Source organism: Schistocerca cancellata, chromosome 7 (assembly GCF_023864275.1).
Source record: "Schistocerca cancellata isolate TAMUIC-IGC-003103 chromosome 7, iqSchCanc2.1, whole genome shotgun sequence".
Classification (NCBI taxonomy): domain Eukaryota; kingdom Metazoa; phylum Arthropoda; class Insecta; order Orthoptera; family Acrididae; genus Schistocerca; species Schistocerca cancellata.
In genome coordinates, this window is record NC_064632.1 from 383,330,692 (window position 1) to 383,402,780 (window position 72,089).

Below are 72,089 nucleotides of genomic sequence, written 5' to 3' on the forward strand. Positions count from 1 at the left end.
AGTCCCATTTTTATACGGAAGTTAAACACATTTATCTGTGAGCCATTCGCACAAAAAATATTCCCAAAATGTATCTCCGAAGCAATGCAAAGCTGTAACAGATGTTTCATCAAGTTTAATATTTAGTATTACTTCAAGTGAAGTGCGAAAGAAGGAAAAGGTAATACCTCATAGAAGAGAAAAGTATCGCACCAGGCGGATTTCAGTGTGTTCGGTCTGCAAATAACCATGAACGCCGAACTGATTGCCCGAGCGGACTAATGAAGTTCGTCTTAGGAGCCTTCTTCTGCCTGACAAAGAATTCGAAGTATTTAAATGTCTGTGCATTATACGGTATACAGCTACTTCTTTCGTTTCATTTAGTGCACATTTAAAGATCTGTTAACTAGTATTTTAAAACAGGTCATAAAAGTTACCATTTTCGTTGTTTAATAACAAACATTGTTCCATATTACAGAGTGCAGCAATATATCGTAGTCACCCGCAACTATAACTCTGAACGGAAGGGAAACTGCCACAACCATTCTGAGTTGGGTTGGAGTGCGACTTGTATGTGGAAGGTTGTTTTTTATAACTTTGTATGAATTTCAAAGCGAGATAAGCCGTTAATTGTTATTTACATGCCCTTAAATAGCACTTAATCTTAAAGCGCGTGCCATTCGCTATACATTAGTTATATAACACGTTTCAGCCCGTCATTTATTATACTCCTTAAAAGTTGTTAACCTGAAATGTGCCCTTGGGGCGGAACGGGACCGAGCAGAATGGGACAATTTGCCGTTCTGCCAGGTTACGATGTTTCAAATGAAACTTGACACTGTTTTCAAGCTATATATTTATTGTAAGCCCCGAGTTTTTATTGATAATGTCCACTTAGATTAGAAAGACTGATAACCAACACTAGGTTATTAAGTCAATGGAAATAGCAATATTAGCCAATTTATCTTCTTAAAAGTCTTAAAAGCATCTAAGGAGTTTAAAGTACCCAAACCAATGTTGGAAAGAAACGTTCGTACAGCAAAGAATAGTCCAAACTACAGAGTGGATACATCAGATGAGAAATTTAAAAATGTGTTCACTGCACAGCAAGAAATTGAGATGGTAGCAAACCTCAAGTCTGTGGAGAGCAGACTCCTTAGTCCAGCGATAAAACTTCTCATTGCCAGATCATTAGCCTACCAACTAGCAGAAAGAAATCGTCTAGCAGACAAACCTGACAGCTGACAGGACTGTGTTATGAGATGTATTACTAGGCAACCTAAGTCGTCTATGCAGCAACCAAAAGATTTATCTGGTGCCAGAGTGATGGGATTCAATAAAGTAACAGCAACAGTAAATTGGTATTAATCATTAGAAACAATCGCACATTTTTCAAAACCAAATTAAAAAATTTTCTTATTTTCAACGAACTTTTGAAGATTCCATATTGCTTTGTCTAAATTGTTCACTAAGCAATTTTAGGTCTTAGTTTTTAGATGATATTTCTAATAATTTCAGAAAAAAAAATCCTTATCCCATTCCCATTCTATCCCATGGTGGGGCAGAATGAGAAATATGAAAGTCTTCCTTCAAAAAACGTAAAAAGTACATAACTCACAATTTTTAGTAATTTTCAAGTAGAGAACGTAAGGTAATTTTTTATTCTTTTAAGAAATGTTTTCGTGTGTTATTTTATTTTACAAAAATTGTTAGACTTTAAGTATTCAGTTCTTCCTCTAGTTCTCCTTTATTGATTATTATTTTAGGTACTGAGTTGTCTAGGTTGATTGTATTGTTGGTTTCCTACATTAGTCATAATTTAGCAACAAATGCAACCACTTTCTACAAGTTATATACGAAGCGTGGTGAATGTTCTTAATTACCTACGGTTCTAAAATAACGTTTACGCAACAATAGCCCGTCACTGTTTGCGGACTATTACGAAATACACTTTGCACATAATTATTATAGTAATTATCACTATTAGTTCTTTATGGGGCTTGCAGTTCTCAGAATGGAATCACTGAGCTATACATTTCCAATAAACGTTTTCTTTATTCGTAAGTTTCTATGTATCTGTGTTTGTACTTCTATCTATAATATTATTTTGCGGATTTGCCTAATTTTGTGTCGATGTTTACAGCTATACCCCAACTGAGGCGTGGTACAAATGCTCTTTTCTCGAACTGGGATAACTACAAAGAAGATTCGTACCCGCTATCGGAAGGCAAGAAGTGTAATTATTTGGTCAAAATTTTAAACAATGAATGACTTAAAGTACCTTCCATTGTGTGTACTGACGCGAGTTCAAGTGGAAAGACGACTATAGAACGTCTTGAAATATTGGTTCAACATATCTTTGCAGGCAATATTCATCAGAGTTTTCGAAAGATCATAAAATTGTATCTACACGGAATAATTTTCAACTATACGAAAAGAAAACGAGCAAGAAAGAAAATGTTTTCACGGAGCGTTTATTTATTTGTGCAAATGAAGATTTATGTCAGCGCAAAGGTTTTTTTCCGGTTTCTCACTGAAACCCGTCCTAACACGATTCACAAGAAATGTTTATTGCGACATGTTTATCGTGTGGAGACGTCCTTGATTGCTGTACGTATGAAAATAATTTTTATTTCGGGAGACAAAAAGATTTATAGTTTTAGATATTGCCAGTCCCCAGAGTATCGAAAGGTCATCATCAGATGCTGCACAGTTGTCCTTGTCTCATTGCGAGTGACAATGCATGGTCCTCGACGAAGTTAAGTCTGGTGTACTGCAAACTTGTCTGAAAGTGACCGTTAGATACTGTTGAGACGGGAAAGAATGTTTATAATAAAACCGTTTTCTGAAATTGACAATCAGGTTAGCATAGAACCATCTAAAATATGTTTCACAACAAGGTGGCAAAAAGCAGGTTACGATGTTTCAAATGAAACTTGACACTGTTTTCAAAAACAAGTTTGACAGCGAGATCCAGTCTACAATGAAGAGTCTAGTTTCATTCATCAGCGAAAAAAAGTGAACAATCCGGCGAACTTTTCTATATCTTCTCATCGTCGAGAACTCGCTTCCGTGCGCCTCTGAGTAATTGTTGTCGGTCTCAAAATCTATGGAGTTTATAGGAGTCCTTGTGAGTGTGGTAGAAATTACAACGGTCAATCAGCCAGCACGGTGCCGTTTCCGATAGGTGTGCAGCACACTGGCACATTAAAAATTGACAATTTGACAAATCGGAAGAGAATGGTGTTCGATGGAACTAGAAGCTTATCCGACGCTTCTACTTATTGGTATTGTTATTAAAGACGCAGTAAAAATTAGAACATGTAAGAAGAGTTCAATCATGGCAGCGAGTATAATTTTAGTGGTGCGTGGCAGCGAGATCTCGGTGCTAAAAAACTACTAAGAAATGAGCCGAATTTTTTACGAACATAACGACAGCGACGGTGCCATCAGTGCAGACATTGGCACAATCTCTGGTTGCATGAGACAATGATGACATACTCCTTACCAATCACAACCCGTCTATGGCTTATAAAATGCCACCACAACAAATGGTTCAAATGGCTCTGAGCACTATGGGACTTAACATCTGAGATCATCAGTCTCCTAGAACTTAGAGCTACTTAAACTTAACTAACATTAGGACATCACACACATCCATGCCCGAGGCAGCATTCGAACCTGCGACCGTAGTGGTCGCACGGTTCCAGACTGTAGGGCCTAGAACCGCTCGGCCACACCGGCCGGCCCACCAACACAGCAGTGATGAATGAGTTTCTCTTGATAAAGACGATGGAGCTGATGGTCTAAAACTGGAATTTTTCCTGAGATTTAAGGCGGCAAGAAACAGTAGAATGTCTTAGAGAAGCTGCATTTCGGAAAGATAGTATTACAGTTCCAGCGATTGCAAATCGATGTAAATCAGCACTCAAACTCTGTCAGATAGTAAATACAGTTTGCACATTTACACCATCGTGCTATATCCTAACACCAATATTGGTTCGTAATTTTACAAAATAAACTACCAAAAGCTTATCGAGGCGTCGGTGAGTACTGAAGGCAAATGCTAGCGCTAGCTTTGCTTTAAATTCTCAGCTATTATTTCAATATAAGCAGGTCACAGCGTATATTGGAAATCTTAGACAGAAGCCTCACTTTTAAAATATAATGCCAACATACAGGTCGAAAGCAGCTGCTGGAGAGAATATAACAATAAAAACGAGTGTCACTGCGTGGCTCACCTTTTATTTTGAGGCCGGTGCCCTGGCAAAAGCTGGTCCTCGACCGTGAAATACGTCTGCGCCACGTCGCACAATATTCATCTCGCACCAAAAATGCCGATACTGTACTCAATACTACATGTCGCACAGTGACGGGCTGTCTATAGCGGACGTCAAGCGGTGGAATGGAATATGATGTGTGGCTGCCGCCGCAGACGCAGAGCTCCGTCGCGAGGTGGCAGCTTGGAAAGAGGCTGCGAAAACAGCCTTGTCGGAGGCTTATCCTTTTTCTAGACCTCAGCTTCAATCCTGAAGCTTACAATTTGGAAAATCTCCCTCTGCCTAGTGGAAGAAAAGTCTGGTACAGTCCAATAGAACAGAATTCTAATGAGCCAAAGATAAGTCGCTCTCAGAGAGAAAACTGCCATTCCGCTGTGAAGACACACAAACAACACGGAGCATATGTAACAGGTAAGACGTCTAAGTTCCTTTAGAAGCATAATAATCGTATATGGAATTTAGCATGTCAACTGAATATTCAAGAGTACGGAGCAAACGACAAGGCATTGGCTGCGGTTCCTGGTCCAGTACACCATTTTAATCCACCAGGAACAACACTGCGGCGTGAAAGAGTATTTTCTTTATATTGCTTATCGTTTGTCACAATGGAAATTTATCCTACGAGCTACACAATGCAGAGTGTAGCAGAGCAACAACAGAAAACTGTCACAGTTGCCATGCACTCATACATCACGTTGGATAGTTTCCAAAAAAATGTAATATTTTTAATGGACTTCAGGCAGACTCGAATAGCTTTCTTAGCTCTTCATCTGAGAAGTGTTCAAAAGAAAAGGTACAAAACAATATTGTGGGTATAATTAAACTCTTTACTCAAAAGCAATCACCAGCGGCCTGAGCAGATCTATCCCACTGTTTCACAAGCCGAAGGGTTCCGTTCCCAACATTCCTGTGGCTCTGACAGGAGCCAGTCCTCCACTGTGTCCTTCAGTTCGCCTAACGAGTTGAAGTGCTTCCCTGTGAAATGTCTTCTTAGTGGATCAAACACACATATGTTGTAGGGCTACATGTCAGGACTGCAGGGCAGATGATCAAGCATCTCCCATTTGACCTTGGCACTACACTCTGTGTGATCCTGGAGATGTGTGGATACGCGTGATCATGGAGCAGGATGACCCTCTCCGTGGGCAACCCAGGGAGTCTGCTGTTCATGGACGGGCTTAGGCTAGGGAGTGTCTCACAGTATACGTCACTGTTAATGGTTTTTCCGTTTTCGAGGCATTCGCTGAGTATCGAATCCCGGTTGTCGAAAAAGACGGTGACCATCACCTTGCCAGGGGACGGCACAGCTGTGAATCTTTTAGGGAGAGGTGACAACGCATGCTTCGCGTTCCTAGAGGTCTCAACACCTTATCCCACAGCGACATATGCAAATTTTAACCATTTTGGTTGTTTCGAGCTTTCGTACCTTTTCATTTAAACACACATTATATATTTAACACCAATAAAATTTCCGCATGCCGGCCGCTGTGACCGAGCGTTCTAGGCGCTTCAGCGGCCGCTACGGTCGCAGGTTCGAATCCTGCCTCGGGCATGGATGTGTGTGATGTCCTTAGGTTAGTTAGGTTTAAGTAGTTCTAAGCTCTAGGGGACTGATGACCTCAGATGTTAAGACCCATAGTGCTCAGAGCCATTTGAACTATTTTTCCCGCATTACCCATTCTGGCAGCCGAGCACTTTAACGCACCCGTTTCCGAGACACGGGGGCGCTCTATGGCCTCGGATCGAATCCACCTCCCCGATTAACGACGGGGGCCGGTTTGTCTGCCACACGAGCGTAAAGCGTGCACGGTTCCGGAGGATAGACTCAGAAGCGGCGTCAAAATGGGGTGAACGTGTCGAGCGGCACATTTCCAGTAAGATGAGCCTGACACTGACAACGCCTTCTCCCGTGGGTGAGTGGACCCTCGGAAATCACAGAAACAACAGCCAAATATTTCACTCGTAGCAGTTTAAGCTTCAAAAATGGTCCAAATGTCTCTGAGCACTATGGGACTTAACATCTGTGGTCATCAGTCCCCTAGAACTTAGAACTACTTAAACCTAACTAACCTAAGGACATCACACACATCCATGCCCGAGGCAGAATTCGAACCTGCGACCGTGGCAGTCGCGCGGTTCCGGACTGCGCGCCTAGAACCGCTAGACCACAGCGGCCGGCAGTTTAAGCTGTTCTCTCGGCTTCCTGCCTAACCAAACCCTGTAAATCGTGACATATTCGGAAATAAAAAGCCAAATATTTGTGATAAGCATGAATATAACTGTCACTGCTCGTCGTTTCAATTGCAGCAACTTCATTCCTCGTTTTCTAATCAGACAGAAATCGCAAAATCGAAGACACTTGTGGTCATTGATATGAACAGTGAACAGTCTGCTAAACATTTCACGTGTGCAGAGTTAACCGCAAAACAACAATACTGTAAACTCTTTGATTTCAGCACTGCCTTTGAGCTAGAAATAAAGTATAGATATAGACGTTCTGAGCAGTCTCACTGTTATCGTTGTTCGCTGTGATGAACAACTATGTTGTTTACATAAATAAACTGCGTTTACGTACATTACTCTCATATCTGAGAGAGCGCTCTGTTATTTGTAAATAACATGGAATATTGCGGATATAATTCTATTAGGTTCAGAAGAAAATCCCAGAATTTATTAAAAACGCTGAGATGAAAAAAAAAATTAGTCTGTGGCAGAACATGAGCCTACCACCTTCGGCTCATGAAGCCACATACTACAACACTACACTATTGCGAAAGAATGATCTGTACCGCCGGCCAGTGTGGCCGTGCGGTTCTAGGCGCTTCGGTCTGGAACCGCGCGACCGCTACGGTCGCAGGTTCGAATCCTGCCTCGGGCATGGATATGTGTGATGTTCTTAGGTTAGTTTGAAACGTCCCCTTAGAACAACTTATACAAGACTGTGCTTAACCTGACACACAATGTTTTTAGCGCAACGCAATCTGACTTTCAATAATCCCTACAAAACAATGGCCCTGACTAACTTTAACCTATACCTTTCACAAATCACTTACCTCACAAAAATCTTCGTTACTGGAACTACTGCAATACAGCGAGCGCCACTACTGCCAGCTAAATAGAAGATTCAAACTACTGAAGGCACTAACTACTGATAGGGATAGTTAGCAAATGAAAGATTTTAATAGAGAACAAACACTGTATTTACCTTAATAATCATAATATATATAGCAGTTCAATTTCAAAACTTCCGCCATCTCTCTCCCCACATCCACCACTGCTGGCGGCTCACCTCCAACTGCGTAACGCTACACGCTGTTCACATCCAGCTATAGCAGTTCATGACAACAATGGCAGACAACAATGCAAACTAGCCACAGACTGCACACAGCACAGCCAGTGATTTTCAGAGTCAGTCGAAGTTGATGAATATTGGTAGGTAGGTCATCACAGAGTAGACCCACTGTAGTCCTGGTAGAGATTGTGGTAGTCCTTGTAGAAATAATGGTATTGGTGAGTCAGCAAAGATGCAGACCCACTGCAGTCCTTGTAGAGATGGCCAGCAGCCATCTGTTGTGACTGTGCGGGTGCACAATCACCATTGAAGAGTCTTGCAGTTAATATAGCAAGTCCATAACCACCACTTGTGCACTCGCAAAGTTTTTGGAATTGTCCTTAAAACCAGCAATGCTGTTATCCAGTCCCTTGCTGAATTATTAACACATGTGCAAACACTAACAGTCCCTACTTCTCACATATTGTCCACATACTATGACCAACAGAAACGTGTGCAGTGAAATGGATGCTTACAAGTTACTTAATTTGATTAACTGGCGTCAATTACTATATTATAACATGAGAATACAATTACAAAGGTACAAAATACATCATTAAAAACATAACAATACAGATAACATTTGTAGTACAGGCTTTACAACAGAATAGAAATAAACATATACATCAGTGTTACAGGAATTATGACATGAGTACAAAAATAAAAGATCAGAATCACTTTCAAAACATCAACTTCACACATGAGCATTAAAACAAAACAGAATAAATAATGTCTAACATCTTTACAAAGTAAATAACATAGAAAAATTCTACAACATAGCTCTCATCAGCTAAACACATAAAGTCAGGAAAAACACAAATACACAAGGGTACACAAACATATAGAGGGATGACACAAAAGGAAAGGACAGGGTTTGTTTTACTGCAGTATTTTGCATGGAGATCTCCCTTCGTTCATCATTATTCCCAAAAGTACTATCTATACCTCCTTCCTGTATTCTATTCATATTTCTTTCAAAATAATTGTTTCTCATTGTACAATACTCATTTTGGCCCAAATCTTTTTCATATAACTTCTCAATGCATTCTTTCCCTACTGTCCATAGTCAGTTTCTTATATAGTCTACCCTTCTTAAGCTAACTTAAATCTACTGAGCTCAGATGCTAAACTAAGGGACGAGGCAATGCAGCATCACATAACAAATTAACACAAACAGCAATGCAAAAAAATGGAAAATCGCAAAGCAAGCTACAGTAAATCTAAATTACCAAGCAATGCAACATTACAACTAATATGAGCCAATGTGCAGCAACAATAAATATAAGTCAGTAGTAAAACTAGCTTAACACAGTAACACAATTTAAAATTCAGTAGCACTATGCCTGGCAAACAGCAGCAGCAACTTATATCTAAACATGACATAGCTCAATCAGAAAAAATATTACACTAAAATGGCCATGTCTAATACCTATGTCACATCTTAACATTAGAGTGATGCATCACAAAAACTTACGCTAGTAGATAAGTTACCAAATCGTAAAAAAATTATTTATGCAATTCCTGTGAAGGGAAATGTCTTTTTGTGCTCCCTCATTTTTTTTTGGATAGATCATAAAATTATTTACAGGATCTGTAGGCATAAAATATGTATATTAGTACATATATTAAATTTTATTTTAACCAATGCTGCAGTGCAGCTAGAAACTTGATATTAAACAAAATGTGTAAATAAATACATAAAGCAAGCCATATGGCATTTTTCTTAACTAGCAAGACAATAGCCGTGAAATGTTTCTCATCGTTTCATTAGGCATTTCAGTAAATATCATAAATTACGAGCTCCACAGTGTTATCATATGTTTTTAATTTCGACCAAGTCGTTTTTGCGATGCTTTCTACAAACGAATATCATTAGCGGAAGTATGGGCCTCCTTTTTTTTTCCTACCTGTGCTTCCGGAAAGGCACACCCTAATAGCTTGTTCTCCAGGTGTCTGATACAGCTGTGTGCCGACGACGCACGTGCAGGTGGTCACTTAACTTTCTTATGGAAATATTTACGACATTTTTCCGCTACAGTGACAGTCTCGTATACAAAATATTTCACAGGTCAAGAATTTGCGTTGCAAATGTGTAGAAACAAAATCCTATGAATATAACATTGTCCAAAAAATTCTCGCCGGCATTGTGATACATTCACGCATTTACACACATTTCATAACTCTTAAAGTACGATTCTCGGTTTCCAACATCCTTTTTTTTACAAGTCAAGAGTCCTTAAATTCTATTCATTATTCATATACATATAAACACGTAATCACATTCCTCATATATGGTAGCATCATCTTATTGACATAGACATACCTCAACAGCATAATACACATCGTCGTCATAAAAATAACACCATAACACCTCAGTCAAATGTCCAAAACGTCGTAGCTTCCTTCAATAATTTCAAAACCTATAGCAAATTCTCTGCTCATTTCAGTAGTGTCATCTACCTCAAACGTACTTTAAAAATCATGATCTCATACCAAATACATCATTCAAAGCTCTCATAGTATCACAATGGTTCTGAAAAAATATGAACAGTGCACAAAGTACAGACAAAATACAATTTCTTAAGTGTGAAGTTACCCAACGGTGTAATTACGTAAACATGTGTCACTGACGTAGTAAAAAGGTTTGTCTCTCTCAGTTAAATGATCAGATAGCTGTGTAATTTATGTGTTAGAGAAATATGGTACCGATGTGTAAAGTTGTATAAGCAAATACCATATTAGCTAGGGCTCCTTGTGCTTGCCAAACACATGATACACAAAGTGGGCGTGTATCCCCCTGAGGTTTATTGTAATTATACCCTCAGGTGTTACAGATTACAGCAATGGAATGAAATGTATCACGGAAAACATTCTTTGTAATTCAAAAATCTTTAAAAATAAATGTTTTAAGTACAAAATTAATCACTCAAATACATGTCTTGTAGCGCTAAATGTGCGTCTTGCTGTAAGATAATCTCTGTGGGAGTGTCGTAGTTATCGTCTTCCGAAAGCTAAGTTCAGCAGAAGCCAATGTACTTACCTCATGATACACAAAAGTGAAATGCTTTGCGTATAGATATCATACTTATTACGCTTATTGCCGTGATGAAGAAAGTACTGTGCTGTAACGTATTGTTGTGCTACAGAAAAGGCTGTCTCATTGTAGCTATACCACAAAAGTCACCACTAAAACATGTCTCACTTTATAGAAGAATTCAGAAAAAACTGTGCAGATATAAAACAGATACACCGCAAAAGCAACATTGTAAATTGTCACGCATTAGCAGCGTCGTGATAAAATCGTGTAGCTGTCACATAAACTAACCACTGTGTCATCTGGCATTTCACAGAAAGCACCTCAAATCCAGAATCCACTCTCAAGCAAACCAAAATGTTGCATGAAAATTTCATTAGCAGTGCTGGTATATGTTCTAAGTATGTAAGCTGTATATTCGTTACGTAATCGTGCAACTAACAAGGAGGAATGTATAAATAACAACACTGTGTCGTCTGTTCGCAATAACAATGCATTCGCAATTACTTGTCTAAGTTACCTATGTTCTTGACTGGATGGTTAGTTAGCTTTAAAACATAGTTGCATGTTAACAGTTTCTCAGTGTGACAAATTGTACAAGTAGTGTGAAGTGAAAATTGCAAAGACTAAGTTAAAAAGCAGATTATCTGTCCATAAATGGTTTTACATGAGAAATGTGGTGTAAACCTTTACTCTTCCTAGTACGCAGAGTTTCAGCTTTAACGCAATTATCGTGCGGTATTCGTCCGTAAAGAATACTGGAATTTTGCTCAAGATTAGCGTCAATGTTATTTTTCTCTAAGCCAGCCGGCGCACGCGGGTGCCTGCGGTGCGAGTCATTGTCTGCTACCTCTTTGTTGGCGCACGCCGTTATTGGGATTTGGAGACCTAACTTCTACAAATTCATCGTGACGAGAGTGCTCTGCTCTGTTTAAATCTCGCCAGTTCTGATGCAATTCAGGTCTGTCATTACGATCATATCGTCTGTCGTCATGTCGGTAGATTCGATAGTTTCTTTCTTGTCGGTCACGTGGTGGAGAATTTCTCCCTGAATCGTAACTGCGCGCTGGACCGTTGCGTCTAAAGTTATTCTGTCTCCCTTGATAATAATTATTTTGGTTCCCATATTGTCTGTTTCTCTGATTGTCTCTGTGATAGTCATTACTGCGGAGAGGTGATCTTTCCCTGTAATTATTACTACTCTGCCAACGGTTGTCATACGGGTGGTGTCTATTTTGGTCACGATTTGTGTGGTGAGAATAGCCTTGTCGCGTCCAGTTATCGTTTCTGTCATCACGGAATTGTGACGGATGTGACCTGTAGTGATTGTTTTCCTGTTTTCGCATCCCACGACTGTCTGTGTCAATTTCTAATTCTTGTAACAGTCCCTGAAAAGCTTCAATGTCGTCTTTGCAACGTCCTGCTAAAATAATATGTCGTAAATGTTCAGGCAGTTTGATTAAGCAAATGCGGATGAGTTCTGAGGGGCTGTATGGGTTTGACAGGTATTGATTCTTGTGCAACATGTCTTCAAAATATTTCACAAGACTGGAAAATTCTGATTGTTCGAAGTGTTTCATCATTATGATGTTATGTTTTACACGGTCTTGTGTAGCTTGAGACCAATACGCTGAGAGGAAGGCATGATAAAATTCTCCTTCACTGTGACAATCGTGAATGACCGATCGCATTCTTACAGCTGGTTCATTCTCCAAGTAGCCATACATAAATTCTAATCTGTGCTCCAATGACCAGTTAGGAGGAAAACAATGAGAGAATTGATGGAGCCACGCTTGTGGATGAATGTCGTTGGCAGAATTCTTAAACATTTTGAATTTACGTGTAGTAATGAACACCTTATAGTCAAAATCATCGTGTCGGCGAGTAGCATATCGTGTCGGCGGTTCCATCTCAAAATTCGGTGTACCTTGCCAATTTCTTTCATAATTACCGAAATGCCCTGTGTTATTATTTTGTGGCTTTTGCGTATTTCTAAGTTCCTCTTCCCGTGTTGGATCTTGAGTGTCCTCTGAAATACGTAATTCTTGTATTACCTGTGTCAGCTGATCTTGTACTTCCCGGATTTCTCTTTGGTGTTGCGTATTAATTTGATTCTGATTCTGATTTGTTCGCACTCTTCTGTGTCATTAAAGACTACTGGTTTTGTGTCATTCAGATTATCATCTACCTTCATAGATAAATTATTTAGCTGATCCGAAAGTACAACTACTTTCTCTGATAATGAACTAATTTCCCCCATGTGTCTTTCTACTGTGTCCTTTAAGTTTTCCTGAGTTTTTGCAAGTTGCGTAACCGAATCGGTAGATGCAACTGAGTCCATTTTAGCTTGCAAGGTCTCGTGATTTTCATGAACAGTAGTCTGCAGTTCTTTTATGGCTGCTTCGTGATTCTGTAACGCATTCTCATGACGCGAAAAAATAGGTTGGAAATGCTCACAAATTTGTGTTTTTACGTCATTACAGACTTTCTGACATTTCGATTCGATTTTATGTAACTCAGTAGTTAAATCTTCAGGTGTTTGTTCAAGCGTATGTTCCACTGAGTCTAAATTTTGAAGCTTTTGTTCCATTGTGTCTAACTTTTGAAGATTTTGTCCCATTGTGTCTAACTGTTGCTGTGTTTGTCTCTGATTTTGTTCCATTTGTTGCATTAGTTGTAATAACAATGCATTAGTGTCTGGAATCTGTTCCTCTACGCTTTTCGGCAGTGCGTTTTCACCGGCAGCATTCACATTTTGACAAGCAGAAAATGTGTCTTGACTCATTTGAGAAACCGGTGAGGACCCAAAACCTGAATCTACAGTATTTGTAAAATTGTGTCTTGTCATTTCGGATTCCTGAGGCGAGCTGTTGCCGACCGATCGATCGATAATGCTTCCCTGTTCACTACCTGTTTGACTGTCTACACCATTATTTGCTACCCGCTCCATTTCCCTGTGCACAGTTACCAAATTACTACTTCGAATGTCTGTTAATTCACTACCCAGTGGTGCTGATAAGCTACGCTCGTCGTCACTATTATTTCTCAGTTTACTTTGGAGCCTAGTGTTACGTTTTTCACACGCCATTATTGTGACAATATTTCACACGATAACACAGAAAAACACAATTTGAAGAGCAAAAATAAGAGAACACATTAATATAGCACTGAAAATAATATCTAGTTAATTGCAGCTGCGAAATACTTGGTGCAAATCTACATGCATGCCACAACTGTTTTACAGTACAACAATGAAAGACTGCAACTACAAAGGAGATTCTCTCTACAATTACGCAATAGCAATAAACAAAATCTACACTAAATACACAAACTACAAGAAAAAAATCAGAAGATTCCAGTGAGGTATCCTAGGCTAAGGGTCGACATATGAAACGTCCCCTTAGAACAACTTATACAAGACTGTGCTTAACCTGACACACAATGTTTTTAGCGCAACGCAATCTGACTTTCAATAATCCCTACAAAACAATGGCCCTGACTAACTTTAACCTATACCTTTCACAAATCACTTACCTCACAAAAATCTTCGTTACTGGAACTACTGCAATACAGCGAGCGCCACTACTGCCAGCTAAATAGAAGATTCAAACTACTGAAGGCACTAACTACTGATAGGGATAGTTAGCAAATGAAAGATTTTAATAGAGAACAAACACTGTATTTACCTTAATAATCATAATATATATAGCAGTTCAATTTCAAAACTTCCGCCATCTCTCTCCCCACATCCACCACTGCTGGCGGCTCACCTCCAACTGCGCAACGCTACGCGCTGTTCACATCCAGCTATAGCAGTTCATGACAACAATGGCAGACAACAATGCAAACTAGCCACAGACTGCACACAGCACAGCCAGTGATTTTCATACAGAGCGCTACGTAACGTCACCAATAAGAAAATATGAACAGCCTACTTACATAGAGGAAACATAAACAGCCTACTTACAAGTTAGGTTTAAGTAGTTCTAAGTTCTAGGGGACTGATGACTACAGATGTTAAGTCCCATAGTGCTCAGAGCCATTTGAACCATTTTTTTGAATGATCTGTACCGCTTTAATAAGATTCGTCTTAGTATCTTAACGAAGATTTTTATGGCCGATCCCACATAAACTAACGTTTGTTTATAAGAAATTATACCAGGGGTGACGTGTTTGTGATAAGTCTTCAGTGTGCCATTCCCTTGAAACGGCATACTACTAGCTGAAATATAAAAACAGCAAAACGTGACCAAACCTATATGGCGCCTGTAGCATCGAGTGACACGTCGTATTGACGTCACTTTTTACGGCGGCTGCTAGCAGGGGGAAGTGTGGGGGTAGCCAGATTAGGAGCCAAACAGGCTTTAATGTTTGCTGTGTGGGCCAGCCTGGGATGGGGTTCAGGCGATTTTCCGCATACGCGAAACGCAGACAGACAGTATTCGGATTCATCCACCCCTGCCACCGGTGAGGGCTGAGGGTTCTGACTGTAGTTTTAAAATGTTTTTTGCATTGGCGATCCCATCGCAATAATAACCTATACACCGATATTATTGCCGGCCGCGGTGGCCATACGGTTCTAGGCGCTCTAGTCCGGAACCGCGCGACTGCTACGGTCGCAGGTTCGAATCCTGCCTCGGGCATGGATGTGTGTGATGTCCTTAGGTTAGTTAGGTTTAAGTAGTTCTAAGTTCTAGGGGACTGATGACCTCCGATGTTAAGTCCCATAGTGCTCAGAACCATTTGAACCATTTTTGAACGGATATTATTGGTTCTCTGCGAAAACTGGAGGGTACTTAGCAGTCCTAACACGTCACTGGCTGAGCAAAGGGCACCGAAAAGCAAGTAAGGAAAATTTTGTACTTCCTTTACATTTAATCTGTCACACATTGCTCTTTGACTTTTACCACATTACTGGAACCAGAAGTCATGCCTTTGGTCCACAAAGTTAAGTCATCTCGTCTGAGGGCATCCAGAAAAAAGTGTTTCTAGTATGGGTAGGAGTAATAGAGGGGACTAATTGGGTGGATGAGTGGGTGTGGGAGCGGGTTAATAATTATTGAATGCCAATACTGCCGTAGCTTGCCATCATGTAACCTACACTATACAGCGCATACATACGCAGCAATGTAGTATAATCAATTATCCCACCAGTGTTCACTGCTCATAACCTTCCTGCCTCCGAATCCTGTACCCCACTCAAGCTCACTGGCCCCACTGTTCTACTTGGAGGTCGTGAGTCTCAGTTCAGAGTTGCATATTTTCCATTTTTACATTTTTTTTTCATTTTTCAAGGATTAGTAGCGGAAAAAACTCCAATACGATCGAAATCTGAAGTTGAAATTGTGGATAGGTCCCTCACACAGGTATTAGAGCCTATACAGTCCAGGAATTGAGTCACAGTGGGGGAACTTCCGGAAATTATTTCCGGTATTTTCTGGTATTTATACACTTTGTAACTTGCGCACACAGCTCATTACATCTTTCTTTCGAGTTTGCATCTTACGGTGTGGGTTTGAGTCCCACATCCTTCATTTTCCTCACTTAATCGGTATTGATTTCATTTGCCCTATTTCAGACAAACGTTTTAATTCCACAGAGGCTGTAAGTTTCAAAATTTCACCTATTTTACACCCTGTGGAGCACTTTTCCTCCCTCAGACACACTATGCCGACGTCTTGGAGATGCAGTTAGTTAGTTTCATGTTCTGTGGATCATTTGTATGGTTAATAGTAGTGATGTGGAACGAGTCATTTTACTTCACGTTACAAATTCATATGGTGACATGCTGATCACCTACAATTTTTTTAGTACCTTTATGTGTTAATCATCCCCACTAACCACAATTTGAACTTTACGAAATTAGTAATTCTTCTGTGGAATAGAAGGAGTTATCAAAGAGAAACTTTTTCTATTTGTTCTCAAATTTAAATTTTATATCTGTCATTTTATATCACTGACTGAACAAAACTTTTGGTGGCACCATTGTGCACCCTTTTTTATGCCATAGATAGCCTTAATGTGGAGGAATGAATGTCATTTTTGATTCTGGTATTGTAATTGTGGAGGTACATCATTGTTCCTTTTGAACTGTAGTGAACTATTTACAAACAAACTTCATGACGGAGTAAATATACTGCAAAAAAGAAGTCAGGATGCCTAACACCTTAAACATAAGTCTACAATGTGATCGTGGTTCAGCACCACGTATTGTTTTTGCAGTACGTTGTTGAGCAACAAAGACTTTGTCTCCTTAAGATGAGTTACCCCAGAATCTTACTCTATATGATATTACTGAATGAAAATGTGCAAAATATGTCAAATTCCTGATTTGTCTCTCCTCAGATTTGCAGTGATTTGTAGTGTAATTGTGTATGAACTAACTTGTTTTAGGAGTTCGTAAATGTGTTTTTCCAGTTTAATTCTCATCAGTATGGACACCTAAAATTTTTGACGTTTCCACCCTAGTTATTACTTCCTCAAGAAGTGTTATATTTGTCATTGATGTAGGGCCTCTAAATGTGCAAAACTATCACAATAAATTGCGGAGTTGAGCAATAGTTTGTTGTGGAGGCCTAGAGCTTACTGAGGTATGATGGTAAAGATAATGAAGAAGACACGCGTGACACTGGCTGGGATTTTTTTCTCTATTCTCATTTCCTTCCTTCAGTGTAATAAAACCGTTGAGGAGGAATGTAGCAGCGTTATCTCGCAGCTCTTCATCCCTACTGTTTGAACTTTAAGATTTCTAAGATGCAGGTCATGTTATCAAACATTCTGTTACTCATGTGGTGATAATGGTTAGAAAAGTGAACCTCACGGGGTTGATGTGCTGTGTAATGGTGTTGGTGGTTCTGTGGGTTCGTTGGAAGACAGTTTCTAGAATCTTTATGATCAGCTTCAGGTATACAGGTAACTGTAATGCTATTAGTGAGTATGAGGAGGAGAGCGTAAGGTGAATATATGTGGGAAGCTGATTTTCCCTATGGTGTACGGAGTATGGTTGGAAGTAAAATCTGATGTGATGGACGGTGGATACAGTACGATTAAATACCATGGACATGGTAGTGATGGGGAATGGAGAAAGGAATTTTTCAGTTGAGAATTGTGCGCATTGGGTTACTAGAATGTACAGGATCTTTATTTATGGAGAGCGTTGGACACAGAAAGAGTAAATATCATACTCATGAGACGCTGGGAGTAATATCTGATGTGATGGAACGAACAGGTTCTGGGTTTATTGTGGGCGGTGAGTACAGAACGATTAAATACCATGGACATGATAGTGATTGGAATTAAATTCAACAACGGTACCTATGTAGGAGGAAATGAAGTGGAAGGGACTCTGAAAGTATATCGTAACTCCATTCAAGTGAAATTCGAATTCTTGAAGTATCTGGAGCAGCTAAAAGGGGTGAATATTTTACAGGACAGTCGTGACAAAATTATTTACATTTTATTAGTGAAGGAAGGATTGAAGCGCCACGAAATAATAGGCTTTGCATTGTTGAGTCACAATTTCAAGACTTCTCATGTTACTCAGTGAGCTGTGCTTTGAGGAATGGCATTGTGAAACATGGACTGAACCAAGAGGTTCTGAGGTTTGAGCTCGATAAATCAATACACAATATACGATGTAAACTGCTATGTGAGTGTTTATCAGACTTTTCCAGGGATACCTTGAGTCAAATTCAAGGTGGATTTGGTGAAGGAAGGAGGATTGAAGTGCCACGGAATAACAGGTTTTGCATTCCCTTGAACATGCAAGATCCGAGGAAGACAAGCCAGCATGTAACAGCTGTGTAGATTACCAACAGGGAAGGACTGCATGTAATACGGCCGCAGCACAGAGTTAATTGTTACACGCTATATGAGCTGGGTTCCAAAACGCCATTGCAACAAATGGTTCAAGTGGCTCTGAGCACTATGGGACTTGATATCTGAGGTCATCAGTCCCCTAGAACTTAGAACTACTTAAACCTAAGTAACCTAAGGACATCACACACAGCCATGCCCGAGCAGTATTCGAACGTGCGACCGTAACTGTCGGGCGGTTCCAGACTGAAGTGCCTAGAACCGCTCGGCCACAACGGCGGGCCCATTGCACCAGAATGACATATTAAGGAAAGAGGGATACCGTCTTAATAGTGAAGGAAGGATTGAAGCGCCACGGAATGGAATAAGTCAAACACAACAATCTATTCATTACGCTGACTCTGCAATACATGCCTGTCATCGTTCTTGGGAGGCGAAGTTGGGACGCCTTTCAGCAACAGCTATGGTGACAGGAAAAAATGACTAGACCATAAAAGCAGGTCAGGTGACGTCCTTGCCGCCTCACAGTATCAGATCACATGGTCCAGCACTGTTCTTGTGGAGGACCCATTCATTTCACAGCCGTCCAACTTAGAGACTGGATATATGTCTATCAAATGTCAGCAGCAGACTTCTGATTTCAGTGCTGATCTAGCAAAACCGAAATGAAAAGGCTCTAACAAATCCCGCTGGTGCGTCTCACACAAACACCGAGGCCGTCATTCGATAATTCCTTAGGGGGTTGTAACTAGCGTGTTGCACCGTGCCAACAGCCCATACTGAAACCTCCACAAACAGCGGCGTACGGCCTACACGTTCCTCTTCAACAAGATCGGGCGTGTTTACTTCCTCATACATGCCACCATTTCCCGCTAAAATCACACACACCGTGCAACTTACATGCTATCACGTACCAAGCCAATCCAGAATTCCCTGCATGACCGTTCCCATTGACTGCCAAGTACACCACTCCAAAGACCCTCCCTCCATGCCCTCACTAACCTCTCTGACAAAGGTCACTAGCCTACGTATTGTATTGTATTGTACCGGGTGATCAAAAATCTGTATAAATTTGAAACCTTAATAAACCACGGAATAATGTAGATAGAGAGGTAAAAATTGACACACATGCTTGGAATGACATGGGGTTTTATTAGAACCAAAATGCAGGATGGCGCTCCACCCCATCTCTTGCGCGCGTCGTTTGGTGGTGATCGTGTGCTCAGCCGCCACTTTCGTCATGCTTTGCCTCCCAGGTCCCTAGACCTCAGTCCGTGCGATTATTGGCTTTGGGGTTACTTGAAGTCGCAAGTGTATCGTGATCGACCGACATCTCTAGGTATGCTGAAAGATAACATCCGACGCCAATGCCTCACCATAACTCCGGGCATGCTTTACAGTGCTGTTCACAACATTATTCCTCGACTACAGCTATTGTTGAGGAATGATGGTGGACATTTTGAGAATTTCCTGTAAAGAACATCATCTTTGCTTTGTCTTACTTTGTTATGCTAATTCTTGCTATTCTGATCAGATGAAGCGCCATCTGCCGGACATTTTTTGAACTTTTGTATTTTTTGGTTCTAATAAAACCCCATGTTACTCCAGGCATGTGTGTCAATTTGTACCTTTCTGTATACATTATTCCGTGATTTATTCAGTTTTCAAATTTATACTGACTTTTTGATCACCCGGTATGTTAACCGGGGACTTAGAAACGACGGAGAGGCTCGGTCCCCGTCGCAGCCGCAGTGGTCCACTTCACCCCACACCGCACCCAGAGTTATTGTGCGGTTCGGCCCCCGGTGGACCCTCCCAGGGAACGTCTCACATCAGACGAGTGTAACCCCTATGTTTGCGTGGTAGAGTAATGGTGGTGTACGCGTACGTGGAGAACTTGTCTGCCCAGCAATCGCCGACATAGTGTAACTGAGGCGGATTAAGGGGAACCAGCCCGCATTCGCCGAGGCAGATCGAAAACCGCCTAAAAACTATCCACAGACTGGCCGGTTCACCGGACCTCGACACAAATCCGCCGGGCGGATTCGTGCCGGGGACCAGGCGCTCCTTCCCGCTCGGCGTTAGACCGCACGGCCAACCGGATGGGCAGCCGTACGTAGGAAAGATAAACTAGCCGATTGCTGATGCCGATCAGCGATCCGGTTCACTAGGAAGTACACCACACTGTGCAGAGTTGTTGGGTGCCTTGCAAGGCGCCATCTATGGTGCGATCAAGCACGCCCTGGTTACCCGCTTCCCTGAGTTGCTGGTGATCGTGGGGAGCACAGACGGTAACATCAGTACGACGTCGCTGAGCACAGATTCCACTGTCCCCTCTGCAGCTGAGGCTGAGACAGCGTACTGCACCCTGACGTCAGCACACACCGCCTGGGCGAGTGCCATCTCCACCCCGTCACCGGTGCAAACAGAACATGAATGAATCAAGACAGTTGGGTACCTTTGAAGAATAAATATTTAATTTGTTAATGATGTTTCATTAGCGCCTTCGGAGCGTCCCAAAGGCATCACCCTACTCCACACTGCATCACTATAATCCCCAATAGTAGAGTTCACAACTCCGGCTTTCTACGTTTGATGTCAGAACGCTTTGCCACCTCAACATTTCGGTGGCAGAGGAACCACGCCTGTTACCATTACCGAAGAAGATGGCCTGACGACAATTGGTAGCAGTTTCGTCAACACGCAGCTTGTGAGCGCTGTTGTTTCGTTCACTTTTTTTTTTCAAGGATCATGGAGAATCAAAAGGTTTATTACCAGTTGTTTGGTTTCATTTGAAGGGTCCAGGGATACAACTACGTAACTGACTTTTTCAAAGCGACTCAGAAAACGATTTTTTATTTTCAAAATGCAGTAAGTACTTTAAGTACAAAGTAATGTTTTCAAACAAAGTTAAATATTGAAGTAATAAAAAATAAGATGATGTTTATAGCGTGCAACAACATTAATACGAAACTGCAGCAAAAAATTGACTGACACTTTGTAAAAACAAATCAGGTAAATTGCCTGAAACAGGAAAAAACGAAGCATGTGACTCAACTACTCTTGGTTTTCTTCGTGTGTACCAATGTTCATTTCAAACATTTTTATTATTATTTCTAACATTATTATTATGACTGAGGCATCAAGGGATCACCAATTTAGTACTGGAGGGCAGCGTGGAGGGTAAAAATCATAGAGGGAGACCAAGAGATGAATACACTAAGCAGATTCAGAAGGATGTAGAATGCAGTAGGTACTGGGAGATGAAGAAGCTTGCACAGGATAGAGTAGCATGGAGAGCTGCAACAAACCAGTCTCAGGACTGACGACCACAACAACAACAACATACTATGACTTATTACAATTATTTTTCTAATATTATTACTCTCAGTTTTATTCTTCTTCTTCTTTCTAATGGGCCAGCTAAGGACCACGATATTCAACTTTTCAGCCTGGAAAGAGACTTGATGTTTGCCCAGTAATCCCACATTTTCTGGATATGTTTCTCCTTTCTCTCTTTTGTCCAAAGGGCGCCGGTCTTTTTACGGGGTCATCTATCCTGAAACCTCTTTTCTTTTAGTATCCTTCTGAGAAGTGCTCGGTTTCTAATGTCGCTTTCAGTTATGTGCAGTTCCTGGATGTCTTTCTTACTTGCTATCAGCCATGGTGTCACGGTCTTCCTGATCTTCCAGTAATCGAGAAGTCGTTTGGTCAGTCTTGTCTAGTCCATCCCTGTGATATGTCCGTAGAAAGCGAGACATCTCTTCCTGGCTACATCAGTGATTTTCTCAGTATGACTGTATAGCTCCTGGTTTGATTGTCTTCTGTACTCACCATCTGTTTTGATCGGTCCCAGAATTTCTCAGGATCTTCCTCTCTTGAACCTCTAGTTTATCTGTCAAGCCTTTCCTGTTCAGATTCAAGCATTCTGAGGTATATAGGGCTTCAGGGTGGATAACTGTTTGGTAATGCTTTAGTTTGGAATTGCGAGGTAGGCATGTCTTACTATAGATATTCTTGGTCAATCGATATGCTAATAGTAACTTACTAATCCAAGTTGTTAGTGCTGTTCCTTCTGATGGAATACGTTCCAACCATTCTCTAGATACTTTAATCTGTAAACTCTCTCAATTTGATCCTGTTACAGCTGTAGTTAACTGGGAGTATCACTGACGTTGGTGAGATATTTTGTCTTTTCTAGTGACAATTGAAGTCCTACCTTAGCAGCCTGGAGTTTGAGCATATTGAGCTGCTTTACTGCTACTTCCACTGAGCTTTCAGACTATTATTATTATTATAACCATCGAAACTCATTTATATTCAAAGTTACCAGTCATGTGACAGTCCTGACCACAGAACTTCAAGACACAGAACTTCAAGAGACTCATTGCATCCTGGTACTTTTTCTGAAAATACGTAGGCGACCTGCAGATAAAAGGCATTTATGTTGTGTGGTGTCACCGCCAGACACCACACTTGCTAGGTGGTAGCCTTTAAATCGGCCGCAATCCGTAGTATACGTCGGACCCGCGTGTCGCCACTATCAATGATAGCAGACCGAGCGCCGCCACACGGCAGGTCTAGAGAGACTTACTAGCACTCGTCCCAGTTGTACAACCGACTTTGCTAGCGATGGTTCACTGACAAAATACGCTCTCATTTGCCGAGACGATAGTTAGCATAGCCTTCAGCTACGTCATTTGCTACGACCTAGCAAGGCGCCATTGCCAGTTACTATTGAGCTTATGAATAATGTACCATCAAGAGCTATGTTCACCATTTATGGATTAAAGTTAAGTATTCCAGCAGCAACGTACGTTTTTTACTAAAGTCTAATTTCCTTGTCCTGTTCCAGACCTCACGCCAGCCTGCGTGAGCGAAAAACGCGTGCCTTTCGGCTTCCTCTAGTATACCGGGTTGGCTCTCTTGCCAACCCACAACATGTTGCGTGTTGTTACACATAACTAACTTTAAAGGGAAATATGAAGTATAGAATTAGTATGTGTACCTGAAATTATCCGTGTAAGACAAAGAAGGTACCTAGAATTCTCTTGTCCTATGCTTTAATGCGCCTTTGAGAAATTTTCTTATGATGCTGGATACCATCGGCCAATTATATGTGTCTCTCAAATTCTTCAGACAAGGGCCAACGGATGATTTCTCAATATCCTTCAAGGACTGGGTTTTAAACGGTCATTTCAGTACATATTCCTGATTTAAAAAGTCTGTCCAATAATACACTATTTCCTGACAGACTCTCTATATAGTGAAAGGTGATGATTTCATTCTCAAGTTTCCAGTCATGCTTATGAAGTCCTCTGGGGTTTTCATCCTTTGTTTAAAATTCCACAGACCAACGCCCTTATCACGTTCCATGTACGAAAGACCTCATTCTGGAAAGGTGATCCTAATGTTTGTAAAGCCATAGATGTCGTTATGAACGACACTGAGCATGAAGCAAAAAATTGTAAAGTTCGTTTATTTCCCTCCGACAGAGTCACTAAACACTCCAAGATCTGCACCGTTGTTATCTGCGTAGATCATAAAGAAGTGAGAAACAAATGACGCTATCTCGTTACGCTCTCTCTTGATAAAACCGTCGTGGTACACGTAGAAAACTGACAGCCTCGTGGAGATAATGTTGGTATTGGATGAATACATTGATAGCTCTCGCTTGTAATACAAATCGTTCGTAGTTATATTTGGCATTGGAGGTTTTTAGCAAAATCCACACAGATTGCTTCAATCTTCTTGTTTTCATGGCTTTGTGTCTTGCATCTCTTTTGCATTGGTAGATGTTTCGGCTGTTGTTTTGTGAAGAAAATACGTACATAGTTAACTTTTTAATTTCGGGTTCATCTTTTTCTTGGGACAATGCTTTTAATTTGGCTGACAATTTATCGCAATGGGTGCACGTGTCACCGTGTGAGAAACCGAAAGACACATAAAAATTCGTAACAATAAGAAATGCAATATAAAAAGCAACAGCTGCAACAATGAAATTTCCAACACAGAGTGGAGGGAAAATTTGGCTATGATGCCCCTATCTGTTGAGCTGCAGTTTGATGTGCCTGGTTTACTTTCACTAGGACAGATGACTTACCTGCTTCTTTTCCTCTACGCCAAAACTTAAGTGACGAATAAACCCACGACTGAGCTGCTTTACTTCCTGTTTCATGCTGCTAAACAGATCACTCCTTTCGCCGGAAAATCTAATGACACCTGAAACTCATTTTGCGAAAAAGAGTGACTTACCTTTGTTTCCTGGACCCTTCATTTTTGTGTATAAGATGAAGGAAGTGAACGCAGATGAAGCTCTGAATATATGTGTTAATTTTAACGTTTGGAACGGCAAAGCATATCGTTGGGGCCCAGGAGTACGATTCGTTGAGTTTAAATGCGTGGTAACGGTGGCTGTGAGTAATCATGAAGTCGGAAAGTTATTACTAGTGTTTGATATTAATATATTTAAGTCTCTGCGTCGTCGTTTTATCTCTTGTTGTTTGTTGGGCTCCATGTAAAAGTTAAAAGGTCAGCCATGTCGCTTTCATTATCACAGGGGGCAACCGCGGAGGAAACATTGAGAATGTTATCAGCTGAAGCAACTCTGTTACATGCGAAGAATGCGAATATGTCCTAATATGTCGAGGGGAATAGAGCCCATGTAAGGAGAACAAGCAGCTGTAGCGGATAAAAGAAAACAGAGAAAGCTTTGGGAGGGAACACGTCTGTGTCTAGTTCACTTGCTCCTGCCGTGCGTCCAACTGCCGTTAACCTGATTAAACCTGTCGACCCTGTCATTAATAAGAAAGAATGGGAATAGAAGTGTTGTCTGTTCTTCCGGACAACACGCTCAAACTCTTACGGGAATCGGTGAAACGCCGCGAAATGAGGATACTGGGCACGGCACTACAAATGTGTCCGGATGGCTCAGCGGTCAGAGCATATGCCTAGGAAGCAGGAAACCCGGGTTCGAATCTCATTCTGGCATAAATTTCAACTTCCTACATTGATGTGAATCAGTGCCCAGTAGCAGCTACTTGTATTAATTCCTTTGCGTCTTGAAAGAATGGGAAAACTTGAACGATTTCATTACTTGTTGGGATATGGTAAGAAGAGAGCTACCATTGTGTAGTTCCTGTATGTTTGTTCAATGCACAAAGTACTCATGTTATGAAGATTAAGAAGAAACATGTAAAAGTATCAGCACCTATATCTTATGAAAATTTGGAGCCTGAAGTAGCTCTAGTTCCGAACGAAGTACGTGTATGCTGTGCGGGAGTAAATAAGGGTATGAGAAGCAACTTGGGTGCAGTGGTATCTACGCCTTTGCGTGATAGTGGGTGCTGTTCTGAGGGCGTGCCGCCTGGGCCAGATGTACGGGGAAGTACCGATTTTGGGTCGCGCAGAATGCCACTGCAGACAACGATTTTTTGTAGATACTATGGAGAGTGAACGGGAAGTTACTGGTGATGTCATTTGTTTGCTGTTGTTGTTGTTAACGGAATTCTACAGTTGCCCTTATTTCCGAAGGACGCAGATTCGGCGCCACTCGTTGTAGTGCCACCTGGTCCAAATGGTGGAGGGAAGAGGAGTAGAACAAGGAAGAAAAATGCTTATAAGGCTAACCATCAAGCCGACAAGACTGAACAGTATGTTCCAGAAAATCATGGTAAATTGACGATACTCGCTATGTTATAGGTAACGAGGATACAACTACTTATCATGTAGTTGTTCTTCAACTCACAGTCAAACTTAAGGAGGTAATTTTTCGCCCGAAAGAGGCAGCTGACAGTATTACATCGTCGCAATGATCTAACGTCACGAATGTAGAACCGCCTAAACTGCGTTTAGTAACAATAAGATTCAATGTGCACGTGAAGTGCTGAAGTGCTGAAGATTACAAGGAAGTCGGTTTTGAAAAGAAAAGGTGTAAGAAAGCTTCAAACTGCAAGGCGTAGTCATTCTGTGAGAAGCTGTGAAATAACAGAGGTAACTGTAACTACCAAACAGTATGTTGTATGTGATTGTACCGTAACCAGTTTTTGGGTAAGCTTGGTTTTAAGTCTGTGTGTTCTGAGGAAACGTAAGGGAAACTTTTGTTTCAGATACAAAGCTAGATGTACTGAAATAGTGAACTACGAAACTATCTGATAGACATACGAAGATCCCAAACATAAGAAAGAACTGAATGTAACATTTTCCTGTGGAGGAAAGAGACTTGTAATTTTATGTTACTGGTGTTTGACATAATGATTTAATAGGGTAATGTCTATGTGTGGAAACAAGAGAAGTTTACTAGTAGTGAATGGAAATTAATTAACTGGGAGTAACAGTAATAGATTACTAATTAAGTGTGGAGTGAATGAAATTGTAAACTGGAGCGTATGGGGGACTATGCTGTCGGAAAAAGCTTATGCTAATTTGTAGGTACTAATTTAGAGGAAATAAACAGTTATAAGACATGTCTCTCGGTGAGTTAAACACTCGGGAACGATACTGTGAAGAAAGGATTGAGCTAGGCAACTCTGAAGTTCAAGCACGAAAAAAAAACAGAATCTACAGTGCAAACTTTTATTGTCATTGTTTGTCAAGACTTTATCCAATGATACCTTGCGTCAAACTCGTAGCGTATTTATTAAAGAAATGCGGAGTAAGGTGCCATGGAATGCTGGACTTTGCACAGTTGAAGTCTTCCCATAGTAACGCAAAGTAGCTCAGTATGCAACAGCCATGGGAATGTCTGCTGGGCAGGATTAGTCATGGTGCATGTAATACGGCCACAAGACAAAGTAAATTCCTATACACCCTAAGCAACGGGTGTTCAAAGAACGATGCAGCAGAATAACATCATATGGAGAGAGAGATACCATCATTGTGCTGGCCATGCAGATTGGAGTAAGAAGGCATACGTCAGATGCAAGAACAACTATTCAGCAGGCTGACTCTACAAAATATTCCCACCGTCGCTCCCGAAAAGCAGAGTTCAGCTTTAATGAGGGTGACTGGTGAAGTTGGCTGAACAAAAAAACAGACCACGTGATGTCATTGTCATCTCACAGTGGTAATGCACATGGGCCACCTCCTGGTGGAGGACCTACTTTGTTCGCTGCCATCCAGCCCGGAGGTTGGACCTATGATGGTCTATCTCCTGCTTGTCTAACAGTCTACAATGTCTGACGGAGCAATGGTTCCAACCTGGAGAACAGAGCTACCGTGAGCTGCAGTGCTGCCATCTGAGTCAAGACTGAAGCGGAGCTGTGGGTGCCGTCATCCAGCGGGCCTTCTGATGGCCCAGCCAGTGTGTCCAGGGTGCAGTCCATCATACATCTTGGGGTCAAGTCACTGCTGCAACCTGTGTCTGTCCCTGTAGGCAGACCAGTGCTGCTGGGGTTTCTCCTGTCAGGAGCCTGCAGCAGCACTCAGCAACGAGTACATGCTCTCTCTGAAGAGCTTGCAGCTGCCTTCCAGGACACCCTCTATGATGTGATCGAGTGCGTCCTGGTTACCCACTCCTCCAAGTTGGTAGTAATCTTGGGGAGCACGGATGACAATGCCAGCACAGGGTGGCGAGTGACCCCATGGGGTTGCCGAGCTCTGATTCCTCTCCTCCATCTGCCACCGCGGCCGAGACATCACACTGCACACTGGCGTCAGCGCATTCTGGGGCAGCGTCTGCCATCTCTGCCTCGTCGCCACTGCAAGTAACCAATAATTAAGGCAATTGTGTAATTTGAAAAATAATTATTTACTTCGTTAATGATGTTTCATTAGCATATACGGAGTGATCAATGGACACCAACCCTCTCTACACTACACCACTGCAACCCACAACAACAGAAGCCACGACCTCGGTCTTCTGTAGGATGTAAGGAATTGTGTGGATGGTGTGATGTGGCGCTAGGGGAAATGGAAAGCTATCGTTTCCTGTTTTGCTTTAAACGTATGGGTGTATGTCAGGTGGACTAAGATACCCGTACTACATTAGAGTGACGATTACTGGTTGGCATAGCGTTTTAAGGAGTGACTCGATATGCACCGTGGAATGTGGGCCGCTTTTTACATTCGCAAGTAAGATGAGCATAGCACACAAGTAATTTTTAACAATACGACTGGTAATTAGGATCAGGAGGGTATGTTACCGCTGAACGTTTGTATTCAACTAAGTATAACACAGCGACCACATTCAGTGTTTTATAATGTACCAGTCTGTAAGCAACTCTCAACAATAGGATGGTAGGTCTGAGTAAATGAAACACCGTACACAATTCTAGGGCACAGAAAAACTCAACGTGATAGATCTGCCCGAGAAAGCAGTTCTCCTGCAGAAAAAATACAACATATCTCATTTATTCCGTCGCTCAGTGTTGTGTCTAAAGTGTCTTAGAGATTATAGTACTGGCCCATGTGACTGCGTGTGGCCACGAAAGATGTTGCCGCTGGAAATGTCAGCTAAAAAAAAAAAAAAAAAAAAAATTCGAAAATCCAGAGATTATTGGATGAAACATATGTTGTGAACATCGAACAGAAGAGGGAGGCAAAGATGTCTTTGGCAACATTGAGATGTTTGAAAAGAGGATACGAAAGGCAGCAGACAAGTTTGCAAAAAACTCAAAAGAAAAACTAAACTTCATTCGTCTCTGAGACGATACACTCGAGGGGTTCCCGATTCAAGCCTTGTCCTTTTATCCTAGTGGAAAGCATCTCCACAGTTAGAAGCATTGCTCTTTTCCTGGGTTACCTACGTCCCTTCTTTACGTTGTTCTTTTCTGTATCAGTGAAAATTTCCGGTTTTACCATCTTACAGTCTGGTTTCCACCACTAATGATGTAGCTTTTCCAGTCTTGTTTTATTTCTAGCAATTTCTGTAACTATGCTCAAGTGAACGACTGACTCCTGCAACACCATTCATGTACAATGTTACACCTCTATTGTGGCATTTTAAGCACTAAAGCGGTCTTGAACTAGGTCATGTGGTGAAACTATAATTTGGAAGTCCTCAAACCGCTAGAGTTTAAAGTTTCCGTCGTTTCTTGTTATTCCCAGAAAAATAATAAAGGATTACGATTTTTCCTTTACTTTCACAATCTTGAAAACGGGTAGGCATCATTCTCTTTTTTTATGTCCAGAGGTAGCTTCACATATTCCACAGTAGTGAATTATAAAAGCACTCTCATTTCGACGAGAACATGTGGCTAATCATGTATGAATTGTCTGCCCCGACTTCACTACTCCTAAAAAGAGTTTCACAAGATTACTCTGTGAACATGTGGTTTCCTATGAGCACTGATTAGTTACCTACGGTAACTAAGGCCCGCTGGATGACGGCACCCACAGCTCCGCTTCAGTCTTGACTCAGATCTCAGATGGCAGCACTGCGGCTCACGGTAGCTCTGTTCTCCAGGTTGGAACCATTGCTCCATCAGACATTGTAGACTGTTAGACAAGCAGGAGATAGACCATCATAGGTCCAACGTCCGGGCTGGATGGCAGCGAGCAAAGTAGGTCCTCCACCAGGAGGTGGCCCATGTGCATTACCACTGTGAGATGACAATGACATCACGTGATCTGTTTCTTTGTTCAGCCAACTTCTCCAGTCACCCGAATTTCGCAGCTGCTCTACATTTTTATGCCGTTATTTCTTTCTCAAGACGTACCACCATTAAATGGTATTTGTGTGATAGGTCTTCACCGACAGTTCGGTTCTGCACGGTACCGTGCTCGTCTTACAGAAAACTTAATGACTGGTCTTCACCTGAGTGCAGCTCCTTCTGTTTCATTGTCTTAATAGTGGGGCCTTCTCGGTTAAATATGTCACTGTGGAGTTTGTAGCTTGTTCTGGTAGAATGTAAACGAGGGCGGGAACAGCGATCTCAACTCCAAGTGCTGCCGACCTTGGCTGACCCTCGCCGACTGTGGAAACGCCATACATGTGCTGTGGCGTCTCCTGTTATCAGAGTGTCCTATTGGCCGACCACAGTCAGTGTACTGTTGTTGCTCTCATTGTTGCTGTTGTGATTTTCAGTCCAAAGACTGATTTCAAGCAGTAGGCTACGTTGATCTATCCCGTGTAAGTGTCTTCACCCACCTACGTTAATTTGAAACTGCTTACTGTAGTGAAGTCTTGGTCTCCCTCTACAACGTTTACCCCCCACTCTTCCCTCCATTACCAATTACGACAATGACTATTTGTTGTCCTTTCAGGACGTGTCCTATCAACCTGTTCCTTGTTTTAGTCACCTGCCGGTGTGGCCGAGCGGTTCTAGGCGCTTCAGTCTGGAACCACGCGACCGCTACGGTCGCAGGTTCGAATCCTGCCTCGCACATGGATGTGTGTGATGTTAGGTTTAAGAAGTTCTAAGTTCTAGGGGACTGATGACCTCAGATGTTAGGTCCCATAGTGCTCAGAGCCATTTGAACCATCTGAACTTATTTTAGTCAAATTTTTCCATAAATCTGTTTCAACCCGCCAGGATAGCGGAGAGCGCTAACGCGCTGCTTCCTGGACTCGGGTAGGCGCGCTGACCCCGGATTGAATCCGCCCGGCGGATTAAAGATGAGGTGCCGGCCGGTGTGGCCGTGCGGTTCTAGGCGCTTCAGTCTGGAACCGCGTGACCGCTACGGTCGCAGGTTCGAATCCTGCCTCGGGCATGGATGTGTGTGAAGTCCTTAGGTTAGTTAGGTTTAAGTAGTTCTAAGTTCTAGGGGACTGATGACCACAGATGTTAAGTCCCGTAGTGCTCAGAGCCATTTGAACCATTTGAACGATGAGGTCCAATGTGCCGGCCAGCCTGGAAGTGGTTTTTAGGAGGTTTTTCACATTCCCCTAGGTGAATACCAGGCTGGTCCCTACGTTCCGCCTCCATTACACGACTCGCAGACATTTGAAACACATTCGCACTGTTCCATGCTTTACACTAGCCGCAGACAGCTGGGCTACACTAATTCCGTCCCAGGGGGTATGGGGTGGCGGCAGGAAGGGCATCTGGCCACCCCTTAAAATTAACCACCCCTTATCTGTACTTAAACCTGTCGACTCTGCGCACGATGTGGGACAAAGACAATAGCATAAGAAGAAGAAGAAAAGTTCCATAAATCTATTTTCCCCTGAATTCCGTACCCATTCTACCAATGTAATTTTCAGCATTCTTTTAAAGCATCATATATCAAAAGCTTACATTTTCTTCTGGTTTTAACTGTTTATCGTTCGCACTCCAGAGAAATGCCTTCAGAAAAGACTGCCGAGCTCTTAAATTGATAGTCGACATTAAGAATCTTCTTTTTTTCACAAATGCTTTTCTCGGCATTTTATATCGTCTCTGTTTCGGCAAATGTCAGTTATTTTGCTGGCCCTGTAGCAATGCTCATCTACTAATTTTAGTGTCTTATTTCCTCATGGCATTGTGTCAGCATCGTCTGATTTAATTCGACTACATTCCATTACCCTTTTTTGTTGCTATACATCTTGTAATCTCTCTTAAAGGCAGTATCTACTCCCACCCATTGATCGTCCGTGAAAAACTACAATGTCCACGGCAAACATCCAATTTTTTTATTTTTTTCCTAGATTTTCATTTCCTTTTCAATTTTTCCTTTGTTTCCCTTACTGTTTGCTCAGGGTACAGATTAAAGCGGTGGTAGGTTACACCACCGTCTCACACTCCCCTTAATCTCAGCTGCCCTTTCATCGCCTTCGATCCTTATTAAGACCGCCTGGTTTCTGAACAAATTGTAGATAACCCTCCGTTCCCCGTATTTATTCCTGTTACATTCAGAATTTCAAAGAGTGTATTAAATGAATATCATAAAAATTTTTCTCTAAATCTACAAGTGCTACAAACGAAAGTTTGCTTTTCTTTAATCTTCTGAAATAAGTCGTAGTAGAAGCACTGGCTCACGTTTTCCAGCATTTCTCTAGAATCCGAATGGGCCCGCCCCCTGATCGGCATCTACCAGTTTTTCCATTTACTGTAAATAATTCGTGTCAGTAGTTTTGAACCATGACTTGCTGAAGTAATGGTTCTGTAATATTCACACCTGTCAACACCCACCCACTTTGGATTTGTGATTATTACATTCTTCTGTAAATCTGAGGGAATTTTGCCTGTGTCGTATCGATCGCATACCGAATGACATAAGTCTGTCGGTGTATCCTCCCAAGGGTCTAAGTAATGAAGGACCAATCAGTCGAAATCCCATTAGCTTTTATTATTCTTGCAAATCTAGATTTCGGCTATAACTAGCCATTTTAAGTGCATTTTCGTTACAATTCAACAGACTCGCAGCAGTTCATGTCACCTTATGTTCCTACAGGTATATAGGTAGAAGGATAGACAGAAGGACCTATACACCTGTAAGAACATAAGGTGACATGAACTGCCGCGCGTCTGTTGAATTGTGTAAGTAGGCTCTTTAAGTTTTTATGTTGGTAACACTACGTGGCGCTCTGTATGATAACCACTGACTGTGCTGTGTGCAGTCTGTGGCTGGTTTACATTGTTGGAATATTGGCTATTGTAGCGTTGGGCAGTTGGATGTGAACAGCGCGTATCGTTGGACAGTGATGGATGAGAGATGACAGAGTTTTGAGAGCGGCCGATCTGGACGTGTGTCCGTCAGAAAAAGGATATTTGTAAGACTGGATGTCATGAACTGATATATAATGACTTTTGAACACTATTAAGGTAAATACATTGTTTGTTCTCTATCAAAATCTTTCATTTGCTAACTATGCCTAGTGCCTTCAGTAGTTCGAATTTTTCATTTAGCTGGCAGTATTGGCGCTCGCTGTATTGCAGTTGTTCGAGTAAGGAAGATTTTTGTGAGGTAAGTGATTCATGAAAGGTATAGGTTATTGTTAGTCAGGGCCATTCTTTTGTAGGGATTATTGAAAGTCAGACTGCGTTGCGCTAAAAAAATAATTGTGTGTCAGCTTACTGTTGATCAGAATAAGTAAAGAGAGAAATGTCTGAGTACATTCAGCTTTGCTCAGCTGTTTGAAAGTCAAATAATGTAAGAGGTTTACCAGCACAGTCATTTAGCCGGCCTCGGTGGCCGTGCGGTTCTAGGCGCTGCAGTCCGGAACCGTGGGACTGCTACGGTCGCAGGTTCGAATCCTGCCTCGGGCATGGATGTGTGTGATGTCCTTAGGTTAGTTAGGTTTAAATAGTTCTAAGTTCTAGGGGACTGATGACCTAAGATGTTAAGTCCCATAGTGCTCAGAGTCATTTTGAATAGTCATTTATAATTTTCCAAAGGGGACGTTTCAATTGTAACGAAAATGGACTGAAGATGGTTATTTATAGCCGAAATATAGATTTGCAAGAATAATAAGAGCTAATGGGATTGCGACTGACTGCTGTGTGCCTCTCATTCCTTATAGTCTGTGGTTCCTGATGGAATCAAAGTTTTTGAGGATCTAAGTAATGTTGAGGGAATGATGTCCACTCTGCGTGCCCTATTTCGACTTAGGTTTTTCAATACTTTGTCAAATTCTTCTCGCGGCATGTCTCCAACCAACTTCGTCTCTTCTTCCTACGAGGTGAGTCAAATGAAAACCTTAAATTTGTAATAACAAATCGAAATTTCGCGCCGTTATCCTGTAAGTTGGTAAGTGTGGTGCAAACAGCGTGCAGAATGGCCTGTAGGTGGCAGCATAGTGCAGATGAGCACAAACCGTCGCAGTATCAGTATAAAGATGGTCGCCCCACTTGCGACTTGCACCAGGGAAGATCAGCGTTCTGGTATTCGGTTTTTGCGTAGTGGAGGTGTGAAACCTATTGAAATTCATCGACGAATAAAGGTTCAGTACGGTGATGCATGTTTGTCACAGCAGCAAGTCTACGAATTGTATAGGAAGTTCGCAAATGGTGTGACTTCAGTGGAAGATGCTCCTCGTCCAGAACTCCACAGAACAGTGCAGCAGTTGAAGCCATAGTGAAGGAAAAATGCCGAGTGACATTGAATGACATTGCAGCATGTTTACAAATTAGTCATGGGTCAGCACACCACACTGTGCATGATGGGCTCCAGTTTCACAATGTGTCTGCAAGATGGGTGCAACGGCAGCTGACACCTGAAATTAGAGAACGAGGTGTTGATGCTTGTGAAGAACTTCTTCGGCGCTTTGAACGAGAAGGTGATGGCTTCCTTGCAAGAATCGTTACTGGGGACGAAACCTGGATTCACTTCCACCAACCGGAAACGAAGAGAGCGAGCAAGGAATGGCGCCATTCCTCATCACCAAAACCAAAGAAGTTTCGAACAGTACCATCAGCAGGTAAGGTTATGCTGACTCTCTTTTTGGATGAAAAAGGCATCAATTTGGAACATTACATGCCTAGAGGGACCACTGTCACCAGTACATCATACACAGATCTCCTAAAAAATCATCTGCGGCCTGCAATAAAATCAAAGCGACCTGGATTGCTGTCAGCAGGTGTCCTTTTGCAACATGACAATGCAAGGCCCCGCACTGCCCTTACAACAGTTGCAACAATCATAGATCTGCATTTTGAGTGTATTCCTCACTCCCCATACTCACCAGACCTTGTGCCAAGTGATTTCTGTGTGTTTGGACCACTCAAAGACGCAATGGGAGGAAAGAAGTTCCGTTCTGATAAAGAGGTACGCCACGCGGTGCATGAGTGGTTGAGAGGACTACCAAAAGAATTTTTTTCTAAAGAAATTTATGCACTTTGTAAGCGCTGGCGGACTTTCATTGAGCGTGGTGGAGATTATGTTGAAAAGTGATACAGCTTTGTACCACTTCTGCACAATAAATAATACGTAAAAAAATAGTTAAGGTTTTCATTTGAATCACCCTCGTATAATATCGTCTCAAAGTTTGTTTCTCTGTATACTCCTTAGTAGGCTGGTTCAAATGCTTCTGGGCACTATGGGACTTAACATCTGAGGTCATCAGCCCTCGCTAACCTAAGGACATCACACACATCCATGCCCGAGGCAGGATTCGAACCTGCGACCGTAGCGGTCGCGCGGTTCCAGACTGAAGCGCCTAGAACAGCTCGGCCACACCGGCCGGCTTAGCAGGCTGACCGTAATTCCAACATAAATGGCAGCAATAACAACTAAACTAAGTAAAAAAATGCTTGTGTAAGCATCTGCTCTTGCTGTTTCGGCGGTAGCACTTGGGAATCAGGAGATTAAATTCGAGACCTCGCGATTCTGCAGTAGTAACATTCCACGAAGCGGTCGAGTGGCTTACACGTTCTAACTGACCATTGCAACTCCGTGCCTTCCTAGATTTCTTGTTCCCAGAAGTGCAATGAAGGTGTCTGCAGAACATGGACGATAACCCGCCGTCTAAAACGGGATAAACACAATGGCGAAGTGAAACTAGAAGCGCGACGTCTTCTGAACGCTAGCAACCTGTCAGCCAGCCGGAGCGTACACTCCGGCTGGTGGGCGTCACGTTCACTTCACGTGCACCTCACGTGTGCCGCCTGGCCTGGCCTGGTGAGTGGAGGCGAGGCGGCTGCTCGCGGCTCGCGTCTTCCCGCTCCCGTCCCAGTCCCCAGCGACGGCTGCCTTTTTATTTCACCCGTCGGCCACCTGAGACCCCGGGCATCATTCTTCGGGCCCTCCCAGCCTCGCCTGACACACGGCCGAGCGGCTAAGATGCGCGATCCTCTCGATACTGCTGGAAGTTTGAACGACCTCTCAGACTAAACAAGATGGATGGATTTGTATACTCGCGGGGCAACACGTTATACACAAAAAAATTTACTGTATCGAGCCATCAGTCGCCATATCGCTCAGAAGTGCGTGAGATACAGATACACAGCTAAAGGAATATACTGAGAAAAGTAGCGATAGTGGAGTTTCTCCTTTCCGTTGGCGACAATATATTCACTTTTTTAAAGGACATCATATACACCGTTGACTGTAGAAATGATTTATTTTACACTTTTATCGAAGGCATTTTAAGCACTTTGGAATTTACACTACTGGACATTAAAGTTGGACAAATATACTATATTAGAATTGACTTGTGATTACATTTTCACACAATTTGGGTGCATAGATCCTGAGAAATCAGTACCCAGAACAACCACCTCTGGCCGTAATAACGGCCTTGATACTCCTGGGCATTGAGTCAAACAGAGATGGGATGGCGTGTACAGGTACAGCTGCCCATGCAGCCTCAACACGATATCACAGTTCGTCAAGAGTAGTGATTGGCGTATTGTGACCTGCCAGTTGCTTGGCTACCATTGACCAGACGTTTTAAATTGGTGAGAGATCTGGAGAATGTGCTGGCCAGGGAAGCAATCGAACATTTTCTGTATTCAGAAAGGCCCGTACAGGACCTGCAACATACGGCCGTGCATTATCCTGTACAAATGTAGGGTTTCGCAGGGATCGAATGAAGGGTAGAGCCACGGGTCGTAACACATCTGAAATGTAACGTCCAATGTTCAAAGTGCCGTCAATGCGAACAAGAGGTGACCGAGACGTGTAACCAATGGCACCCCATATCATCAGGCTGGGTGATACACCAGTATGCATATGACGAATACACACTTCCAATGTGCGTTCACCGCGATGTCGCCAAACACGGATGCGACCATCATGATGCTGTAAACAGAACCTGGATTCATCCGAAAAAATGACGTTTTGCCATTCGTGCACCCAGGTTCGTCGTTGAGTACACCATCGCAGGCGCTCCTGTCTGTGATGCAGCGTCAAGGGTGCCGCAGCCATGGTCTCCGAGCTGATAGTCCATGCTGCTGCAAACGTCGTCGAACAGTTCGTGCAGATGATTGTTGTCCTGCAAACGTCCCCATCTGGTGACTCAGGGATCGAGACGTGGCTGCACGATCCGTTGCAGCTATGCGGATACGATGTCTGTCATCTCGACTGCTAGTGATACGAGCCCGTTAGGATCAAGCACGGCGTTCCGTATTACGCATTTTTCCTCCTTACAAGAGGCATCACAACAACATTTCACCAGGCAACGCCCGTCAACTGCTGTTTGTGTATGAGAAATCGGTTGGAAACCTTCCTCCTGTTAGCACGTTGTAGGTGTCGCCACCGGCATCAACCTTGTGTGAATGCTCTGACAAACTAATCATTTGCATATCACAGCATCTTCTTCCTGTAGGTTAAATTTCGCGTCTGTAGCACGTCATCTTCGTGGTGTAGAAATTACACTCCTGGAAATTGAAATAAGAACACCGTGAATTCATTGTCCCAGGAAGGGGAAACTTTATTGACACATTCCTGGGGTCAGATACATCACATGATCACACTGACAGAACCACAGGCACATAGACACAGGCAACAGAGCATGCACAATGTCGGCACTAGTACAGTGTATATCCACCTTTCGCAGCAATGCAGGCTGCTATTCTCCCATGGAGACGATCGTAGAGATGCTGGATGTAGTCCTGTGGAACGGCTTGCCATGCCATTTCCACCTGGCGCCTCAGTTGGACCAGCGTTCGTGCTGGACGTGCAGACCGCGTGAGACGACGCTTCATCCAGTCCCAAACATGCTCAATGGGGGACAGATCCGGAGATCTTGCTGGCCAGGGTAGTTGACTTACACCTTCTAGAGCACGTTGGGTGGCACGGGATACATGCGGACGTGCATTGTCCTGTTGGAACAGCAAGTTCCCTTGCCGGTCTAGGAATGGTAGAACGATGGGTTCGATGACGGTTTGGATGTACCGTGCACTATTCAGTGTCCCCTCGACGATCACCAGTGGTGTACGGCCAGTGTAGGAGATCGCTCCCCACACCATGATGCCGGGTGTTGGCCCTGTGTGCCTCGGTCGTATGCAGTCCTGATTGTGGCGCTCACCTGCACGGCGCCAAACACGCATACGACCATCATTGGCACCAAGGCAGAAGCGACTCTCATCGCTGAAGACGACACGTCTCCATTCGTCCCTCCATTCACGCCTGTCGCGACACCACTGGAGGCGGGCTGCACGATGTTGGGGCGTGAGCGGAAGACGGCCTAACGGTGTGCGGGACCGTAGCCCAGCTTCATGGAGACGGTTGCGAATGGTCCTCGCCGATACCCCAGGAGCAACAGTGTCCCTAATTTGCTGGGAAGTGGCGGTGCGGTCCCCTACGGCACTGCGTAGGATCCTACGGTCTTGGCGTGCATCCGTGCGTCGCTGCGGTCCGGTCCCAGGTCGACGGGCACGTGCACCTTCCGCCGACCACTGGCGACAACATCGATGTACTGTGGAGACCTCACGCCCCACGTGTTGAGCAATTCGGCGGTACGTCCACCCGGCCTCCCGCATGCCCACTATACGCCCTCGCTCAAAGTCCGTCAACTGCACATACGGTTCACGTCCACGCTGTCGCGGCATGCTACCAGTTTTAAAGACTGCGATGGAGCTCCGTATGCCACGGCAAACTGGCTGACACTGACGGCGGCGGTGCACAAATGCTGCGCAGCTAGCGCCATTCGACGGCCAACACCGCGGTTCCTGGTGTGTCCGCTGTGCCGTGCGTGTGATCATTGCTTGTACAGCCCTCTCGCAGTGTCCGGAGCAAGTATGGTGGGTCTGACACACCGGTGTCAATGTGTTCTTTTTTCCATTTCCAGGAGTGTATAATGGCCAGTAGTGTATATGTGCGTAAGGTTTAACATATCTACTTACCCCTTATTAGGGTTTCGTAAAAAGAAATATTCTGTATTTACGAGGTGGCATCTTATAATGTGTTGTCCAAATTTGTCGTGCTGCACTGTTGTCTTCATCATGGGCGACTATTTTGGGTCTTCTATGTTTCTTGTTCAGCAGCAATGTATACGCTAATATCGTAATATGTCAGTTTCCGTTGCCATGTTCTGTATTAGTATCTAGTCAGTGAGCGTCCTCCTGAACAGATAACATACGAGGCGTGTTTTTTAAGTAAGTACCGTAATGAAATTAAAAAAATATGTGCTAAGATATCTGAATAATTTTATTTCTACATGAAAGCCTGTACCTTAATCTACGCACTGACGCCATTACAGTCTGATTCTTCCTTGTTTACGTCGTGTACTGAGTACTTAAGTTGTCTCCGATAATCGTGAGTCCCGCCGACTGTGAAGTACGGGCTGTTATAAGATTTCTTAGTGCTAAAGGCCTAAAAATGATGGATATTCATCGTGAGATCTGTGCAGCTTACGGAGAAAACATTATGAGTGATGGAATGGTAAGATAGTGGGTGAGAGCATTTATAGATGGCCGCACAAATGTGCATGATGAACAACGGAGTGGGTGTCCTTCGGTCGTTAATGAAAGTTTGGTGCAGGAAGTGGACAATAAGGTGAGAGAAAACAGACGCTTTACGATTTCCTCCTTGCGGGATGACTTTCCTAATGTTTCTCGTAGTGTTTTGTATGGCATTGTGACCGAGCACTTGAATTACGAAAAATTGTGCGCACGTTGGGTACGGTACTGAAAATGTTGACGGATGTACACAAAACCAAACGTTTAGACAGTGCATTGACTTTCCTTGAGCGGTACCACAACTACAGTGATGATTTCTTAAACCAAATTGTTACGGGCGATGAAACATGGGTGGCCTACGTCACACCAGAATCAAAGCAACAGTCCATGGAAGTTGAGTACGGCATCTCTTTGCTGCAAGACAATGCTCGTCCGCATGTGGCGAATCAGACCAAAGATCTCGTCACATCTTTTCGATGGGAAACTCTAGATCATCCTCCGTACAGCTCTGATCTTGCGCCCAGTGACTACCATCTGTTCCTGCGCTTGAAGAAACACCTGGGCGGTCAGCGTCTTCAAGACGATGACGAAGTCAAAAGAGTGGTGATGCAGTGGTTAACAAGTCAGGCGGCAGACTTCTATGAGGAGGGTATTGAAAAACTGGTACAACGTTATGACAAGTGCCTCAATATTGACGGAAATTATGTAGAAAAGTAGATTAAGGTACAGGCTTTCATGTAAATATAAAATTATTGAGATATCTTAGCACGTCTTTTTTTTAATTTCAAAACGATACTTACTTAAAAAACACACCTCGTACATTGGTCGCCCAGAACACTATGACCATTTACCTACTAGTCGCTATGTCCACCTTTGGTGCGGTTAACATCGGCGACATAGCGTGGCATGGAAGCAACGAGGCCTTGGTAGGTCCCTGGAGGGAGGTGCCACCACATCTGCACACACAGGTCACCTGATTCCCGTAAATTCCAGGAAGGAGGGCGATGAACTCTGATGCCACTTTCAATCACATCCCAAATGTTTTCGATCGGGTTCGGATCTGGCGAGCTGCGGGGTCAGCACATCAATTAGAACTCGCCACTGTGTTTCTCGAACCACTCCACCACACTCCTGGCCTTGTGACATGGTGCATTACCTTGCTGAAAAATGCCACTGCCGTCGGGAAACATGATAGTCATGAAAGAGTGTACGTCGTCTGCAACCAGTGTACGATACTCCTTGTTCGTTATGGTGCCTTGCAGGACCTCCACTGGACTCATGGATGCCCGCGTCAATGCTCCCCAGAGTATAATGAAGCCGCCAGCTTGTCTCCGTCCCGCAGGTGTCAAGGAGCTGTTTCCCTGGAAGACGGTGGATTCGCGTTCTCCCATCGACATGGTGAAGAAAGTATCGGCATTCATCAGACCATACAACGCTCTGCCACTGCGCCAACGTTCAGTGCCGACGGTGACATGCCCATTTCTGTCGTACAGTAGTTGCCGACGTTGTGGTGTTGGAACCGGTGCTTGCATGGGTCGTGGGCTGCGGAGGCCCATCGTTAGGAGTGTTCTGAGCACTGTGTTCAGACACACTTGTTCTCTGCCCAGCATTAAAGTCTGATGTTAGTTTCGCCACAGTTCCTGTTTTACCCAGCCTTCGCCTATCCAGCCTACGATGTCCGACATCAGTAATGAGGCGTGACCGGCCAACCCCCCGACGTCCGGTCGTTGTTTCACCTTGGTTTCGCCACGTGCTGAAGACACTTACCACAGCACTCCTTGAACACTCGACAACGCGTGCAGTTTCCAAAATGATCGTGCCGAGCCTCCAGGCCATCACAGTCTGCCCTCAGTCAGATAGATCGAGAGCCTTCTCCATCCTACGCCCGGACAACTGATGGGATATCTAAAACAAGATATCATAAATAAAATCACTACGGTAAAAGCAATCACCGCAACCAAAATTCATTTATATGAAGGGAAATGTGGCGTAAACGTGTTCAGTTACGAATGAAATGTGACTCCGATACATTTTAGATTATAATCACAGTGATTAGTACACCTATAAATGACGCAGGTTGGCCTTTTTGATCAAAACACTTCCACCAGAATCTAATGTTGGGTGCATCTGACATGGCGGACTTCGGCATCAAGTTTGTGACGTCATGGCAGTTCCTTTTATTGCATATCCACTGCTGTTTGCACCAGCAATCTCACCTCTTCGGCATTATATTCATCTGGCATTGTGAGCATGTTTGTATCCATTTACCACACATTGTGGAGTATTTTACCCGTTGAGTTTAAGAAGAATAATTATATTTCATTAAGAACAATTAAAGTAACATTTAATCGCAAAGTAATACATTTTATAATGCCAGACTCTTTGAGATCCGTAAAAATTATTGTCATTTTGGAGGGAACTACTTCGTGTTGGGGCTGTGGCGCAAGCAACGCAGGTTGCGAGGAGCAGTACTTGCGTTCAGTCATGAATGGAATGAAGTGATAAATTTTTTTAAGCGGTGATTTTTCCTGGCCCAGTCTGTGCATATAATTTAACAAATAATGATTTAACGCAAAAGCATAACTTTTGTCTGTTAATTGAAAATCATTTAACTGAGAATTACATCTAGAGGTCGCTTCTGGCTTCTGCAGATTTCTGATGGTTTTAGTATATTTAGTTTTAAGCCATTTACTTATGTATGCACCATGATTAGTACTTTTTCATGTCAGTTATTTTTCGTCCTGTTTCGTGTAGATGGGATGCAGTAACTGACTTACTGTAAGTCTGTAGTCGAAGGTATAACCCTAACCAACACGTCTGGCTTCTAAATTTCCATGTGAAAGTTATTGTTTACTATTAGCTCTCTGGGGGATGATACAACCGTTTAGTTTTTTACCAGCTTTTGCGTTAAATCATTATTTGTTAAATTATATGCACAGACTGGGCCAGGAAAAATCACCGCTTAAAAAAATTTATCACTTCATTCCATTCATGACTGAACGCAAGTACTGCTCCTCGCAACCTGCGTTGCTTGCGCCACAGCCCCAACACGAAGTAGTTCCCTCCAAAATGACAATAATTTTTACGGATCTCAAAGAGTCTGGCATTATAAAATGTATTACTTTGCGATTAAATGTTACTTTAATTGTTCTTAATGAAATATAATTATTCTTCTTAAACTCAACGGGTAAAATACTCCACAATGTGTGGTAAATGGATACAAACATGCTCACAATGCCAGATGAATATAATGCCGAAGAGGTGAGATTGCTGGTGCAAACAGCAGTGGATATGCAATAAAAGGAACTGCCATGACGTCACAAACTTGATGCCGAAGTCCGCCATGTCAGATGCCCCCAACATTAGATTCTGGTGGAAGTGTTTTGATCAAAAAGGCCAACCTGCGTCATTTATAGGTGTACTAATCACTGTGATTATAATCTAAAATGTATCGGAGTCACATTTCATTCGTAACTGAACACGTTTACGCCACATTTCCCTTCATATAAATGAATTTTGGTTGCGGTGATCGCTTTGACCGTAGTGATTTTATTTATGCTGTCCTATTTTAGATATCCCATCAGTTGTCCGGGCGTAGGATGGAGAAGGCTCTCGATCTATCTGACTGAGGGCAGACTGTGATGGCCTGGAGGCTCGGCACGATCATTTTGGAAACTGCACGCGTTGTCGGGTCTTCAAGGAGTGCTGTGGTAAGTGTCTTCAGCACGTGGCGAAACCAAGGTGAAACAAAGACCAGACGTCGGGTGGTTGGGCGGCCACGCCTCATTACTGATGTCGGACGTCGTAGGCTGGATAGGCGAAGGCTGGGTAAAACAGGAACTGTGGCGAAACTAACATCAGACTTTAATGCTGGGCAGAGAACAAGTGTGTCTGAACACAGTGCTCAGAACACTCCTAACGATGGGCCTCCGCAGCCCACGACCCATGCAAGCACCGGTTCCAACACCACAACGTCGGCAACTACTGTACGACAGAAATGGGCATGTCACCGTCGGCACTGAACGTTGGCGCAGTGGCAGAGCGTTGTATGGTCTGATGAATGCCGATACTTTCTTCACCATGTCGATGGGAGAACGCGAATCCACCGTCTTCCAGGGAAACAGCTCCTTGACACCTGCGGGACGGAGACAAAATGGCGGCTTCATTATACTCTGGGGAGCATTGACGCGGGCATCCATGAGTCCAGTGGAGGTCCTGCAAGGCACCATAACGAACAAGGAGTATCGTACACTGGTTGCAGACGACGTACACTCTTTCATGACTATCATGTTTCCCGACGGCAGTGGCATTTTTCAGCAAGATAATGCGCCATGTCACAAGGCCAGGAGTGTGGTGGAGTGGTTCGAGAAACACAGTGGCGAGTTCTAATTGATGTGCTGACCCCGCAGCTCGCCAGATCCGAACCCGATCGAAAACATTTGGGATGTGATTGAAAGTGGCATCAGAGCTCATCGCCCTCCTTCCCGGAATTTACGGGAATCAGGTGACCTGTGTGTGCAGATGTGGTGGCACCTCCCTCCAGGGACCTACCAAGGCCTCGTTGCTTCCATGCCACGGTACGTCTCCGATGTTAACCGCACCAAAGGTGGACATAGCGACTAGTAGGTAAATGGTCATAGTGTTCTGGGCGATCAATGTACGAGGCCTGTTTTTTAAGTACGTATCGTTTTGAAATTAAAAAAAAAGACGTGCTAAGATATCTCAATAATTTTATTTTTACATGAAAGCCTGTACCTTAATCTACTTTTCTACATAATTTCCGTCAATATTGAGGCACTTGTCATAACGTTGTATTAGTTTTTGAATACCCTCCTCATAGAAGTCTGCCGCCTGACTTGTTAACCACTGCATCACCACTCTTTTGACTTCGTCATCGTCTTGAAGACGCTGACCGCCCAGGTGTTTCTTCAAGCGCAGGGACAGATGGTAGTCACTGGGCGCAAGATCAGAGCTGTACGGAGGATGATCTAGAGTTTCCCATCGAAAAGATGTGACGAGATCTTTGGTCAGATTCGCCACATGCGGACGGGCATTGTCTTGCAGCAAAGAGATGCCTTGCTCAACTTCCATGGACTGTTGCTTTGATTCTGGTGTGACGTAGGCCACCCATATTTCATCGTCCGTAACAATTTGGCTTAAGAAATCATCACCGTAGTTGTGGTACCGCTCAAGGAAAGTCAATGCACTGTCTAAACGTTTGGTTTTGTGCACATCCGTCAACATTTTCGGTACCGTACCCAACGTGCGCACAATTTTTCGTAATTCAAGTGCTCGGTCACAATGCCATACAAAACACTACGAGAAACATTAGGAAAGTCATCCCGCAAGGAGGAAATCGTAAAGCGTCTGTTTTCTCTCACCTTATTGTCCACTTCCTGCACCAAACTTTCATTAATGACCGAAGGACACCCACTCCGTTGTTCATCATGCACATTTGTGCGGCCATCTTTAAATGCTCTCACCCACTTTCTTACCATTCCATCACTCATAATGTTTTCTCCGTAAGCTGCACAGATCTCACGTTGAATATCGATCACTTTTAGGCCTTTAGCACTAAGAAATCTTATAACAGGCCGTACTTCACAGTCGGCGGGAACTCACGATTATCGGAGGCAACTTAAATACTCAGTACACAACGTAAACAAGGAAGAATCAGACTGTAATGGCGTCAGTGCGTAGACTAAGGTACAGGCTTTCATGTAAAAATAAAATTATTGAGATATCTTAGCACGTCTTTTTTTAATTTCAAAACGGTACTTACTTAAAAAAACACGCCTCGTATGTTATCTGTTCAGGAGGACGCTCACTGACTAGATACTCATACAGAACATGGCAACGGAATCTGACATATTACGATATTAGCGTATACATTGCAGCTGAAGAAGAAACATAGAAGACCCAAAATAGTCGCCCATGATGCAGACAACAGTGCAGCACAACAAATTTGGACAACACATTATAAGATGCCACCTCGTAAATACAGAATATTTCTTTTTACGAAACCCTAATAAGGGGAATGTAGATATGTTAAACCTTACGCACATATGCACTACCGAGAGAGGTGGCGCAGTGGTTAGATACTGGACTCGCATTCGGGAGGACGACGGTTCAATCTCGCGTCCGGCCATCCTGATTTAGGTTTTCCGTGATTTCCCTAAATCGCTCCAGGCAAATGCCGGGATGGTTCCTATCAAAGGGCACGGCCGTCTTCCTTCCCCGTCCTTCCGTAATCCGATGAGATCGATGACCTCGCTGTCTGGTCTCCTTCCCCAAAACAACCAACCAACCATATACACTACTGGCCATTATAATTTCTACACCACAAAGATGACGTGCTACAGACGCGAAATTTAACCTACAGGAAGAAGATGCTGTGATATGCAAATGATTAGTTTGTCAGAGCATTCACACAAGGTTGGCGCCGGTGGCGACACCTACAACGTGCTAACAGGAGGAAGGTTTCCAACCGATTTCTCATACACAAACAGCAGTTGACCGGCGTTGCCTGGTGAAATGTTGTTGTGATGCCTCTTGTAAGGAGGAAAAATGCGTACCATCACGTTTCCGACTTTGATAAAGGTCGGATTGTAGACTATCTCGATTGTGGTTTATCGTATCGCGACATTGCTGCTCGCGTTGGTCGAGATACAATGACTGTTAGCAGAATATGGAATCGGTGGGTTCAGGAGGGTAACACGGAACGCCGTGCTTGATCCTAACGGGCTCGTATCACTAGCAGTCGAGATGACAGACATCGTATCCGCATAGCTGCAACGGATCATGCAGCCACGTCTCGATCCCTGTGTCAACAGATGGGGACGTTTGCAAGACAACAGGCATCTGCACGAACAGTTCGACGACGCTTGCAGCAGCATGGACTATCAGCTCGGAGACCATGGCTGCGATCACCCTTGACGCTGCATCACAGAGAGGAGCGCCTGCGATGGTGTACTCAACGACGAACCTGGGTGCACGAATGGCAAAACGTCAATGTTTCGGATGAATCTAGGTTCTGTTTACAGCATCACGATGGTCGCATCCGTGTTTGGCTACATCGCCGTGAACGCACATTGGAAGCGTGTATTCATCATCGCCATACTGGCGTATCACGTGATGGTATGGGGTGCCATTGGTTACACGTCTCGGTCACCTCTTGTTCGCATTGACGGCACTTTGAACTGCGGACGTTACATTTCAGATGTGTTACGACCTGTGGCTCTACCCTTCATTCGATCCCTGCGAAACCCTACATTTGTGCAGGATAATGCACGACCGCATGTTGCAGGTCCTGTACGGGCCTTTCTGAATACAGAAAATGTTCGATTGCTTCCCTGGCCAGCACGTTCTCCAGATCTCTCACCAATTGAAAACGTCTGGTCAATGGTAGCCAAGCAACTGGCAGGTCACAATACGCGAGTCACTACTCTTGATGAACTGTGATATCGTGTTGAAGCTGCATGGGCAGCTGTACCTGTACACGCCATCCCATCTCTGTTTGACTCAATGCCCAGGCGTATCAAATCCGTTATTACGGCCAGAGGTGGTTATTTTGGGTACTGATTTCTCAGGATCTATGCACCCAAACTGCGTGAAAATGTAATCACAAGTCAATTCTAGTATAATATATTTGTCCAATGAATACCCGTTTATCATCTGCATTTCTTCTTGGTGTAGCAACTTTAATGTCCAGTAGTGTAAATTCCAAAGTGCTTAAAATGCCTTCGATAAAAGTGTAAAATAAATCATTTCTACAGTCAACGGTGTATATGATGTCCTTTAAAAAAGTGAATATATTGTCGTCAACGAAAAGGAGAAACTCCACTATCGCTACTTTTCTCAGTATATTCCTTTAGCTGTGTATCTGTATCTCACGTACTTCTGAGCGATATGGCGACTAATGGCTCGATCCAGTAAATTTTTTTGTGTATAACGTGTTGCCCCGCGAGTATACAAATCCATCCATCTTGTTTAGTCTGAGAGGTCGTTCAAACTTCCAGCAGTATCGAGAGGATCGCGCATCTTAGCCGCTCGGCCGTGTGTCAGGCGAGGCTGGGAGGGCCCGAAGAATGATGCCCGGGGTCTCAGGTGGCCGACGGGTGAAATAAAAAGGCAGCCGTCGCTGGGGACTGGGACGGGAGCGGGAAGATGCAATCCGCGAGCAGCCGCCTCGCCTCCACTCACCAGGCCAGGGCAGGCAGCACACGTGAGGTGCACGTGAAGTGAACGTGACGCCCACCAGCCGGAGTGTACGCTCCGGCTGGCTGACAGGTTGCTAGCGTTCAGAAGGCGTCGCGCTTCTAGTTTCACTACGCAGAAAGAAGGTGCCATGCCGTGTTACCATCGTGTTTATCCCGTTTTAGACGGCGGGTTATCGTCCATGTTCTGCAGACACCTTCACTGCACTTTTGGGAACAAGAAATCTAGGAAGGCACGGAGTTGCGATGGTCAGTTAGAACGTGTAAGCCACTCGACCGCTTCGTGGAATGTTACTACTGCAGAATCGCGAGGTCTCGAATTTAATCTCCTGATTCCCAAGTGCTACCGCCGAAACAGCAAGAGCAGATACTTACACAAGCATTTTTTTTACTTAGTTTAGTGGTTATTGCTGCCATTTATGTTGGAATTACGGTCAGCCTGCTAAGCCGACCGGTGTTCTAGGCGCTTCAGTCTGGAAGCGCGACCGCTACGGTCGCAGGTTCGAATCCTGCATCGGGCATGGATGTGTGTGATGTCCTTAGGTTAGCGAGGTTAAAGTAGTTCTAAGTTCTAGAGGACTGATGACCTCAGATGTTAAGTCCCATAGTGCCCAGACGCATTTGAACCAGCCTGCTAAGGATTACACAGATGGTTCAAATGGCTCTGAGCACTATGGGACTTAACATCTATGGTCATCAGTCCCCTAGAACTTAGAACTACTTAAACCTAACTAACATTATTGTGCAGAAGTGGTTCAAAGCTGTATCACTTTTCAACATAATCTCCACCACGCTCAATGAAAGTCCGCCAGCGCTTACAAAGTGCATAAATTTCGTTAGAAAAAATTCTTTTGGTAGTCCGCTCAACCACTCATGCACCGCGTGGCGTACCTCTTCATCAGAACGGAACTTCTTTCCTCCCATTGCGTCTTTGAGTGGTCCAAACATACAGAAATCACTTGGCACAAGGTCTGGTGAGTATGGGAGATGAGGAAGACACTCAAAATGCAGATATGTGATTGTTGCAACTGTTGTAAGGGCAGTGTGGGGCCTTGCATTGTCATGTTGCAAAAGGACACCTGCTGACAGCAATCCACGTCGCTTTGATTTTATTGCAGGCTGCAGATGATTTTTAGGAGATCTGTGTATGATGCACTGGTGACAGTGGTCTCTCTAGGCACGTAATGTTCCAAATTGATGCCTTTTTCATCCCAAAAGAGAGTCAGCATAACCTTACCTGCTGATGGGTCTGTTCGAAACTTCTTTGGTTTTAGTGATGAGGAATGGCGCCATTCCTTGCTCGCTCTCTTCGTTTCCGGTTGGTGGAAGTGAATCCAGGTTTCGTCCCCAGTAACGATTCTTGCAAGGAAGCCATCACCTTCTCGTTCAAAGCGCCGAAGAAGTTCTTCACAAGCATCAACACGTCGTTCTCTCATTTCAGGAGTCAGCTGCCGTTGCACCCATCTTGCAGACACATTGTGAAACTGGAGCCCATCATGCACAATGTGGTGTTCTGACCCATGACTAATTTGTAAACATGCTGCAATGTCATTCAATGTCACTAGGCATTTTTCCTTCACTATGGCTTCAACTGCTGCACTGTTCTGTGGAGTTACAACTCGTTGTGCCTGACCTGGACGAGGAGCATCTTCCACTGAAGTCACACAATTTGCGAACTTAGGCCGTCTTCCACTCACGCCCCAACATCGTGCAGCCCGCCTCCAGTGGTGTTGCGACAGGCGTGAATGGAGGGACGAATGGAGACGTGTCGTCTTCAGCGATGAGAGTCGCTTCTGCCTTGGTGCCAATGATGGTCGTATGCGTGTTTGGCGCCGTGCAGGTGAGCGCCACAATCAGGACTGCATACGACCGAGGCATACAGGGCCAACACCCGGCATCATGGTGTGGGGAGCGATCTCCTACACTAGCCGTACACCACTGGTGATCGTCGAGGGGACACTGAATAGTGCACGGTACATCCAAACCGTCATCGAACCCATCGTTCTACTATTCCTAGACCGGCAAGGGAACTTGCTGTTCCAACAGGACAATGCACGTCCGCATGTATCCCGTGCCACCCAACGTGCTCTAGAAGGTGTAAGTCAACTACCCTGGCCAGCAAGATCTCCGGATCTGTCCTCCATTGAGCATGTTTGGGACTGGATGAAGCGTCGTCTCACGCGGTCTGCACGTCCAGCACGAACGCTGGTCCAACTGAGGCGCCAGGTGGAAATGGCATGGCAAGCCGTTCCACAGGACTACATCCAGGATCTCTACGATCATCTCCATGGGAGAATAGCAGCCTGCATTGCTGCGAAAGGTGGATATACACTGTACTAGTGCCGACGTTGTGCATGCTCTGTTGCCTGTGTCTATGTGCCTGTGGTTCTGTCAGTGTGATCATGTGATGTATCTGACCCCAGGAATGTGTCAATAAAGTTTCCCCTTCCTGGGACAATGAATTCACGGTGTTCTTATTTCAATTTCTAGGAGTGTATGTCTCTGTATTTGAATACGGATGTCTATAGCAATTTATTTGGCGCTTCAGTGTAGTACGATAACATGTGCTATAGGCACGGGAAAAACCAAACATCCAGAGACTGAATTAGTCCAGTGGTTTCAGGTGGTATGAATTGCAACATCACACACTTTTCAGAAGGGATAGTTTTCTCTGACGGAGCATGATTTTTATATGCAGACCAAGAATCAAGCAAAAGCAAGTATTTTGAACCAGCTACTGGCCAAAAACAGTGCTCATACCACAGATTTAGTTCTCTTACGCTCGTTTTCCCGCCCTTGCTTGTTGTGACGTAAACATTTCCTACTGCCCTTGCAAGATCGCGCACATGAAAAAGAATCGTAGGGGGGCGGAGCACCTCCAGCTTCTCGTAGCACAATAAATAACTTTACAGTCAATCTACCACCAAGATTGTAAGTCGACATAATTGCATACGAAAGCGTTAAAGGCTTGATGTTAGCTGATATTGATACAACTCTCCGGCTACCTTTAATTCCCAGGATTCCTTTCGTATGCATTTCCTCTTCAAATCCCGTTTGGTCAGAGCTGAAAACAAATTCCTTAGTGAACGATGGGATACGTTTCGTTATCTCATCTACAGATTTTTGAGCCGATTGCGCAGTTTGCTGTGCGTCATCAAGTTGACGCTTTGCTCGCAATTTCATTATCTTACGTCTTTCGATTCTGTAGCATTGTTTGAAGTTATGCAACCAACCACTGCTTCCCTTGAGTCGCTTTAGTCCATGTCGCGTGCAACTTGATATGGATGATGTAGCAGGTCACTCTCATGCACATCCTGTAAATTGTATCGGGTTTGCTTGAAACACGCAAACACCTGTTTTTGTAACAAAAGTGCCTTTCCCTCTGATGAATACACGTAATTTTTCTTATGGAGTACACGGTCATATTGCAGTGGACTTATTCGAAATCTGTTCATAACTGATTTTTTTTTACTATGCGGCGATTGAACTTCCATGTACGTAATAGTACCCGCTCCTTGCCCAACGGCTGTCCTTTACTGTGTTTTACTGCAGACGCAGTTTGTGGCTCCCTGTCCAACAAGAATGATGAACTACATCCTCGACACCTGTTTCAGTATGGCTTTCACTTGTTCAGCACTTACCATCATCATTTTACTCTTCGTGTACTTTATCCGCACAGTTGAGTGTATACGTTTCCACTGACTCATCTTGCAGAAACGTTAATATTTCGTCTGCCACTTCTTTCTCACTCTACGAAATATCTTGAGTTATTTCCTGACGAAATGTCAACTTCGACAACTGTTTTTGTAGACATCGTGTTATGTTTGCTTTGTTTATCTTTTTCATTGCTCTGTTTTGTATCAACACCACTATCACTGCAGCAGTCTTGTGAGTTACTTGTCAACTAAACAGTTCTACTACGCTCCGTACCCTCGTGCTGTGCTAGCCATTGAATACCTTCAGACCTGCCTCCTGTTTCCATTAGCAGCAAATATTGGGGTTGCATGGCAGACAATATATGGGCCGTCGAATGCCGCAAACATCATTGGACTTTTGTGGCCTGGTACAGAAGGGGTTCCTTGTAATCCTATGTGTAGGGAGTGAACCAGAACTCCAGTGTTAAAATTTCAGACGTGGTAGTATGCACCAAAATAATAAAAAAAACTAGTAAACGTGGGCTCCATGGGCTAGAAAATGTATACTACACTAAAAGCTATGAGCACTTTACATCTTCTATACTACGAAAGACCTCTTCTACTACGAGCTCTTTACTTTCTATATTTTAGGAGGCGATAATAGGGAGCAAAACAAGAAAATAAAGTCCAGTAGGAATGGGCTCTAAAATAAATACCAAAAGATCTATGAAAACTTGTTCGCTTTCACAGAAACGAAGATGAACAAGTGCTCATAGCTCCTAGGTATACACTTTAGAGGGCATGTTTATTGGCAATAATTTTCTTGCCTTGGTCCATACTACCTTCTTAAGGTATTCAGTTTAGAGCACATGTTTACTGGTCTTTTTTTCTTGTTTTGATGCGTGTAACCAACTCTTAGAACATAGAAAGCAGAGCTTCCAGTAGAAGAGACATGTCTCAAAATAGCGAAGATGAAAATGTGTTCATAGTTCTTAATGTATGCGTTTAAAGCCCATTTTTATCAGACTTTTTTTGGTCCGTACTACCACCTCTGAAAGTTTTGCGGTGTCCTGGTTCGCCAAGTATAGCGAACCAACATCAATATTTTGGAACTGTTGTGGCAGATCTGCAGTAGTGCGTCTTCGTTGTGTACTTTCCTCGAGAGTTCTACATTTGAGGTTAACCACATTCACTGTTTACAAGCTTAGCAGGAAATATTTCAATTGTTTAGCGCCTCCTGACTTATACAGACGTTACACTTTATTTCATCTAATGATGTGCGAAGATTATTAGACAGTTACACAACAGACGATATTGTTTCTTGCAGTTTTCTACAGATTTCTACTTAACCAACAATTGTGATTAGTTTATTTCCAAACATATCCTCTATATAACTGAGAAAAATATATGTTACATAAATTATACTTTGAATTTCTTTGTATAAACTAATTAGGATTGTAATTTGATCTACTGTGAGAAATACCATATACTACTGGATATACAGGAAGAAGATCTCTGTTAAATAATATTTGGTAGGGTAAACTCCCCTGCATATTAGCTGGTTTCAGAGAAGAGGTTTATTTCGTTTAAGAAATAAACCTCTTCTCTGAAACCAGCTAATATGCAGGGGAGTTTACCCTACCAAATATTATTTAACAGAGATCTTCTTCCTGTATATCCAGTAGTATATGGTATTTCTCACAGTAGATCAAATTACAATCCTAATTAGTTTATACAAAGAAATTCAAAGTATAATTTATGTAACATATATTTTTCTCAGTTATATAGAGGATATGTTTGGAAATAAACTAATCACAATTGTTGGTTAAGTAGAAATCTGTAGAAAACTGCAATAAACAATATCGTCTGTTATGTAACTGTCTAATAATCTTCGCACATCATTAGATGAAATAAAGTGTAACGTCTGTATAAGTCAGGAGGCGCTAAACAATTGAAATATTTCCTGCTAAGCTTGTAAACAGTGAATGTGGTTAACCTCAAATGTAGAACTCTCGAGGAAAGTACACAACGAAGACGCACTACTGCCGATCTGCCACAACAGTTCCAAAATATTGATGTTGGTTCGCTATACTTGGCGAACCAGGACACCGCAAAACTTTCAGAGGTGGTAGTACGGACCAAAAAAAGTATGATAAAAACGGGCTTTAAATGCATACATTAAGAACTATGAACACATTTTCATCTTCGCTATTTTGAGACATGTCTCTTCTACTGGAAGCTCTGCTTTCTATGTTCTAAGAGTTGGTTATACGCATCAAAACAAGAAAAAAAGACCAGTAAACATGTGCTCTAAACTGAATACCTTAAAAAGGTAGTATGGACCAAGACAAGAAAATTATTGCCAATAAACATGCCCTCTAAAGTGTATACCTAGGAGCTATGAGCACTTGTTCATCTTCGTTTCTGTGAAAGCGAACAAGTTTTCATAAATCTTTTGGTATTTATTTTAGAGCCCATTCCGACTGGACTTTATTTTATTGTTTTGCTCCCTATTATCGCCTCCTAAAATATAGAAAGTAAAGAGCTCGTAGTAGAAGAGGTCTTTCACAGTATAGAAGGTGTAAAGTGCCCATAGCTTTTAGTGTAGTATACATTTTCTAGCCCATGGAGCCCACGTTTACTAGTTTTTTTTTATTATTTTGGTGCATGCTACCACGTCTGAAATTTTAACACTGGAGTTCTGGTTCACTCCCTACACATAGGATTACAAGGAACCCCTTCTGTACCAGGCCGCAAAAGTCCAATGATGTTTGCGGCATTCGACGCCCCATATATTGTCTGTCATGCAACCCCAATATTTGCTGCTAATGGAAACAGGAGGCAGGTCTGAAGGTATTCAATGGCTAGCACAGCACGAGGGTACGGAGTGTAGTAGAACTGTTTAGTTGACGAGTAACTCACAAGACTGCTGCAGTGATAGTGGTGTTGATACGAAACAGAGCAATGAAAAAGATAAACAAAGCAAACATAACACTATGTCTACAAAAACAGTTGTCGAAGTTGACATTTTGTCAGGAAATAACTCAAGATGAGAAAGAAGTGGCAGACGAAATATTAACGTTTCTGCAAGATGAGTCAGTGGAATCGTATACACTCAACTGTGCGGATAAAGTACACGAAGAGTAAAATGACGACGGTAAGTGCTGAACAAGTGAAAGTCATACTGAAACAGGTGTCGAGGATGTAGTTCATCACCCTTGTTGGACAGGGAGCCGCAAACTGCGTCTGCAGTAAAACACAGTAAAGGGCAGCCGTTGGGCAAGGAGCGGGTACTATTACGTTTATGGAAGTTCAATCGTCGCATAGTAATAAAAAAAAAACAGTTATGAACAGATTTCGAATAAGTCCACTGCAATATGACCGTGTACTCCATAAGGAAAATCACGTATATTCATCAGAGGGAAATGCACTTTTGTTACAAAAACAGGTGTTTGCGCGTTTCAAGCAAACCCGATACAATTTACAGGATGTGCATGAGAGTGACCTGCTACATCATCCATATCAAGTTGCACGCGACATGGACTACAGCGACTCAAGGGAAGCAGTGGTTGGTTGCATAACTTCAAACAATGCTGCAGAATCGAAAGACGTCAGATAATGAAATTGCGAGCAAAGCGTCAACTTGATGACGCACAGCAAACTGCGCAATCGGCTCAAAAATTTGTAGATGAGATAAAGAAACGTATCCCATCGTTCACTAAGGAATTTGTTTTCAGCTCTGACCAAACGGGATTTGAAGAGGAAATGCATACGAAAGGAATCCTGGGAATTAAAGTTAGCCGGAGAGTTGTATCAATATCAGCTAACATCAAGCCTTTAAAGCTTTCGTATGCAATTATGTCGACTTACAATCTTGGTGGTAGATTGACTGTAAAGTTATTTATTGTGCTACGAGAAGCTGGAGGTGCTCCGCTCCCTACGATTCTTTTTCATGTGCGCGATCTTGCAAGGGCAGTAGGAAATGTTTACGTCACAACAAGCAAGGGTGGGAAAACGAGCGTAAGAGAACTAAATCTGTGGTATGAGCACTGTTTTTGGCCAGTAGCTGGTTCAAAATACTTGCTTTTGCTTGATTCTTGGTCTGCATATAAAAATCATGCTCCGTCAGAGAAAACTATCCCTTCTGAAAAGTGTGTGATGTTGCAATTCATACCACCTGAAACCACTGGACTAATTCAGCCTCTGGATGTTTGGTTTTTCCCGTGCCTATAGCACATGTTATCGTACTACACTGAAGCGCCAAATAAATTGCTATAGACATTCGTATTCAAATACAGAGACATATATAAACAGACAGAATACGGCGCTGCGGACGGCAACGCCAATATAAGACAACGAGTGTCTGGAGCAGTAGTTAGATCAATTACTGATGTCACAATGACAGGTCATCAAGATTTCACTGAGTCTGAACGTAGCGTTTTAGTCGGCGTACGAGCGATGGGACACAGCATCTTCAAGGTAGCGATGAAGTGGGTATTTTCCCATACCACCATTTCACGAATTTACCGTGAATATCAGGAATCCGGTAAAACATCAAATATCCGACATCCCTGGGTCGCAAAAAGATCCTGCAAGAACGGGACCAACGACAACTGAACAGAATCGTTCAACGTGACAGAAATGCAACCCTTCCGAAAATTGCTGCAGATTTCAATCCCGGGCAATCAACAAGAGTCAGCGTGCGAACAGTTCAACGAAACATCATCAATATCGGCTTTCGGAGCCGAAGGACCACTGGTATAGCCTTGATGACTGTACGACAAAACTTTACGCCTCGCCTTGGCTCGTCAACGCCGATATTGGACTATTGATGACTGGAAACATGTTGCCTGGTCGAATGAGTCTCGTTTAAAATTGTATCGATCGGATGGACGTGTATCGGTATGGAGACAACGTCATGAATCCATGAACCCTGCATGTCAACAGAGGACTGTTCAAACTGGTGGAGGCTCTGTAATGGTGTGAGGTGTGTGCAGTGGGAGTGATATGGGACCCCTGATACGTCTAGATACGACTCTGACAGGTGACACGTGCGTAGGCATCCTGTCTGATCACCTACATCCATTCATGTCCATTGTGCATTCCGACGGACTTCGGCAATTGCAGCAGAACAGTGCGTCACCCCTCGCGTCCAGAATTGCTACAGAGTGGCTCCAGAAACGCTCTTCTGAGTCTAAAAACTTCCGCAGGCCACCAAATTCCCCAAACATGAGCATTATTGAGCATATCTAGGATGCCGACCCTTTCGTACTCTTATGGATTTATGGACAGCCCTGCAGGATTCATGGTGTCAAATCCTTCCAGCACTACGTCAGACATTAGTCGAGTCCATGTCACGTCGTGTTGCAGCCCTTCTGCGTGCTCGGGGGGTCCTAACGATATTAGGCAGGTGTACCAGATTCTTTGGCTCTTCAGTGTATCTGCTGCTATGCCTTAAAGGCAGCCACTTTCACGATAAGCTCTACAGCAGACTCTTTCGAATTCGGTGGCATGCCATCACATTCCATCAGTTTCCATCACCCCATTACTACAATAGATTCCTATATGCACTGCTTAAGAGTGGATACCTAGCGGCAAGCTCTGCACGGTTTCTTTTGCTCTCAAGGAGTTCGCCTTCAATCTTGATGGTGCGAACCATTGTGATCACTGTGGCGCACCATTTTTCATGCGATGTTCATGGTGCAAGTTAATGGTTTGTTTTAAACATTTCTTGAGTGCAGACAATGTCGAATGGTTCGAATGGTTCTGAGCACTATGGGACTTAACTTCTGTGGTCATCAGTCCCCTAGAACTTAGAACTACTTAAACCTAACTAACCTAAGGACATCACACACATCCATGCCCGATGCAGGATTCGAACCTGCAACCGTAGCAGTCCCACGGTAGACAATGTCCATTTCATGAAGTGTAATACATACATCCCATAGGAAGTTGATCTCTGCACCTCCTGGACATTCATTTTCTGTCGCCCTCCTGATGCCTGTTGTGAGTTATTAGCAGATAACATTTCTCCGTCTTAATTGCTAACACAAGACTACTAAATTAGCCTTACTAAAGATTGAACTTGCACTCAAGGGGTTCCTTGTTAGTCAACTGCTAACATTTGACTCTTCTTGTGCTCATCTTTACAGTACCTCTACGACTTTTTTAACTTAAAATATAATTTGAACTTTATCAAGTCCCGCAGTCAGTATCAAAATTTGTAGGAACTATAGGCTCAGGTCTTCAGAGCCTTAGCCACATTTGCTGAACACCATTTAAGTAGAAAAAGAGTGTACACAATCAGTTGAGTGGTGTAAGACTGCGCGTTGTTCCAAAGGCACAACCCATCGTTGCTTCAATGGGACCTAACCCACATCTCTTGCTGTTTTCTGTTATTTCTTTTCTTGACTATTTTTCAGTTAGAACACTGTTATTAAAACGAATAAATCGTCTAACATTTCTGTGCACAATTAAAATTAAGAACCTTACAGTTTCCACCATAATTTATATCATGTTGCATGCCGTAAGAAAATATTACATAATGCATATGCTGATCTGTTATTAATTAAATTATTATTCTTCATTTAAGCTCAATTGCATATTCAAACTGTGATTTTATGCGGTAATTACGTATAAGGTTGTTATTGGAAGTAAACTCGCGAATTTGTGTCTTGCTAGTGTTCGATGAAGATGATAAATCTTTTGCAGCAAAGAAGTAAATAAAGAATGCGTGGTCATGAACATTGCGGCCAATGGTTCACAGTGCAGTGAGCCGTCTTAGTTTCCATCACATCTTGGAATCAGCTTGTTCCTGATTTGACACTGTTGAGCAGTAATATCCTAGTAAAAATTACAATCAATAAAAGCTCGCCATTCCCCTTCTACACTCTTCACATCATGAGTTTCAAAACCGTGTTGCCACTGTGTGACAGATGTTGGAAGAAAGATCATTGGTTTAGAGCTCAAGTGACATTCATCACATAATACGTACCACACCACGACCAAGTCACTTATAACTATGGCAACACAATATGTTGTGGTCGACAACTCAGCACATTCTCGTAGAATCTGGCTCTTACAGCTGAATCATATACATATAAAACATCCAGAAACACAAAAAGCAAGACGACAAGCTTCAGTGAAATCGTCAGGGAAGTTGTTCTCTTTAAAACGCTATACATGGTTCCCGTCAGCGAGACACCTCCCTCGAATCGGTAACTGGACAACAGTATATGCACTCTTCCGTGAGTGCCACGAAAGGGTCTGTCTGCTTCATAGGGGATGAATTCGCAAAGGATGCCCCTTAAATATCCAGGAGGACGCAGCTGCATTCGCCGGCAGTTAAGGCGAGAGTGGGTGGACGCAGGTGGTTGCGTGATACCGGCGGTGAGAGCACGTGCCTTCGCGCCTCTAGGGTCTCCCAAGAGTCGGGCCATGAATTCCACATCACATGGAGAAACCTGTTGCTGACGTGCCTCCGTTACCGCTGGCAGCTTGCAGTTTATTCAAGAGACACTACTTCGAGATTCAGTCGGACTATTATCTTAATCAAACGAGTGTTCACAGAGTTTTAGCAATAGCTTCAGAACGTCAAAACTAGTCTATTTACGAACATACATTATTCACCTATCTTTCTGAAATTCTTTCTCGACATACAACAACTTGATAGGGAATGAATTGTCTTACGGAACCTGTTGTAACAACGTTTCTGAATCCAAAAATAAAAAATATACACTACTGGCCATTAAAATTGCTACACCAAGAAGAAATGCAAGTGATAAACGGGTATTCACTGGACAAATATACTAGAACTGACATGTGATTACATTTTCACGCGCTTTGGGTGCATAGATCCTAAGAAATCAGTACCCAGAACAACCACCTCTGGCCGTAATAACGGCCTTGATACGCCTGGGTATTGAGACAAACAGAGCTTGAATGGCGTGTACAGGTACAGCTGCCCATGCAACTTCAACACGATATCACAGTTCGTCAAGAGTAGTGACTGGCGTATTGTGACCTGCCAGTTGCTTGGCTACCATTGACCAGACGTTTTCAATTGGTGAGAGATCTGGAGAATGTGCTGGCCAGGGCAGCAGTCGAACATTTTCTGTATACAGAAAGGTCCGTATAGGAGCTGCAACATGCGATCGTGCATTATCCTGCTGAAATGTAGGGTTTCGCAGGGATCGAATGAAGGGTAGAGCCACGGGTCGTAACACATCTGAAATGTAGCATCCACTGTTCAAAGTGCCGTCAATGCGAACAAGAGGTGACCGAGACGTGTAACCAATGGCACCCCATACCATCACGCTGGGTGATACGCCAGTGTGGCGATGACGAATACACGCTTCCAATGTGCGTTCACCGCGATGTCGCCAAACACGGACGCGACTATCATCATGCTGTAAACAGAACCTGCATTTATCCGAAAAAATGACGTTCTGCCATTCGTGTAGCCAGGTTCGTCGTTGAGTAGACCAGCGCAGGCGCTCCTGTCTGTGATGCAGCGTCAAGGGTAACCGTAGCCATGGTCTCCGAGCTGATAGTCCATGCTCCTGCAAACGTCGTCGAACTGTTCGTGCAGATGCCTGTTGTCTTGCAAACGTCCCCATCTGTTGACTCAGGGATCGAGACGTGGCTGCACGATCTATTACAGCCATGCAGATAAGATGCCTGTCATCTCGACTGCTAATGATACGAGGCCTTTGGGATCCAGCACGGCGTTCCGTATTACCCTCCTGAATCCACCGATTCCATTTTCTGCTAACAGTCATTGTATCTCAACCAACACGAGCAGCAGTGTCGCTTTACAATAAAGCGCAATCGCAATAGGCTACAATTCGACTTTTATCAAAGTCGGAAACGTGATGGTACGCATTTCTCTTCCTTACAGGAGGCATCACAACAACGTTTCACCAGGCAACGCCGGTCAACTGCTGTTTGTGTATGAGAATTCGGTTGGAAACTTTCCTCATGTCAGCACGTTGTAGGTGTCGTCACCGGCGCCAACCTTGCGTGAATGCTCTGAAAAGCTAATCATTTGCATATCACAGCATCTTCTTCCTGTCGGTTACATTTGTCGTCTGTAGCACTTCATCTTCGTGGTGTAGCAATTTTAATGGCCAGTAGTGTAAAAAAGGACTTACACGTGATGGCCAAATCACATGAGGCAGAAGTAAAGAAACAAAAAATCACTACGACGTTGTTGGCTCGTAAGGGTAGATTCAACTGCCTATTTTTGTATATGTCTTTCTTCGTGCAGAAAGGCACCTCTCCCTCGTGAAGTGCGGGAGTTTTGCTTTAAGTGTTCCTGTTGATGTGGATGATTACGATCAGTGAATGCGGAGTTTGAATATTATGTTGATGTTGTTAATAATGTGGAAAGAGAAAGGACTGGGAAAATCCCAAGCTGGGATATAACGCGCTCCTCTCAAAACTTCAAATTGTCCGCCGAGCTTATAGTTCCTATTTGAAGGACGGATCACCTTCAACAATGTCACATGCCACCGTTCTAGGAGACACAGGAGCTATTCGGAATTTAACGGAGGACTCTGGAGCAAAATCTTGTGACTGGAGACTTTTTGCCACATTCTTTCCCCCTCCCCGCTTGCGGACTAAATACTGGTAGTGAAAACTTCTTCCACGACCAGGATTCGAATCGAGTATTCCATTGCCACTGCACAACTATACATTGGTGATATCGGCATTGGACGTAGTTGACAAATCTCTCTGCTCATACTCTTGTGTGAGTTCAAAAACCGGTCCAGCTATACTGACGTAGTCTTCCAGAGGATTCCATAAACTGATCAAGGCGAGTGACGGGAGGCCTGCTTCGGAAACAGATCCGTTGACGTCTTCTCCATACTTCCTCTATTAGAGCTTGAGTTCATTCTCTAAAGACCTGACGGCCATTGTGGCCGAGCGGTTCTAGGCGCTTCAGTCTGGAACATCGCTACTGCTACGGTCGCAGGTTCGAATCCTGCCTCTGGCATGGATGTGTGTGATGTCCTTAGGTTAGTTAGGTTCAAGTAGTTCTAAGTCTAGGAGGACTGATGACCTAAGATTTTAAGTCCCATAGTGCTCAGAGCCATTTGAATTTCCAAATACCTCATGGCAAACGCAACATTAAATCCCGCCTTTCCTTCAGTGGTACTCTGCATCTGCCTCGGAGCAAACTTTAATAGATTTCAAATCACATTATTAACCTCAAGACAAAGTATTTGAATACAGTCATTTCTTCTTAACACGCATCTTAACCTTTTTACATCACTTCCCAGATAAGCTACATAATGTTAGTTCTGGATAACCACAAATATATTGTGTGCGTGAAGTTTCTGTAAAAAATGGAATATGGATCATCTGTAAGTATGTTTTGCATAAATGACGTCTAGTTGTGCACTTTATGATTTTGTACTCATCTTTTTCAGGACGTCTGGTGGATTGTTTGAAGAAACAGCGTTGTCTTAGGAAGACCCGTGTCCTTCAAAGGTGATAATTGAAATATCATCCTTCACTGATTCTCTTGACTTTTATTCATCCTCCATAAATGATTTCTAAAAAACGTCACAGAATATAAAACTGTTAAACTCGTTACAATGTTTACATCACGCAGACAAATGAAGTGCAGTTTCTATAAAATAGTAGATTTCTAATTACATTACTTTTTTAATCAGAAAATATATTCAAAAAATTTGGAATTGACTATTTTGGTACCAAAAATTTTAGTATTTAATCTTTAAATTAATTTCAAATTTAATGTCTAACTTTCTGGGGGACAAATCTTTTCCTATAAGAAAAAACGTTTTTACAGGACTAACGATCAGGAAATAAATCTGTAACTACTGAATAATAAATTTCAATCTTAATCATTTAAACAAAAATTTTATAAATTTGTAACTTTGCATGCCATTCGTTACGACTTCAACATGCTGAATAATAGAACGTTACAGTGTTTAAATAAAGAGTTGCCTTCAAAATTATATCCTCATTTATCCTTCTCTATTCGAAACTGAAATAATAATGGGATGTTAAATTTTTGTTGATATAATATACTTGCGAAATGTGCAGAAGAAAATAACTAAAAGGAATGCACGCGATAACTGCTGCCGATTTTAAATGAAGTTCTTACGTTATCTGCCCAAATGTATCTCGTAACTTCATTGGAAACACGTATCGTAAAATATACACGAATACCGGTATCGATCATTTAATAAATGTTATTTAGCCTATCCCCTGATACTTTACAACTTCTACCTTTAGAGACCATAAAAATGTTGTCTCGAAATTTTTTCAGCCTACAACACCAACAAAGAGCTATTTAGACAACAGTTCTCTTATCCAGTGTGAGAGACTACGAAACGAGTATTTTATGAGATGGCTGATGAGTTGAAACAAAAGCTGTGGGTGGGTTGCAACGTAGCAGCAGAAATGTGATGCCAAAAACTGATGTCCATCGTCGTCTACGAACAGCTCCAGCTTAGATCATTCGTTTCGTTCCCACTATGGGACTTAACATCTGTGGTCATCAGTCCCCTAGAACTTAGAACTACTTAAACCTAACTAACCTAAGGACATCACACACATCCATGCCCGAGGCAGGATTCGAACCTGCGACCGCAGCAGTCCCCCGGTTCCGGACTGAGCGCCTAGAACCGGCAGAGCTTGATTTGTACCTCGTGGACACAATTGGAACTAATTTGTTTCCAGCGTAAATCGGTTCTACATTAACGCAGTAATATAACTACCAAGTTTCAGTGCCATTCGGTAATTGTAGCCCATATTGGACCTCTGTGAGCAGCTACATTATAATTATAGCCACTTAGGGCATCACTCTGAACCGGCTAATAGCTAACAACAGGAAAAAAGCTCATAAACAATAGTTTTTAGGTTAGATTAAGAGGTAATCACATCAAGTTATTGTGTAAAATATATGAAACTGGAGACATACCATCGGACATTGGGACTAATATTACTCGAAGAATCCCAAAGATAGCGGGGGCAGATAAAAGTGAGAAATATCACAGAATCAGCTTGACAGCTAACATATCCAAATTTCTGACATGAATAACATACAAAAGAATGGGAAAGAAGAATTAGGATCTACTACGTAAAGATGAGTTTGAATTTCGGAAAGATTGAGGCACGAGAGAGGCATTTCTGACGTTGCGTAAGATAATGGAGGCAACACTTACTAAAAATCAAAACACTTTAATAGAAATTTTGGATCTAGAAAAACGTCCAACAACTTAAAATTGTGCAAAGCGCTTAAAATCCTCAGAAAAACAGGTATACACTACACAAAAATGTGTGAGGGAACAATAAGAACTAAATACCTCAGGAGAGTTTTCGGATTAAAAATGGCAAGGATACAGTTTGTCTTCTCTAGGATTCAACTTTTAGAAAACCAAGAAATTTTGCATCTGCCTAGGGCTTTCAGGATGTCGAATGAGAAAAGTTAGTGTTGGGTCTCAGGTGGTCGATATTTTCAGAATACAAACTGGTTGGCATTGAAGAGGTCACTCTGTTCAAGATACCTCATTATGTTTGAGCTCCGAATAAGTTCTAAGATTGTACAATAAATGTGTGTCGAGGATATGGGACGGTAGTTTTGTGGATCACTTCTACTACACCTTCTGTAGACGGGTACTTCCAACTACTGGGTACGTTTTTTTTTTTTTTTCTTTTTTCAAGTGATATGAGGTGGGTTACGGTTAACACAGGGCTAACCACACAGAATTTCGGTATAGAATCGGAAAAAGATTTCATCGGGCGTTGGAGCTTTGTTCAGTTTCAGCAATTTCAATTGTTTCGAAAACCACCGACACTAATAACTATAAACATGTCTTTGCAGTGGTGCAAGAATTACAATAGGGGAATACGCCTGGATTTTCATAAGGAACTTCTGAGAACGGAGTTTAGCACTCACGCTTTTGCTTCACCATACTGAGTTTCAGTTCCTGTCTCGTCCGTGAGTGTATGGACACTTACTCTGGTACCACTAACAGCCATCTTATACGGTCAGAATTCCTTAGGGTACTGTGAGAGATGCGATTCTTTAAATTTTCCGGGTGTACTGAATATTCTATAAGGTTTCGGGATTGCAGCCGGATCACGTTGACTTCTTGCCACAATATTTCAAATTTTTGCTATAAAGCTGGCACCGTGAACTAGCAGTCTCCAGTGGCGGACACACCTACATCTACATCTACATCTACATCTACATTTATACTCCGCAAGCCACCCAAAGATGTGTGGCGGAGGGCACTTTACGTGCCACTGTCATTACCTCCCTTTCCTGTTCCAGTCGCGTATGGTTCGCGGGAAGAACGACTGTCTGAAAGCCTCCGTGCGTGCTCTAATCTCTCTAATTTTACATTCGTGATCTCCTCGGGAGGTATAAGTAGGGGGAAGCAATATATTCGATACCTCATCCAGAATCGCACCCTCTCGAAACCTGGCGAGCAAGCTACACCGCGATGCAGAGCGCCTCTCTTGCAGAGTCTGCCACTTGAGTTTGTTAAACATCTCCGTAACGCTATCACGGTTACCAAATAACCCTGTGACGAAACGCGCCGCTCTTCTTTGGATCTTCTCTATCTCCTCCGTCAACCCGATCTGGTACGGATCCCACACTGATGCGCAATACTCAAGTATAGGTCGAACGAGTGTTTTGTAAGCCACCTCCTTTGTTGATGGACTACATTTTCTAAGGACTCTCCCAATGAATCTCAACCTGGTACCCGCCTTACCAACAATTAATTTTATATGATCATTCCACTTCAAATCGTTCCGCACGCATACTCCCAGATATTTTACAGAAGTAACTGCTACCAGTGTTTGTTCTGCTATCATATAATCATACAATACAGGATCCTTCTTTCTATGTATTCGCAATACATTACATTTGTCTATGTTAAGGGTCAGTTGCCACTCCCTGCACCAAGTGCCTATCCGCTGCAGATCATCCTGCATTTCGCTACAATTTTCTAATGCTGCAACTTCTCTGTATATTACAGCATCATCCGCGAAAAGCCGCATGGAACTTCCGACACTATCTACTAGGTCATTTATATATATTGTGAAAAGCAATGGTCCCATAACACTCCCCTGTGGCACGCCAGAGGTTACTTTAACGTCTGTAGACGTCTCTCCATTGATAACAACATGCTGTGTTCTGTTTGCTAAAAACTCTTCAATCCAGCCACACAGCTGGTCTGATATTCCGTAGGCTCTTACTTTGTTTATCAGGCGACAGTGCGGAACAGTATCGAACGCCTTCCGGAAGTCAAGGAAAATAGCATCTACCTGGGAGCCTGTATCTAATATTTTCTGGGTCTCATGAACAAATAAAGCGAGTTGGGTCTCACACGATCGCTGTTTCCGGAATCCATGTTGATTCCTACATAGTAGATTCTGCGTTTCCAAAAACGACGTAATACTCGAGCAAAAAACATGTTCTAAAATTCTACAACAGATCGACGTCAGAGATATAGGTCTATAGTTTTGCGCATCTGCTCGACGACCCTTCTTGAAGACTGGGACTACCTGTGCTCTTTTCCAATCATTTGGAACCTTCCGTTCCTCTAGAGACTTGCGGTACACGGCTATTAGAAGGGGGGTTGAAAGGTTGCCAGCTGAAAGATTGTGGCAAAAAGTCAACATGATTCAGTTGCAATTCCGAACCTCAAAGAATTGTGAGAGAACTTTGTATAATATTATGCTACCCATTTCATTTTTGACAGAAAAACGTTTTATTCAGCATCAATCTAAAGCCCAATATTTTGCTTGGCACATACTGTACAGTAATCTCTGTTTCTTTAGAAGTTTCTGTACAGTGACTGTACCATGGAGGGTCCTTCCCGTCATTCACTGTTCTGCTTGGTACTTATCTATAAAGTCCCTGGTCAACTATTCTTTTATCCCTGACTCACAGTTCTCCTTCATCCTCCTTACCAGTGTTAAATGTTTCGATTTTCGTATATAACCCTACTGCTGGCTGGCTGAACTTGCGACCCTTTGTACTTGTTTTAGTTGTCATTTGTAGTTTCGTAATTACTGTTGCTACAATAGCCTCATGGTCTCTTCAATGTGGACATCGGCAAAGAGGTTGCTTGTTCGTAAATTTTTGACGGGAAACAATGCTGAAATGAAGCTTCAACCTCCATATTCTCCATACATGGCCCATGTGACTCTCTACTAATTCAAAACAAGGAAAACCTTAAAAGGACCTTCGTCTTTCACGCGTAGATCCGATTGAAAAGGCATCACTAGAGAGACAAAAGCTGTCTGAAATATCGAATTCCAGAAGCCTTGTTGCGACTGGAAAAAGCGCTGGCATAAGTGGATTTCATCTAATGGGAACTATTTTGACTGGGATAACAATGATGTAGACACTAATCAATAAAATTCTTCCTAAAAAAACAAAAATTCTCGTGATACTTTTAACACGCTTCTTATTACGAGGTCGAGTAGAGTTTCGTGGGTTTCTACGAGAATGGAAATAGTTGTATTTGACCTTAGTGCACCCATACTGCTTCTGATCGCTTTGCACTACCATCTATCAATGACACAAGGCGGCTGTAGGGCAGCAGCATCTGCCAGCCGCTGTTCCCCCCTTTCCGAAATGTGCCGCGAGCCACGCGGCCTATTTAGGAGGCCCATCATCTCGTTAACGATGACCTTCGTTATCGCCCTCTGGCCTAGCCAATTAAGTCCCTGACGCCGCTCTTCACGCGACATGAAACGACTCGGCAGCTCATTCTTACACAATCATTTCTCTCTGGCAGCTGACTAAATCCAGGGTACGCACCTAAAAATCTTACTATGTGTTAGACTTGTTTTTTATGAGTTGCTGTGATACTCTTAAAGTACATGCTGTTAAAAGGATAGTTTTCAAAGCAGTTACTGGCATAAACATCACATGAACATTTTAAAATAAGTCATCAGTCTTGCTCCTGATTTGGTGCTCTACTCCATATTGTTCTTTCTCACGATAACACTGGTGAAATTATTTCCCATTATTTTTGCATCGCAAGGATATTTTCAACTACCTTCAGTTATTTTCTCGATGCTGACTGCCGATGTGGAAACCGTTTTACTGAGCCTGCACTAATTTCCGTGCAATCCGAATCTTTCGATTGTAGCTGAAAATACTGTGCCGTTATCCGTAGATTTCCACACGACCACTACAGCATCACTTTACTGCAACTACGTCAACTGATTTGTAATGTTGTATAACGTATCTTCTGATGTTTATTCAGGTTGTGATCATAAAACGCAGTAAGTACATTCAGTTACTCACACTAAGTACAATAAAAACTGAATCTTGTACATCTTGAGATTGTTTCCATGTGACAACGGAAAATTACAAAAGACACCGTCCCCAATCAGATAACTAACTGCAGGAGATGAATGTAGGTGTTTCCTGTAGTTCTTCATTACACCTATTCCATCAGCGTTATCTTTTACGCTTAAGTTTCCATAATACACACATCAAAACAAGTTTTGCGTCACCTCGATTCTGAGAATTAAGGAAACCTCTACAGAAAATTGGAATAGAGATCAACATAAACATCATTTCCGCCCTTTTTATTGCTCATGATAAGCACACATTGCACATTGTACCACCGTATAGCGACACCTTCGAGGGTGGTGGTCCAGATTACTGTACACACCGGTGGTACCTCTAATACCCAGTAGCACGTCCTCTTGCATTGATGCATGCCTGTATTCGACATGGCATACTATCCACAAGTTTATCAAGGCACTGTTGGTCCATAGTGTACCATTCCTCAACGGCGATTCGGCGTAGAACCCTCAGAGTGGTTGGTGGGTCTCGTCGTCCATAAACAGCAATTTTCAATCTATCGCAGGCACGTTCGATAGAGTTCATGTCTGGAGAACATACTGCCCACTCTGGTCGTTATCCTCAAACAAGTCATTCACAAGATGTGCACGATGGGGGCGCGAATTGTCGTCCATGAAGACGAATGCCTCGCCAATATGCTGCCGATACGATTGCACTATCGGTCGGAGGATGGCATTCACGTATCGTACAGCCGTTACGGCGCTTCCCATGACCAACACCAGAGTACGTCGACCCCATATAATGACACCCCAAAACAGCAGGGAACCTCCACCTTGCTGCACTCGCTGGACGTTGTGTCTCAGGCGTACTGTCTTACAGGGTTGCCTCCAAACACGTTCCTGACGATTGTCTGGTTGAAGGCATATGCGACACTCATCGGTGAAGAGAATGTGATGCCAATGCTGAGTGGTCCATTCGGCATTTTGTTGGGCCCATCTGTACCGCGCTGCATAGTGTCGCGGTTGCAAAGCAAAGATGGACGTCGCCATGGACGTTGGGAATGAAGTTGCGCACCATGCAGCCTATTGCGTACAGTTTGAGTCGTAACACGAAGTCCTTTGGCTGCACGAAAAGCATTATTCAACATGGCGGCGTCGCTGTCAGGGTCCTCCGAGCCATAATCCGTAGGTAGCGGTCATCCACTGCAGTAGTAGCCCTTGGGCAGCCTGAGCGAGGCATGTCATCGACAGTTCCCGCCTCTCTGTATCTCCTCCATGCCCGAACAACATCGCTTTGCTTCACTCCGAGACGGGTTGAACACTTCCATTGTTGAGAGCCCTTCCTGGCAAAAAGTAACAATGAGGACGCGATCGAACCGCGGTATTGACCGACTAGGCATGGTTGAACTACAGACAACACGAGCCATGTACCTCCTTCCTGGTGGAATGACTGGAACTGATCGGCTGTCGGACCCCCCTTCATCTAACAGGCGCTGCTCGTGCATTGATGTTTACATCTTTGGGCAGCTTTAGTGACATCTCTGAACAGTCAAAGCGGCTGTGTCTGTGATGCAATATCCACAATCAATGTCTACCTTCAAGAATTCTGGGAACCGGGATGACGCAAAACTTTTTTTGATGTGTGTATATCATTAAATAGCAGCGATGACCTTTCTCCCTGTAGAGCAGACAATTTGAAGCCGACGTCACAATCCATCCTATAAGGGACAGTCGAAATATAAACGAGGCAGATGGTAAAGAAGTAAGTAAACAGTTTATTACGCTTATATTTCAAACCTAACTGCGACAACTGTTACTACAATTACCCCACTGTTAATTTTATTGTCAACGTCAGAGTACAATAGTTGAGCATATTCTGCGTTTCTGCAAATATGAGTGACACAGTAGTGTGCGTGACGGTATGTTGCAGCCAGTATCTCAAGTCCTGGTATTCTGCCTCTTACCTTAAGATCAGCCACACTATCTACGTGAGTCTCTTGTTGAGCAAGTCCTTCGATTTTCCTCTCACGCAGAATTCGAGATAGAGATGCACATTTTGATCTGCTCAGTCCTTCAATATTTAATTTGCAAATTCGTTGACTTGGTCCAGTATTTATTGCCGTAGAGCTCTTGGGAGAGCAGCCGGCCGAAGTGGCCGAGCGGTTCTAGGCGCTTCAGTCTGGAACCGCGCGACCACTACGGTCGGAGGTTCGAATCCTGCCTCGGGTATGGATGTGTGTGATGTCCTTAGGTTAGTTAGGTTTAAGTAGTTCTGAGTTCTAGGGGACTGATGACCTAAGATGTTAAGTCCCATAGTGCTCAGAGCCATTTGAACCTCTTGGGAGAGCCGTTATCACGTAGGCCAGAATATGCAGATACAAGTTACGCTGTTTCTCCACTGTGATGCTACGTTTTGTTTATTCTATTTTGTATTTTGTCTCGTTTTATCTTATTTCGTTCTCTGTGGTTCACGAATGTAGTTAATAGTGCATTTTATCATAATCAGTATGAACCATGTGTGAAGCGCCATACGCCGCGCGTGATTAGCCGAGCGGTCTGGGGCGCTGCAGTCATGGACTGTGCGGCTGGTCTCGGCGGCGGTTCGTGTCCTCCCTCGGGCATAGGTGTGTGTGTTTGTCCTTAGAATAATTTAGGTTAAATAATGTGTAAGCTTAGGGACTGATGACCTTAGAAGTTAAGTCCCATAAGATTTCACACACATCATCTGTAGCGCCATACGCTAAATAAATAAATGCCCCTCTGTAAGACAAGATGGTCAATGCCTCCATAGAAAAATGTCTGCAGTTGCCTACTGAACCATGATCGTACCCAGTCACACACCTCTTCGTCTGAAGCAAATCGACGGTCACAAATGCCTCTCTTCATGGCTTCAAAAATATGGACATCGTACTGGGTGAGATCGGGACTGTATGGAGGATGTCTAAGGGCTTCCCAGGGAAAGTTCTGCAGCGTAGTGGAGGCAACATTGGCAACATGTGGGCCCGCCAATCATGCTTCCGCAGGCAACAGTAAAGGTTTTTCAAAAAAAAAAAAAAAAAAGGTTCAAGTGGCGCTGAGCACTATGGAACTAAACTGCTGAGGTCATCAGTCCTCTAGAACTTAGAACTACTTAAACCTAACTAACCTAAGGACATCACACACATCCATGCCCGATGCAGGATTCGAACCTGCGACCGTAGCGGTCGCGCGGTTCCAGACTGAAGCGCCTAGAACCGCTCGGCCAAATCGGGCGGCTAAAGGTTTTTCCATGAAGGCACTGACTGTCTTATCTCACAATGGAACAAATGTATTAACAGGTGTGGCGGTTCCTTTTGTAATAATAAACAGTTGTCTCACTTTTTTTCATCTGTATCATCTCCATCGTACTATCCCTTATGTTTTGTGAAGGTACTGCCTCGTAGCTCTTAACTGAAAAACTACATTCCAGCCGCCAAGAGATTTATTCGCGATCGCATTCTATCTCCAATCATTCATCTTAAAGTACAGATCTGACTATGAACGCAACACATATTCGAAAAAAATATATAGAAGACACATACAAATACAATACCGATAAAGGTTTCGCCGGCAGCGGTGGCTGTGCCGTTCTGGCGCTGCAGTCCGGAACCGCGGGACTGCTACGGTCGCAGGTTCGAATCCTGCCTCGGGCATGGGTGTGTGTGATGTCCTTAGGTTAGTTAGGTTTAATTAGTTCTAAGTTCTAGGGGACTTATGACCTAAGATATTGAGTCCCATAGTGCTCAGAGCCATTTGAACCATTTGATAAAGGTTTCCAAAGAAAATATAAAGTTCTCGGAGCTGTAGCCGGGTCAGTTCATCTAAATGACGCGACATATCGATGAGTGTCACTCACATCTTCTGATCCATTACGAAAACTCTCCAACCTGGACAACCCACAAGTTTATCTTAGATCAGTTCGCCATAAACTAATTCACACATCGAAAATATCGTTTTCGCAACACTTACTGTGATTGAAATCGACTTAAGAAGATGACATTGTACGCCTTCCTTTTTGCTTACCTTACTCAGAACACAAACTACATTCTTGCAAACTGAGACATAGTGCTGGAGCCGCAAAGTTCACACTCTATTAACTTTTTTCTGACAGAGAAAGAACTCATGGAGTTAAGGACTATGCCGTGTATTGAGACGAGATAATATTACGAAGTTTCGCCTAAGAGACTGGATGAAGATAGCCCATGATAGATGGGCTAGCTTAAACAGTTAAAGCTGACTCTTCCTCATTTTCCGACGCTCTATTTTCTCA